This window comes from Scyliorhinus torazame, chromosome 4 (assembly GCF_047496885.1).
Source record: "Scyliorhinus torazame isolate Kashiwa2021f chromosome 4, sScyTor2.1, whole genome shotgun sequence".
NCBI lineage: Eukaryota > Metazoa > Chordata > Chondrichthyes > Carcharhiniformes > Scyliorhinidae > Scyliorhinus > Scyliorhinus torazame.
This window is the reverse complement of record NC_092710.1, coordinates 224344635-224416723: the sequence shown is the minus strand read 5'-3', so window position 1 is coordinate 224416723 and position 72089 is coordinate 224344635. Positions and strand designations below refer to the sequence as shown.

The 72089-nt window shown below is 48.7% G+C and overlaps 1 long non-coding RNA gene across 1 annotated transcript; it reads right to left on the bottom strand.

The window, feature by feature from the left end:
• Nucleotides 1-12295: 12295 nt before the first annotated feature.
• Nucleotides 12296-69680, bottom strand: LOC140411708 (uncharacterized). The gene is made up of 4 exons (XR_011940956.1): nucleotides 69590-69680; nucleotides 69422-69485; nucleotides 13657-13814; nucleotides 12296-13549 (listed from the first exon to the last, which is right to left on the bottom strand). It is a non-coding gene; the product is annotated as an uncharacterized lncRNA (long non-coding RNA).
• Between the last annotated feature and the right edge of the window lie 2409 nt (nucleotides 69681-72089).

The following is a 72089-nucleotide window of genomic DNA, read 5'->3' as shown; positions in this document are numbered from 1 at the left end:
AGCCTCGGGTTCTAGTTTTTCCTACAAGTGGAAATGTCTACTCTATCCAGGCCTCGCAGTATCCTGTAAGTTTCAATAAGATCCACTCTTCATCCATCTAAACTTCAACGAGCACAAAGGCACAAAGTCCTCAACCGTTCCTCATATGACAAGCTCTTCAATCTTGTGAACCTCCTCTGGACCCTTTCCAAGACCAGCACATCCTGCCTTAGATACGGGGCCCAAAACTGCTCACAATACTCCAAATGGGGTCTGGCCAGAGCATTATACAGCCTCAGAAGTACATCCCTGCTCTTGTATTCTCGCCATTGGACATGAATGCTAACATTGCATTTGCCTTCCTAACTGCCGACTGAACCTGCACATTAACCTTAAGAGAATCTTGAACAAGAACTCCCAAGTCCCTTTATGCTTCTGATTTCCTAAGCATTTCCCCATTTAGAAAATAGTTCATGCCTCCATTCCTACTTCCAAAGTGCATAACCTCACATCTTTCCACATTGTATTCCATCTGCCAATTCTTTGCCCACTCTCCTAGCCTGCCCTAGTCCTTCTGCAGCCCGCCTGCTTCCTCAATGCTACCTGTTCTTCGACATATCTTTGTATCATCTGCAAACTTAGCAACAGTGCCTTCAGTTTCTCCTTCCAAATCGTCAATGCACCAACCAATGTCAACTAAACTGAAGATAAAAAGTACACGTCACAGAGCAGCCAAAAAGCATTAAGGCCAGCTCACCGTGCACAAGAAATTTCAAGCAATAGCTGAGAAAGAATGCTCAAAATCAAATTCCAAGCTCTTGCATGTCAATCTAAAATTGTAGCCAATGGTGTAACCTGAAGTTTTGTGGTTAACAATTATCATTCATGGTTCTTCAATCCTAATTTGAACATCATGGAGCAAACAATTATTTGCAAATGTGTGGTATTTAACAGATCAAGTACAGAACTCAGTGTTAAACTGCTTCTTTCGTTTTCATCAAAGTTACATTTACAAGGTGCAATTTGTTCGAACAAATATTCTCCAATAACAAATTAATTTATTCATTAAATATTTATTGCAAAAAAGCACATATGTTTTAAAATATATATTTCACGTATATTTAAGAATCACTCATCCTCTTGAGACAGCTTCATTCAGTGGTATAGAACAAGGAACAAAGAACAAAGAAAAGTACAGCACAGGAACAGGCCTTTCGGCCCTCCAAGCCCGTGCCGACCATGCTGCCCAACTAAACTACAATCTTCTACACTTCCTGGGTCCGTATCCCTCCATTCCCATCCTATTCATGTATTTGTCAAGATGCCCCTTAAATGTCACTATCATCCCTGCTTCCACCACCTCCTCCGGTAGCGAGTTCCAGGCACCCACTACCCTCTGTGTAAAAAACTTGCCTCGTACATCTACTCTAAACCTTGCCCCTCGCACCTTAAACCTATGCCCCCTAGTAATTGACCCCTCTACCCTGGGGAAAAGCCTCTGACTATCCACTCTATCTATCCCTCATAATTTTGTAGACCTCTATCAGGTCGCCACTCAACCTCCGTCGTTCTAGTGAGAACAAACTGAGTTTATTCAACTGCTCCTCATAGCTAATGCTTTCCATACCAGGCAACATTCTGGTAAATCTCTTCTGCACCCTCTCTAAAGCCTCCACATCCTTCTGGTAGTGTGGCGACCAGGATTGAACACTATACTCCAAGTGTGGCCTAACTAAGGTTCTATGCAGCTGCAACATGACTTGCCAATTCTTATACTCAATGCCCCAGCCAATGAAGGCAATATACAATAACTGGTTGACAGGACACATCGGGAGAGGCACAAATACTCATTTGTATGAACTAATTTGATCTACTTGCTGACTCCCCTCCTAGCAATCCCCTGTGTAACTTGGACCCCCACTTTCTGAGGACTTGTAAAAATTCATCCAACTAAAGATTTTTCATTTGTGCTGTGAATGTATTTAAGCGCAGTACAAAAAATTCCATCACCACTGACCCTCCTGAACAATACATCAAAGTATACATGGCAGACATCAGCTCAAGTTCTCACCCCCTGTAGAGATCTACCATGCGGATCTAGTGGCACTTGCGAACACTAAAACTCAGTAGAAATTTGAGTTAACACTTCGCGGGTGCAAATAAGAATCGTTTTATTGACTTTAGTTGATTACAATTGAGAATCACTTAAATCTTATTCTCTAATAAGCCCAGCTAGCAAAAGGACTTAAAGAGAAGCAATTTGTAGACAATATGGGCGAAATTCTCCTACCCGCCCCGCCACATTTCTGCCCCGACCGGCCGGCGGGAGTCACCGTAACACCGGCCGGTCAATGGGGTTTCCCATTGTGAGGCAGCCCCACGCCGTCGGGAAACCCCCGGGCGCCGGCAAAACGGAGACTCCCGCCGGCGGAGAATGACGCCCAAGAACTTTCAAATAATACAGAAATGATTTTCTTGCTTACGGCAAACAGCTTGCATTTACTTCAAGAGTTAGAGTGGAAAAGTGAAAATATGAAAAATAGAGAGGCAGTGAGTAAGTTAGATCAAGGTATAGATAATTCATGAATGAAAAATGGTCGTACAATCTATCATGGTTATACTAAATCATATCAGTCTTTAGCCATCTATCTACACCCCATGGAATCCTAATTGGTTTGGGTTAGAATTAAATAAGTTTGATTTGACGGTTAGCTGTCTGTCTTTAATGTGCAACATTAACTTCAAATGTTTCATAAATCAATTCTTATATGTGTTATGGAATGTGATTTGGTGCCGTTATCGCAAGTGGCTTGAACTGGATTCTTGCTGACTTGACTGTTAGGACAATGGCTCCTTTAGGTTACTGTACCGTTGCTATGCTGTTGTCATGGAGCCTGCCCTGTCCTTGGCACATTAGCTTGAAAATGTATTTGTTAGCTGAATAAGAATGCCGCTTTAATCTATAATGAATTTGCTGTTTCTGCGTTCTGTTGAAGCTATGTTTTAAAATGACCTGAGGTTATGAGAGTGCTGAAATCCTGAATTTAAAATGGGTAAAAACTGGGGTTTAATATTTACCCTATTACCTATCAGCTGTATTAGAACATAGTTGGTTTCTACACCCCCCAACTTGGACCTTGAGCCTGTCGTCTTCTAGTTCAGAGGCAAGGCTGCCACTGGCAAAGCTGCCATCTCAACAAAAATTGAATGACATGTAACTTGGAACAGAAATTCATACAATTGAATGCCAGTCATGTTCTCAACCGCATGACCTAACCAGCTCTCTGTATACTCCATTGTTTACATGTCATGAATTCATAATGGAGCATATTTGAATAAATACTTACATTCAAATATTATACATAACTAGCCCCAGGGCAGGCAGCTGTGTATGTGGATAGATGAGATTCAGTCAAAATTCATCTAAAAATTAATTTTTAGCAAGTGTTACATCAAATAAAATGTTATGACAACTAATGTTTAGCATTTTGTTATGGGAATTTTTGGTTGACAGAAAGTGAGGTAACTGGATGTAACATACTTCTTTGCACTGCTTCTGTTCTGTAAATATTTAATTGACTGCATCTTGTTGGGGTGGGACAAGGAGAACAAGCAGTGGGAATCAAAGCATGTTTCATCTGTTGGGGTTGTTGATCAAACAGAAAGCATGCTAAGATAAATCTTAATTAACCATGAAGCTTATATCATTCTTGTTATTTTGTTGCTAATTTCAAATCAGCAAGTATTGCAAGTTTTATATCAATCACATCCAATTCACACATTGCAATTCAAATAAATGTTCTTGCAATAGAGCTGAATAATTTTATTGTCTACATAACCTAAGCAGCTATTTTGTTGTGATACATCTTCATGTCAACAATGGAAACAAAAACTTTGCTCCACGGGTACTATCTAGACTTACTTTCAAATTCTAGATTAATGATTCTTTGGCATGTTCTGCTGTGCTCACCATGGTCGATGGCTACAAATTGACTTCTTGTTGAAGTCAACCCTGATTGTAATGAGAGCCATGTCTTTTGTTTGGGTCTCAATGTCAGCATTTTAACATCCAGTCATATCTACAACCATAAAAATTGATGTAAATTTAAGACATCTGAAATGCTATGGTATTGTGTGAGATATTATAGCTTGTAGCATTAAATATTGTTAACCAGCAAGATTAACTGGCATTCTGCACTGGTTAAAATTTATATGTAGACATGAGTAAAATAAAATTCAACAATTGTCATTTTAGCTGCATCTTATTAAGAGTGGAATTGTTTTTTAACACTTGAAATGCAGGATCAGCACTAAAACTAGTAAACAAACAAGCTCTTGCTTGGCAGTAAACTGATCTCCTTTACTTCCTGCTCCTAGAATACCTAAGAGCTGAATGTCATCCACCCCTGCCATTAAGGCCTAGCCCCAGGCTTATGTTTTCAGATCTATATGGAGGATACTCACAGTGTGCCTAATGATGCAGAACAACACTAACTACCTGAAAAAGCACATTCAGCAAAGAGAGGAAACACTCATGTAAAAGAAGATAGTGAAGGGATGATGGGTTGTTGATTTGTAAGGTGTGAGGTTAAGGTGTGCTGAGAGCAATTGTCAGGACTCTCCATTTTCATGTCAGTAAAGAGTTAGGATTGACAGATGTGAATTCAATAGCAAAGTGATTGATGTAGCACAGATTCCTGTGGTCAGTTTACATCACTGTGTGTGCCAACATTGTGTGTTAAAATGTCCAGATACGATGCTGGTACTGAAATATGGTCAAAATTAAGGTACATTTCACCTTGAATCTAAAACTCTGGATAAGTTAAATAATACAAAATATTTTACACTATATGTGCTCTTTTCTTGTTTCCAAAACATTGTATTTGTAAAAAGATGGACAAATGTGTAAAAAGTTAAATTTTTGAAGATTTGAGCTCTATTGCCTAAATGTTGAGAATAGAGTTGTCTCTGCTTCTGGAGTTTAATTCATGCTTGTCATTCCTGAGAACATACATTCCTCAGAAAATCCAGTATACCTGCTCACCCCTCTCCACTCTACAACACTCTCCTTAAACCATTCTATTTTACAACATTACGCCATTCATCTTAAAAGCCTTCCCATAATCTGCCACTTCGGCCCAGCCTTTGAATACTTCCTCAGTGCTTTCTCACATCATTGTGCAGCATTCGGATGGTGCCTCTCTAAATTGTTATAAGCTGTTTTATGACATTTTACATTAACGTGTTGTATCTCTACACTCCTATTTCAGCTCAGATACTCAGCGAAGAACCCAGTGCAGTCCTCCCAGTCATTAGAACAGAAGAAATAGGAGCAGGAGTCGGCTATTTGGCCCATCAAGCCTGCTCCGCCATTCAATAAGATCATGGTTGATTGGATTGTGACTTTAACTCTACTTTCCTTCCTGTCCACCATTACCCTCGACTCCCTTGTTGATCAAAAATCTGTCTCACTCAGCCTTAAATATATTCGATGACCCAGCTTCCCCTCTGCGAAAGAGAATTCCAAAGACTAATGACCCATTGAGGGAAGACATTTTTCCTCATCTCTGTCTTAAATGGGAGAGCCATTATTTAGAAACTGTGCACGCAATATCTAGATATCCCCATCCCCCATCAGAGAAAACACATCTTAGCATCTAGGCACTGTCAGAATTTTATATGATTCAATAAGATCACCTTTCATTGTTCTAAACTCCAATGAGTACAGGCTCAACCTGCTCAAGTATTTTTTTATACATAAATTTAGTGTACCCAATTAATTTTTTCCAATTAAGGGGCAATTTAGCATGGCTAATCAACCTAGCCTGCACATCTTTAGGTTGTGGGGGCGAAACCCACGCAAACACAGGGAGAATGTGCAAACTCCACACGGACAGTGACCCAGAGCCGGGATCGAACCTGGCACCTCGGCGCCGTGAAGCTGCAGGGCTAACCCACTGCATAACCTGCTCAAGTATTACCATAAAACCCTTCTTCATCCCAGGAATCAGCCTACTGAACCTTCTCGAGCTGGCTCCAATGCAAGTATATCCCTCCTTCAGAAAGGAGATCAGGACTGCATGCAGTACTCCAGATGTGGTCTCACCAATGTTCCATACAGTTGTAGCAAGATTTCCATATTTTTATACTTCATCCTCTTGCAATAAATACCAATGTTCCTAATTACTTCTCGTTTCTAACTTTTTGTCATTCATTTACAAGGACACCCAGATCCCTCTGTATTGAAACATTCTGCAGTCTTTCTCCATTTAAATCATATTCTGTTTTTTTATTCTTTCTGCCAAAGTGGATAATCACATATCACATCATATTCCATCCAAAAATCTTTTGCCCACTCAGTTAAGTTATCTATATTCCTCACCCTTATAAAACTGGCAAATATTGAATGTTTATCATTAAGAGATTGAGAGTATTCAGAGATTGAGTGTAACAAAAACACAAAATGCTGGAAATACTCAGCAGGTCAGGCAGCATCTGTGGAGAGAAACAAAGCTAACATTTCAAGTCAATGACTTTTCATCAGAACTGTGGAAGGATAGAAATGTAGCAGATTGTGAACTAGTGAAGCAGGGGGAGGGAGAAGAATAAAATGGAAGCTCTGTGGGTGATAAAACTGATTGAATTGAACATTTACCATTGGACAATAAGAGATTGGGTATACTATTTCCCCAAATCTAACACACACACAACAGCTAATAGGCATTAAACACACTTACCAATGTTTAATAGATATAATTCACAGAAAGCTTTGTTCAGCCTCCAAATGCCACACCACAGGGTATAACATCTCGGCCACTCTGATCACTCTAGATAACACCCCACTGGAAGTGGTTAACAAATTCTTCTACCTTGGCTCCATGGTGTTGCGGGACTCGATACACCCATAGGGAAAGCAGCAATCATTGTTGACAGGCTCACATCATGCATGGGATAACATTAAGCATACTCTTAGGGCCCAGATGTTGGTTTACGAGGCCTGTGTTCTCAGTACATTGTTGTATGACCGTGAACATGAACGACTTACAGCTATCAGGAAAAGGACCTTTGTTCACCTTTGTTCTTTGCAGCACATTCTGGGCACGGGAAAGGACAACATCGTGAATGTGACAGTCCTCCCAAAGGCAAATCCTCCGTATGTTGGCACACATCAAGCAGAGGCAACTTTGCTGGCTCAGGCACATTTGCAGGATGGAAGACTTTTTCATAGATTTTCTGCATGGCGTGGTAGCCGCAGTCAAAAGACCATAGAACATAGAACATAAAACATACAGTGCAGATGGAGTCCGCACCGACCCACTTAAGCCCTCACTTCTACCCTATCCCCGTAACCCAATAACTCCTCCTACCCTTTTTTTGGTCGCTGAGGGCAATTTAGCATGGCCAATCCACCTAACCTGCACATCTTTGGACTGTGGGAAGAAACCGGAGCACCCGGAGGAAACCCACACAAACACGGGGAGAACGTGCAGACTCCGCACAGACAGTGACCCAGCAGGGAATCGAATCTGGAATCCTGGCTCTGTGAAGCCACAGTGCTATCCAGTTGTGCTACCGTGCTGCCCTGCTGACCAGTTCGGATATCCAAAGCCCCACTTCAAGGATGCATGCAAACATGATAGGAAAGCCCTAAACATCATCACCTGTGGACCAGCAGTGACTACATTGGCTTGGCAAAAAGCACCTTCACAAAAATCAACAATCCACAAGGACACTTGACAACCACTTCACATGAGACTCTTATGGCAGAACCTCTCTTGCAGATTAGTCTCTTCAGTCAGCAACAGAGGTGTCCAACACCAAGCCCAATGGATTTGATTTGCTCGAGGTCCATCATCTGAAGTAGATGGAAGGATACCAATAAAAGATCTAAAGATAATCCTGATATAGGCTGAGAGTCCTTAAATGCCAAATAAATTGAGGGTTGCAATGATAAGTAAGGGCAGATATAATTAAATACACCTTGAAATGTAATGTTCTGTTTTGCTGTGCTGATTTGTCCCAGGAGGTGGAAAGTAAGCAACCTGACCTGAATTGTTAAGATATGGGATTCTCACTGCAATTTCACAGTAGTTCAGAAGATGAAATAAGTTGAGCAGAATACTTGATGAGGTCTGAAGAAAGGTTCTTGACCTGAAATGTTAACTCTAACCCATATTTTCGCTCCCAGGTCAGGTGTACAGATGCAGAAGAATTCCCAGCTCCGCAAACCTAAGCTTTCAAAATGGCTGCCCAGATGTCAGATTCTCGGTCCAGGTCATGGATAAGAAGTCGGGGCTCGTGACGCGGGAAGAAACTAGGAGGTTGCCTGGTGAGGAGGTGGGCTGGGTGGAAGGCCTGGCTCAGGGCTCCAGCACAATGTCCAAAGTTTAAAAATAAAGATTAAAACATTAACATCTCTCCAGCCCTCACTGCCTCTCCCTCCGTCACCCACTGCCCATGCCACATCCTTGTCAACCCATGCTTTATCATGCCCCCAACCCACCCTCAATAGCCCCTCATTCTCCATGACTCTTTATGGCCCTTATGACAACTTAGTGCTACCTCATGCGAACCCATGCCCCCATTTGCCCTTAGACCTACTATGCCAATTCACCCAGTATCCATCACGTGCAATAATCTCTGGATTATTACCTGAGCCACGTGCAAATTGGCAGAGGGATGAGAAAATTAGGGAAGTAAAGATGTGGCTAAAGGAGTGGTGCGGGAAAGAAGGGTTCCATTTCATGGGGCACTGGCATCACTATTGGGACAGGAGGGATCTGTACCGTTGGGACAGTCTCCACCTGAACCGATCTGGGACCAGTGTTCTAGTGGAAAGGATAAATAGGGTAGTTACAAGGACTTTAAACTAGCAATTTGGGGGGGGAAGGGTAGGTCTCAGGGGAACTCAATGCAGTTCAAAAAGCGAGAAACAGGGCAGAGCGTAACAAAATAGTCAGAAACCTAACTTTAGGAACTGCAGCTAATGGTAAAACTACAAGAAATATAATGGCAAATGGGAACCAAAGCAGCAAGTCAGCATGTGAGAAGTTAAAGGTTAATAGGATGAACAGGCAGGGCCAGTCTAACCACTACGGAAGGAAAAGGAAACATTTTTAAAAATCGAAATGTAAGGTGACTGTGGGAGTGAAAGATAGGGATGAGGCGGAGTGGTATCAGAGATTAACAAAGGAGGTCAGAATGTGTGAAAAGCGTAGTGCATAAGAAAACCCTGCAAGGGAAAGACAAATCAGCAGGATATATTTTAAAATCTTGTATCTAAATGCCCGCAGTAGTCGGAATAAGGTTAACGAGCTGATGGCACAAATAGAGACACATGGCCATGATTTGGCGGGGTTTACTGAAACATGGGGCCGAATATGCTGGCTTTTAAGACTGGTGGGAAATTCCGGTCCCAAGCCGGCGCATGGGTCTGCCGGCGATGAAGAGTGCTGTCAACGGCACTGGTAGATCCTGCTGGCAAGCCGCCTCTGCTGCTGGAAAACACATGGCAGGGTGGTGGGAAAATCCTGCCCATGCCTATAGGAGGACTGGGAGTTGAATGTCCAAAGGATAGACAGGATAGAACAGGAGGTGGAGTTGCTTTATTGGTTAAAGATGATATCAAGGCTGCATGAAGAAATAATATTGGCACTAAGGGTCAAGTTATTGAATTGATCTGGGTGGAATAAAAAACAAGGAAAAAAACTCCTTAGTATGAGTAATTTACAAGCTCCTGAGCAATACTTCCAAAGTGGGTCATATTATAAGAAACAATGACAGCATGTGAGAAGGGCACAAAGGGATTCAGGGTGATGTGATTTTAACATGCATATTGATTGGATGAATCAAATGGATGTATGAGGGATTGTTCCTTCAAGCAATATGTTATAGAGCCAACCAGAGAGCAGGCTATTTTAGATTTAGTATTATGTGACGAAGAAGAGTTGATAAATAGTTTTATCATTAAGGATCCTCTTGGAAGGAGTGATCACAGTACTCTAGAATTTCAAATTCAGATTGAGAGAAGCCAGAGTATCAGACTAGAGTTTTAGCGTTGAGCAGAGGTAATTATACAGGCCTGAGGAAAGAGTTGGCCCAAGTTGACAAATAATTGAGGGTACAACAGTTGAGGAAAAATGGCGGATGTTCAGGAAGATATTAAATAGCTTTCAATGAAGGTATATTCCTGAGTGGAAGAGGAATTGTAAAAGGGAGAAAAATATTTCACGGCTAAAAAAGAAGTCAAAGAGGACATAAAAGCAAAAACTAGGGCATACCATAGTGCAAAAGCTAGTCGTCTCATTGAAGATTGGGAGGACTTTAAGATTCAACAAAAAGCTACTAAAAATAAAATCAAAAACCCTAAGATGAACTACGAAAGGAAACTAGCAGAAAACATAAACGCTGATATCAAAAGCTTCTATAAGTATTTAAAGAGGAAGAGAATAACTAAAGTAAATATTGTCCCTTTAGAGGACGATACTGGTGAGGTAATAATGGGGAACACTGAGATGGTGGAGGTTCTGAACCAATATTTTGCCTCTGTCTACCCGGTAGAGGAAAATAACAATTTTCCAAAAAAAGCAGTTAATGCAGAGGAACCTGATGCAATAACCATCACTAGAGAGAGGTATTGAATAAACTAATGGGATTAAAGGAAAATAAGTATCCAGGACCTGATGGTCTGCACCCTAGGGTATTAAAGGGGCTGGCAGGAGAGAAAACGGATGCATTGGTTAAGATTTTTCAAAGTTCCCTGGACTCTGGAAAGGTCCCAGTGGATTTGAAACATGCGAATGTGATGCCCCTATTCAAAAAATGAGAGATGCAAAAAGTAGGAAACTATAGATTGGTTAGCTTGACCTCTGTGGTGGGGACGTTTCTGGAATCAATCAGTAAGAAGGAGATGACTGAACATAAGACAAATCTAAATCCACCATTGTCAGCATGGTTTTTGAAGGGTGAGTCATGTTTGACAAACTTGCTTGAGTTCTTTGAGGATGTATCATCAAGGTGGATAATGGGAACCTATGGATGTGGTATACCTAGATTTGCAGAAGGTGTTTGCCAAGGTGCCGCATAAAAGACATATTCAGAAGGTGAGATCACAGGGGATTGGGGGTAGATATTAGATTGGATTGAGGATTATCGGACTGACACGAAACAGAGGGTTGGGATAAATGAGTCCTTCTCTGGCTGGCGAGCTGTAACTAGTGGGGTGCAGCAGTGGTCAATGTCAAGTTTACAATCTCTATAAATGATCTGCAAGCAGGGACAGAGTGTAACATAGCAAAATTTTCGGATAATACTAAAATAGATGGGAAAGCAGACAGTGATGAGCAGATAAAGAGTTTACAGACGGATATAAATAGGCTAGGAGAATGGGCCAAAATTTGGCAGATGGAGTTTAATGTGGATAAGTGTGAGGTTATCCATTTTGGCCGAAAAAATAGAAAAGCAAATTATTATCTAAATGGAAAGCAGATTCAAAACGCATCTGGGATCTGGGAGTCTTTGTTCAAGAATCGCAGAAAGTCGGTATGCAGGTACAGCAGGTAATAAAAAAGGCAAATGGAATTTTAGCGTTTATTGCAAAAGAACTGGAGTATAAAAGTAGAGAAGTGTTGTTGCAATTGTATCGGGTGTTGGTGAGACCACATCTGGTGTATTGTGTCCAGCTTTGGTCTCCTTATTTGAGGAAGGATGTGGTAGCATTGGAGGTATTTCAGAGGAGGTTCACCGGATTGATTCCAGGGAGGAAAGGGTTGACATATGAGGAGAGATTGAACAGTTTGGTCTTATGCTCCCTGGAGTTTAGAAGAATGAGAGGGGGTCTGATTGAAGTATATAAAATACTAAGAGGGATTGATAAAGTAAATGTAGACCAAATGCTCCCCCTTGTGGGGCAATCTAGAATGAGAGGTCACAGATATAGGTTGAGAGGCGGAAGATGAGGAGGAACTACTTCTCATAGAGGGTGGTGAATTTGTGGAACTCACTGCTCCATAGTGCACTGGAGTCTGAATCATTAAATGGTTTCAAGAAAGATATAAAGGGATATAGGGAATCGGCAGGGAGGTGGATTTGAGAGCAGGAAGAGATCAGCCACGATCTAATTGGATGGTGGAGCAGGCTCGGAGGGCTGAATTGCCTACTTCGGCTCCTAATTCTTATGTTCCTATGTTCATTGAAATAAGCAATGATACAGAAATCTACATTGTATTTTTATTGCACCAATGTTTAATGTTTACATATCCATTATTTGAGTACAAACTTTATACCCATTATTTGAATAGAATGTCATCAATTTATTAAATGTGGTTAGCATATGCATTAAAATGATAAGTAAATGCATTAAACAATAATATCTCTCTGATTTAGTTGTTTCACTCCATTTCAAGATTCATTAAGCTACACAGGAAAAGTGGTCTTTTGAAAATACAGCTGTTAGCATCCCATTGAAGGCCTGCAATTATTTAAAGATCATCTTGATCCTGTTACGTCTGCCAAATTAAAGGTTTAGCTTTATAGATAAAATCTGTTGAAGGAAGAAGATTTAACAGGACACCAATTTGGCAAAAAAATGATCCAATATATAAACTGATTTGACTGTTGAAAGGAACATCAACTCTGAAATTCTGCGTAAGACAATCTCTGCTGGGGATTGACATGAGATGGAGTTCCCATTCTGCACTAATTGTAAAGGCAAGGTGAATAGAAGCTGAACCTCATGAAAGGGTCCCTGCATTGTAAAGGGCTCCTTTTCTTTGATGGAAGCTCAACTGTGAAGGACAACATCACTCACTACCTTTCATTAAATTAGCTTTTAAAGCTAAACTTATACCTTTTTTCACAATAATGAGAATGATGAAATAATGATTTCTCTAATTAGTGCACATGCTTCAGACAATCTCCTTCATGTAAAGCTGTGTTTTTCTCTAAGTATTTAAGTAATCCATAACCACAGTGGTACTTGAAATACAACATTGTAGCTTATGAAATGTGACTTCTACATCTGCCTGTTTTTGACATCAATTGGAAATCACAGGGCAGAATTTCATATTGCTACATTAGGCACAATTTAACCACCGTATTGCGCTTGGCTGGTTAAATAGCGGGAAAGGCGAAAATCGAGATTCGCGCTGGAGGTGACAGGGAGGGGAGGGAGTTCCCCTCAGGGGGTTTTGGCTTGATCGGGGGTGGACAGAAGCATTCCAGGTCAGGTTTTGCCCCTGGGCTGGGGGGCGGGGCAGTGGAGGAGCTTTTCGTCTCTGAGGCCTTCAAGCCACCTTTAAATATTGTAGATGCCCATAACAGGGGCAACTACAGCTGCTGCCTGTCTGTCCTACCAAACACTTCCAGGACAGAGCCCTGTTCTTGGTTATATGCTAACAGTCATTTTCATTCTCTTTTACTGTGAGCAGCTTCACAGCTGAAGGCTATTGCTAATAAGGAATGGGTCTTGATAGTTGTGAGAGCACTTCACAGCTGCAGGTTGTATTTGCTGCTTGCTCCTGCTGGTGGCTGCAGATGACTCCGGATGGCCCAGCCCCATCAAATGGAGATCCTGCGAGAGAATAGACATGTGGTCAGTGAGAGGAAAGGATCATTTTGTTTGACATGAACAGCTCACTTGAGACAGGTCACCTGGGTAAAGGGGCATTAGATCCTCACCTCTGCAGTGAAGGTCAACCTCACAGTTAGTGACTGCTCTCTCATCGGCCAATCCCATGATCTCCAGGCACCATTCCTCATCAGGGTTGAGGACTTGGATCACTGGTACTTCGCTCTCCCATCTTGGCCCTTTCCCACTTTTTATGGACTATCTTCTTCTGCGGGGACAAAGAGAGGGCATTGTGAGCCGCGAGCTTGATGGATCAGGGGGGTCAATGGCAGGTGGAACATCTGAGCACCACACCTGGACATGAAGGGGTTGTACTGGCTGGGTGCCGGGAGGTACTGAGGAACATACTCGCAGATCGGATGTGGGGGACGGTGCAAGCTGATTTGTGGGGAAGGTGGGGGAGGGGAGGGGGGGGGCAGGGAATTAGGAATTTGAGGGGTGGCTGGCAGAACTGATGCAAGGTGAGAGGTGGTAAGTTACCCTTGTAGCTCGGTGGAGGTCATTGCTCTTCTTCCTACATTGGAAAGTAGTCATCCTGGTCATGCTGCTGCACTTACTGCCACTGTCACTGCCTCCCAGGTGGTTTTGGTGACCCTGCTTCTGGTCCTTCAAGAGAACAGGATATCCCATCTTGCCTCCACAGTGTCCAGAAACCTGGCCTGGTCAGCATCACCAAAGCAGGGAGCAGGTCTGCGCGCTGCCATGCTTGTGTGTCGACTGGGAGTGAGTGGTGAGAGAGCATTTAGAAGCAGCCCTTCCTTGAAAGCGGCGAGCTGCTGAGGTGCATGTCTGGCGAATCAGACAGTGAGATAGCCAGTAAAGGTGCAAGGCTCGTGGGGGCTCATTTCCAGCACTATGTGCCGTTAAATATGGGCCCCGATCTTGAAAACTCGGCCATCAAGAAACACCCGGCCAATCATGTCCAAAATGACACTATCAGGCTCCTTCCTGTTTATTGTATTATTTCCCCTTTCTTTTATTTTGCTGTTATTATTTTTGATGCAAGGGGCATGCATCTTTAAGGCAAGTAGCAGTATTCAGAAGTTATAGGAAAGAACACTCTGCTAGTCTCTGCTGGTTTAAACAGGAGCTCCAGACCTGTCGGCACCAAACAGAAAGATGAGGTGGGACTCGATTTGATTGATTTGCTGGTGGCCAATGAATTGGCCCAAATGGTCATCCTCTTCCAGGTAGGATTGAATCCTACCCCGGGTGGAATCATTTTTGAGTCCCAAGGAGTTTCAATTTGATCCTGGGAAAACAGATGCAAGATCCTGCTACTCTCTCTCCTCTGTGATTTCTCCAGAAAAGCTTTACTGGCTATCTCGCTGTCTGATTCGCCAGACATGCACCTCATCAGCTCACCGCTTTCAAGGAAGGGCTGCTTCTAAATGCTCTCTCACCACTCACTCCCAGTTGACACACAAGCATGGCAGCGCGCAGACCTGCTCCCTGCTTTGGTGATGCCGACCAGGCCAGGTTTCTGGACACTGTGGAGGCAAGATGGGATATCCTGTTCTCTTGAAGGACCAGAAGCAGGGTCACCAATACCACCTGTGAGAATGAATCTAGCTACAAGAAAACCATTATAGGCAGCAAACAAAGACAAGAACCAACTATCTCTCTCCAGAAAGCCTGTGAGTGGTGTATTTCTGAAACTACACTTTTACAACAGAAAAGATCACTAGCCACAGTTCTCATTCTTGATCATCACATTTAGAAAAACAAATATAATGCACATGCAATCTGAACCCACAATAAAACCATGAACTGAAAGCAAGATTTTAAGAGGACTAAGGTACTGAGAACCACCATCTGAAACAAAGACTCTTTTTCCTTTCACTTATGTTTTTTTCACCCCTTTCTATCTCTGCGTTTGTCTGTCGTATGTGTTTGTAGAGGTTGGGGGGCAAGTCAAAGTGGGAATTAGATAATAGTTAAACAAGTGTATTTGCTGCATATTTCATTATGGCTCTTGTGAAGAAACGGTAATTGTGTTTACATTGACAAACCTGGGGCAGGATTCTCCGACCCACCGAAATCGCGCTCGGTGCAGGGGCGGAGAATTACCCAAAATAGGCCCCCCTGCCGGCACTTGATTCTCCGGCGAGTGGAGAATCTCCACTATTCGCGTGCGCGATCAACGCGGTGCCGCTCGGGGGCGGTTGGAAAAGCCCCCCCCGGTGATTCTCCGCGCTCGACGGACCGAGTGCCTGCCGGCGTGGTTCTAATGTGATTCCTCCCAGTGGGAACTCGGACTTGCGGCTGATGGGGGCATTATGGTGGGGGGGCATGGGGATCGGACACCGGGGGGGGGGGGGGGCCTCGACAATGGGCAGGTCCTGTCAGCGGTGCCCGCGCCAAGGTGCGGTGCCCGCGCCAAGGTGCGCCGCCGCGCGCATGCACGGTCTGTCCAGCAGGTCCCCACCGGCAGCCAGAGCTGCAGGACACACGCCGGAGGCCTGCTACCCCCCTGGAGAACGGGGAATCACCCTGGACTTTCGAGGAAAAAGTCCAGAGTGATTCTTGCCCATTTTCCTGCGGGCGTGGGGACTTAGTCCCCCAAAGGGAGAATCCCACACCTGGAGTGAAATTCTCCATCCCGCCGTGCCACATTTCTGCTCCGACCCGCCGGCGGGATGCTCCGTTACACCGGCCGGTCAATGGGGTTTCGAATTGTGGGGCAGCCCCACGCCGTCGGGAAACCCCCGGGCGCCGGCAAAACGGAGACTCCTGCCGGCGGAGAATGACGCCCCTGATGTCTGTAATTATTGGACAGCCAAAACACTTCGGGTATTTTTCTGACAATCATTGGTTACTTCACTTGTGTTGTGACTCCAGGTCAAGTCGTAACAACACTTCGAAATTTTTCTGTTCAATCGCACCCAATATGTCTCATTAAGAAATGCTTCGTCCTTTCATAGAATCATAGAATTTACAGTGCAGGAGGAGGCCATTCGGCCCATCGAGTCTGCACAGCCCCTTGGAAAGAGCACGCTACCCAAGCCCTTACCTCCCCCCTTTACCACACCTCCACCCTATCCCTGTAACCCCTGCTAATCTTTCTTTGGACACTAAGGGCAATTTAGCATGGCCAATCCACGTAACCTGCACATCTTTGGACTGTGGGAGGAAACCGGAGCAGCTGGAGGAAACCCACGCAGACACAGGGAGAACGTGCAGACTCCACACAGACAGTGACCCAAGCCAGGAATCGAACCTGGGGCCCTGGAGCTGTGAAGTAACTGTGCTAACCACTGTGCTACCGTGCTGCCCACTTTGGGAACAGAGTAAAGCCATTTTCTTAAGACTTCCTGTGTAATGTCAAACTGTTGTCCTGCTGAATGTAAAGGAATGTGTTCATCCTTCCCCTCCACTACTTGATTCAATCAGTAAATTTGTTACATGTTCTGGGACTGGCCTACACAGATCTGGAAGATTGCTGCTGCCAGCTGGGATGGGAGTGGAATATTACAAGTGGTCTTAGTGTCCCCCACTTTTACAACAGAAAAGATCACTAGTCGCGGTTCTCATTCTTGATCATCATGTTTAGAAAAACAAATATAATGCAAATGCAATCTGACTCACGTTTTAGCAACATACATTTTTCATATCAAAAATGAAGATCAAACTCAAGCAAAGTACTGGTGGGCAGCTGGTAACTACAGAACCATATTCCTAACATGTGTCAGTGTCTGTAGAGGAAGAAGGGGAAAAGGATAGAAAAGTGGGAAGGAGAACTGGAATTTTGTTGTATTTTGCAACAGTGAATGTTCAGAAACAGATTGGAATCTGGTTAAGCAAATCCAGCAATTCTTTTCATCTCTGACTGACACGTCAAGTGCAAACATGCAGTTCCGTGAGGGTTAAAGTAGGCTAACACATAGTTTGTCACCGAATACAACCAAGAGGGACAGGAGATAATGATCTCCACAGTTTGTTGTACTGTAACACAATCTCTCTGCTGTGCTCTACTCTCTTATAGTTCAGCATTCTTACTTTCTCATTCGACACAATGTCACACCTCAGATTCTTTCACCAATTGAAGCAATATTTCCATTTAATCAGAACTGATATCGATATACATATAATTCTATATACATATATAATATGTATGTGTAAAAAAGCATTATCAATATAGATGGAATAATTATCACTGGGTTCTGTGCCATAAGGTATCAACAGGATAGTTGCTTATAGGTCTATGGTTAACATTTGTAGTTACATATTTGTTTGAACAAAATTTGACATGGTCAAGGCAGTGAGTAAATGGATCGTACAGTCAAGGAAGGTCCCAAATTTAATCCCCAGTTTTAGCTAAGTGAGCTGACTTGAACCCAGCAGCATAGGGAATGCTACAATTTGCTGCACTGATCCTACGATGGAGGAAAATTGGCTCGGGTTCAAACCGCTGATCGCCATCTAGTGACCAGGGGCGAAATTCTCCCCCAACGGCGGGATGTCCGCCGACTGGCGCCAAAGCCGGCGCCAATCAGACGGGCATCGCGCCGGCCCAAAGGTGCGGAAGGCTCCGCATCTTTGGTGGCCTAGCCTCAACATTGAGGGGCTAGGCCGACGCCGGAGGGATATCCGCCCCGCCAGCTGGCGGAAATGGCGTCTGTTTCCCCGCCAGCTGGCGCGGAAATGCGGCGCATGCGCGGGAGCGTCAGCGGCCGCTGTCAGTTTCCCAGCGCATGCGCGGGAGCGTCAGCGGCCGCTGTCAGTTTCCCGCGTATGCGCAGTGGGGAGAGTCTTTTACGCCTCCGCCATGGTGGAGGCCGTGGTGGAGGCGGAAGGGAAAGAGTGCCCCCACGGCACAAGCCCGCCCGCGGATCGGTGGACCCCGCTCGTGGGCCAGGCCACCGTGGGGGCACCCCCTGGGGTCAGATCGCCCCGCGCCCCCCCCCCCCAGGACCCCGGAGCACGCCCACGCCGCCTGGTCCCGCCGGTAAATACCAGGTTTGATTTACGTCGGCGGGACAGGCAATTCCTGGGCGGGACTTGGGCCCTTCCGGGCCGGAGAATCTAGCGGGGGGTCCCGCCAACCGGCGCGGCCCGATTCCCGCCCCCGCCCAATCTCCGGGAGCGGAGACTTCGGCGGGGGCGGGGGCGGGATTCACGGCGGCCAACGGCCATTCTCCGACCCGGCGGGGGTTTGGAGAATGACGCCGCCTATTCCAGAAGTGTGAACGTTGGAACGTCAAGCATGGACAGGATGGGACACAGCTGGAAAGTCCCCTGTGGTCAAATAGATTTCCAGCACTGATCAAGGTTGAAACATGAAGAATGATTGTTTGAATATATGCTGAGCGCACCTGGCATCCACTGAACATCCCACTAAAGAGACAATGCCTTCAGGAAATATTTTCTCCTGCTCCCTTCATAGGTAAGTAAAATGGAAACCAGAAGTACTGGAACTATCCAACTCATTCATCAGCATTTGAAAAGACAAAATATAGGTTAACCAGATTGCAAACCAAAAAATAAGCAAGCTGCTTTAAGGGGCGGGAAGCAGTCATTTAAGAGTCGACTATTCCTACTTGTCACAGTTAATTGACCCACACATCTACAGTAGAATCCATCACTAAGTGATGAGGTGCATGCATTAGGAATCCATTCTGATGATCGATTTGATGTAGCTGGAGTCGCTAATTTGTCTGCCAGTGCAGGATATCACTACGAGCACAACAAAGGTACCCAACATAGAAAACGTGCTGGAATTTCAGGCAGAGGAAGCCAAATTCTTAACCCAGGAAGGGGTTGAGAATGCTCCACTCTCCTCTTTTTAAAGTGCCACAATACATTAACATGACTTTACAAAATGGGTCCTTTTCTATAGAACAGCGAAAATCGCAGAGCAATTGCGTAAAATTGTAAAGAGATGGAATTATAAAGAGATAGACCAGGGTTGGAAGTTTTGTTCCTTCACGTGTACATTCATATGTAGTTCCATGTAATTTCTACTCCAGGAAACACTGTCAAATTATCTTGGCTTTCAAATAGTGCATTATTCATAACTGATGCACTGTGGTATAAAGATAACATTGCATTACAGAGTACCTTTACTGCACTAAAACATTCCAAGGTGCAACACGGCAGGGGTTAACAGACATAATTTGACACCAGGCAGCATAAGAAGATGTTAGAACAGGTGACCAAAATAAATAGATTTTAAGGGGTGATTTGAAGAGTGAAAAGAGTTATTCAGGCAAAGGAGGGAGGAAATACTAAAGCTTGGTGCTTTTGGAGGCCCATCTCCCACTGATAGGGTGAAGGAAATCAGGAATTCCAGCCCAATGTGCTACTGCAATTTCTGTTGATATCAGGAGGCAGAATTTAGTGTAAAAATTTTACAAAATAAGTGAATAGAAAAAGCAGATATCCCATGTTACTGAAGTGGTTTTCTGCTTTGTTTCCCTTGTTGGTCCTGAATTACAGTTGGTTGCAGGTGGGAGATGAAGAAATCCCATCAAACCCTCTGATCCAGCTGGAATGGGATTTGAAAGAATGCTTGAGATGGCTTGGCCCAAATTTACCTGGCACTATTAAGGAAGGTCTTTGGTCTTGCATAAAGCTTTCTCACAGCACAAGACCAAGAGTGGCTACTCAGTGGGATGGGGGGGGGGGGGGGGGGACAATTAAAGCCACTGCTTGTCACTCTAGGGCAGGCATTGTCAAACTCAGGAATGCGATCCGTAGGTGGGTCTTGGGCGGGGGTCGGGAGGGTCGCGGAGCCGCCCGTCGCAGCCCTCCCGATCGTGCAAATATGCACGCAACAGCCGCAGAAGCCGACTGTTAAGAACGCCGGCTGCAAGCGGCCTTCAAAATAGCCGTGAACATGCAAACAAAATGCGGCCGCACTGCACATGCGTGCCAGATCATCGGCGTGCATGCGCAAAACTATGCACATACGCGCCGATGATCGGGCACGCATGCGCAGTGCGGCCGCTTTTTTTTAAACGGTCGCAGCTTTTTGTTTTACAAGTTCGGGGGGGGGGTGGGGGGGGTTTATTCATTTTATTCATTTATTTATTTAATTTTTTTTTTCATTTATTTTATTCATTTTATTTTTATTTTTTTTACAAGTTCGGGGGGGTTTTATTTGACAAACTTTTACAGGACAAAAATTCAGATCTTTGGACAGATGGAGACTCCATACTTTCCGACACCGGAAGGCTTCACCTTCATCCAACAGGTTCCATTGGAGGAGCGTGTACTTGGGTCATAGGGACCCAAAACCATTTCCTCCATTTTTATCAGCAGCAAACAAGAGAAAATGGTGGGTTGCGCAGGTCGACCGGCGTGGGTCGCGAAGGTCGGCCGGCGTGGGTCGCGAAGGTCGGCCGGGTTGGGTCCCGAAGGTTGGCCGGTTGGTAAAAATGGGTCCCCGGAAAAAAAGTTTGAAGAACACTGCTCTAGGGTGCTGATGCACTAAAATAGTGCACCATCACATCACTGGCTAAGATCAATGCCAAACCAAGCAGAATTTCCGTAAAGACCCAAAACAGGCCACTTATCCATGAGAGATGCAGTGAAGCATAATTAACTGAAAATCATTCACAAACTTTAAAAATAGTGCCATAGATTATTTCAGTTATTATGATGCTATTTGCATAGAGGGACCATGCCAACACATTCATGCAAACATTGGCTTTACAATGTGTCCATTAATTGTGAAGACCGTGTTAATTGATTGGAACTGACACTCTGTTGTGTTACTATGGGACAATTTTAGTAGGTAACCCTGTTTTAAGTGAAGCACACACTTAAGTATTCCGAGATTCCTGACTGTCAAGGTTTTCCAGCTGCAGAATGTTAAGTTAATCCTTAGTTGGACGTGTTTCTGCAGTGCCGATTTTCTTTTTTTTCAGCATGGTATCAGTTTCAGATCTTCCAACACCTGAAATCACTCGGCTGTGGAAAAAGATTTACTTTGCTCTTCCTGCTGGTACATTTTAGGATCTGAATTCAGCTGTCATTGCAAGAAAAAGACATTAGTCACTTGTTTGGTTGCTTGCTTAAAATAACTCCAACCCTAAAGTATCCCTGTCATTCATCCTGTGCAGGTTTATTCAATACCCTGTTAAACTAACCCCTATGCCCTTTAAATATTTTGCAGAGAAGTGTGGGGAGGGGGTCATTTTGTTTCTACTTCTGCGGTTTGTTATTCATTTTTGTTGGAAATGTATTCTGTTTCTTCCAACATTTAGAAAGCTATGATTATAGACTTGCAATCCATTAAAATAAGCAGGATGGGGTGGCCTTACAAAATATGATGAGGTTACCTCTGTGCACAACCAGTGCAAACCGCCTTGAGCCTTTAGTTTGTGTCGCCTTGTTCTTGCTTTGAATGCAACATCAGGGCCACATAAAGGTCTTACCTTTAAGTCTGCATAATGCACAAACGCAGCAGTGAAATGATAATTTGGATCCTTTATTTTTCTCATTTTGCTGGTACAGTACAATCTGCAGTGTAGTCTCATGACACCTGGTTATACTAATTAACCTGATCCTATTTTATAGCTTCCTGTGGTTGGGAACAATAGGAAATGTTTCCTTGGAAATAAAAGCATGATTTAATGAAGTGTGATTCTTATTCAACCAAGATTAATAAAGGAAAAGGTTTATACATCAGAAAGTCACGGGACGTCAATTATAAAACCAAATGTGAAATAGAGAAATCTGTAAAATTCAGCACAATTGATAAGAGTTAGTTAGTCCTTTCAATCAGTCAAGTCAGGCTGAATTTCTTGGGGGCTGGCAGTGGCCCCGACGACAGGCCGTAAAGCCAGAACCACCCACTTTGGCCCTTTCTGGGCCTCAATTCTGTGGCAATCACACAATTAACTGCCTAACTTTAGGGCTCCCCTCCCTTTATGGGTGAAGATCTCGCCTCCAAAAGCTGCTGGCCAATTGGAGGTCCGACAGTTCTTCAGTGCAAACAGCGCCACTGGGGTGCTGGAAGTGCACTCGACCCTAAGATTTTATATAGATTCACCATTACATCTTGACCTATATGTTCAATACCCCTTGCCACAAAGCTCAGTATTCTACAGTACATACTGTCATATGACTTTATTCATACAAAGTATTACTTTTAATGCCTTATGAACCAGAACCACTCAATCCCTTTGTTCTTAGACATCACCCATCCCCTATTAAAGTATAATTATTACTTTTTTTAACTAAAATGTACCACCTCACATTTCTTGACATTGAATGCTATCCATTCCATTTTGCCATTTTTGCTGACTCTTATCAATATTTTTCTAAAGTTTTTCATAGTGATGTACTATGCCTCCTCGATAAGTGTCATCTGAACATTTGGACATGAACTTTTGTCGCCTGATATTCAAATAACTTAATATTAAGGTTAGGCCCAACATTGAGAAACTGGTTCATTATCCCTGAGGGAAATATGGGGCGAAATTCTCCTGAAACGGCGCGATGTCCGCCGACTGGCGCCCAAAACTGCGCCAATCAGACGGGCATCGCGCCGCCCCAAAGGTGCGGAATGCTCCGCATCTTTGGGGGCCGAGCACCAACATTGAGGGGCTAGGCCGACGCCAGAGGAATTTCCGCCCCGCAAGCTGGCGGAAACGGCCTTTGTTGCCCCGCAAGCTGGCGCGGAAATGACATCCCCGGGCGGCACATGCGCGGGAGCGTCAGCGGCCGCTGACAGTTTCCCGCGCATGCGCAGTGGAGGGAGTCTCTTCCGCCTCCGCCATGGTGGAGGCCGTGGCGGAGGCGGAACGGAAAGAGTGCCCCCACGGCACAGGCCCGCCCGCGGATTGGTGGGCCCCGATCGCGGGCCAGGCCACCGTGGGGGCATCCCCCGGGGCCAGATCGCCCCGTGCCCCCCCCCAGGACCCCGGAGTCCGCCCATGCCGCCTTGTCCCGCCGTTCAAAAGGTGGTTTAATCCACGCCGGCGGGACAGGCAATTTATCGGCGGGACTTTGGCCCATTCGGGCCGGAGAATCGAGCGGGGGGGCCCGCCAACCGGCGAGGCCCGATTCCCGCCCCCGCCGAATATCCGGTGCCGGAGACTTCAGCAACCGGCGGGGGCGGGATTCACGGCAGCCCCCGGCGATTCTCCAACCCGGCGGGGGGTCGGAGAATGACGCCCAAGGTGTGAAGCAATTATTAGCTTTGTGGATAGTCCACTTTTGCTCATTCCAACCATCTTAGAAATGTATGAAGACACATGTATTACGATTACTAGATTCTATTCAAGGAAAGATTCTCGATTGCTTAATGCCCCATCAAAGCACTAGGTAGAGTTCATCCATTGCTATTCTGACTGTTATTCATACCATAGATATTTCATCAATTGTACTTCAACAAAAAGAGAGTGTGTCGAATATGTTTGATCAACTTAATCTTTTATGAATGATCTTGTTGTAAACACCAGTCATAGTCTTACCTTTCATAGGGAGAGAACACAGTCTTCAGAAATGTAATCGCAAACTGGCTTGTACTGAATATTATAGAAGACATGAGGTGGCACAGTGATTAGCACTGCTGCCTTACAGCACCATGGACCCAGTTTCAATTCTGGCCTTGGGTGACTGTGTGGAGTTTGCACGTTCTCCCCATGTCTGCATGGGTTTCCTCCAGGTGCTCTCACAGTCCAAAATGTGCAAGTTAGGTGGATTGGCCATGCTAAACTGACCCATTGTGTCCAAAGATGTGCAGGTTAGGTGGGGTTACAGGGACAGTGTGTTGCTCTTTTTAACCTTAGTCTATTGGCTCTGATTACGTCACCTTTGCTCACGAGTCGCCAGGTATCTTTATGATACCGCCACGTGGTTCAAGTTCAGGTTATGATTAATAACCCAGCACACCGCTTAGTAAGGATTAAAACAACGGTCATTTATGATATACAACAAGCAATATTAATACCCTAATACTACTTTCTATATAATAAACCTATCACTACTGGCCAATACTTAACTTAGGAAGAGCCCACCAGGTCAGGGAAACAAATGGCTTGTCCAATCAGATCTGGCCCGCGGGATTCAAAAGGCTGCTACAGGTCGGTGGCTAGGTGTCTCTACCGGATAGCGATCGCTGGATTCAAACTTACTGTTGCCGGTTGCTGTTCTTGCGAAAGTCTCGAGCAGGCGAAGAGGAGAGAGAGAGAGATCTGAACTTGGACCCTCACTTTTATAGGGCCCAGGGGCTTCCCGCCTCCCGGGGCGGCCCTTGACCCTGAGTCCCAAGTGATTGGATCTGTCCCCAATCTCTGGGGTCGATGTGTCCAATGGTGAGGCGATTCCTCGATCGGGGGGTGGTCGCTCACCTGTCTTTGTATCAGCCACTGCAGGCGCCGACAGGTCTGACCCGGTATTCAATTGCTAATATGTTGCAATTGTTCCCGGGGATAGCCGATTTAACTGCAGATGTCTGGATAGATGGGCTGCAAACAGTCCTGAATGTAACTGCAAATACCTGGGTTGATGGGCTGTTGATAGCCCTGAGTATCGATCTGGGCTAACTTCCCAGAGCCGAATATGCAATACTGTCTGCAGCTGCCTGCTTGTGTCTTCTTAGCTGCTTTTCCCAGCAGTCTTTCGGGTTAGCCATTTCAAACTGGATTTTGGCCAGATTAATCGGAACGCAGCCATTTTACGTGGCTACAAGTGGGCCTAGGTAGTGTGGTAGTCACCACTAGCAGTAGTATATGTATTACGGTAAGACACATATAATAGAGGTGCATGGGTAAATCCCTGCCTGCTGGCTCCGCCCAGTAGGCGGTGTATAAATGTGTGCATTCGCCAATGCTGCAGCCATTCTGGTGGTAGCTACAGGAGGCAGAACATCTTTGCTCAATAAAGCCTCGATTATTCCACTACTCTCGTCTTTGTGGTAATTGATAGTGCATCAATTTATTGAGCAAGATTTTTAAAACGATGGATCTCCGCATCAAGCCTGATCGCCTGCAGCTGAGCCCTCAAGCAGCCAACGCTACGTCCACTTTTCATCACTGGCTAGCCTGCTTCGAAAGCTACCTCCGAACATCCGCTGAGGAACCCTCGGACACACAGACGCTCCAAATCCTTTATTCAAGGGTGAGCCCTGACATTTATCCTTTCATCCGGGATGCGCCCACTTACTCCGAAGCGATGGAGCTCCTGAAGGGACTTTATGTTCGGCCAGTCAACCAACTATACGCCAGGCACCTCCTGTCCACGAGACAGCAACTCCCCGGTGAGCCTCTGGACAATTTCTGGCATGCCTTGCACATCCTGGGGAGGAACGGTGACTGCCAGGCAGTTTCGGCAGTCCAGCACACAGAACGTTTAATCCAAGATGCCTTCGTTATGGGCATGAGGTCTGCGTACGTCCGCCAGCGCCGTCTGGATGGGAGTACGCTGGATCTTGAGGGAACTAGGCAGCTCGCGAACTCGTTAGAAGAGGTCTCCCGTAACATCCAGTCGTACGCCCCCGACCGCGCAGCACCCTCGTGGGCATCGTGGGCCCCACCAGCTGCCGACTCCAGCTCACCGCAAGCCTGCACCGCGCGGCAGCCAGCCAACCCTGGGGGGCCCAAGTGCTACTTTTGCGGGCAGAACAAACACCCCCGGCAGCGCTGCCCGGCACGGGGCGCGGAGCGCGACCTGCGACGGATGTGGAAAGAAGGGACAGGAGGTGCCTGGCGTATAGTTGTCAGCCTGTTTGCCAGGCCTGGTCGGTCGCCACTGTTTCCAGGCCCGGCGTTCCTGCACCCCCCACGTGCGATTTTCCTCCTCGCAAGCCACGTGCGGCCCATTTGCGCCACCATCTTCTTCTCCGCAGGCCATCTTTGATGCCACCCGCCATTTTGGACGGCGCCTCAGGCCCCCCTGCTCATCTGGCCGTTCATCGCCTGCCGCTACCTCCACCACCGCTGACCAGCCCGGGACCTCCCAGCATCTGCCGCAGCTCGCCTCGATCACCTTGGATCAGTCCCGTCCCCGCAACATCGCGACCGTGACGACGACGGTGAAGATCGATGGGCACGAGACGACCTGCCTTTTTGACTCCGAGAGCACAGAGAGCTTTGTCCACCCTACTACGGTAAGCCGCTGCTCCCTCCCGGTACACCCCGTCACCCAGAAAATCTCCCTGGCCTCTGGATCCCATTCCGTGGAAATCCAGGGGTACTGCATCGCGACCCTCACCGTCCAGGGCGTAGAGTTTAGCAACTTCTGGCTCGAAGTCCTCCCCCACCTTGACGCTGCCATGTTACTCGGCCTGGACTTCCAGTGCCACCTCCAAAGCTTAACCGTAAAATTCAGCGGACCCCTACCTCCCCTCACCATATGCGGCCTCAGGACCCTTAAGGTCGATCCCCCTTCCTTGTTTGCGAACCTCACCCCTGATTGCAAACCCGGCGCCACCAGGAGCAGACAGTACAGTGTCCAGGACAGGACCTTCATCAGGTCGGAGGTCCAACGGCTTCTGCGGGAAGGCATCATCGAGGCCAGCAACAGCCCTTGGAGAGCCTGTGGTAGTAGTAAAGACTGGAGAGAAACACAGGACGTTCATTGACTAGAGTCAGACCATCAATCGGTACACGCAGCTCGACGCGTACTCCCTTCCACGCATATCTGACATGGTCAATCAGATTGCGCAGTATCGGGTCTTTCCCACAGTGGACCTGAAGTCCACCTATCACCAGCTCCCCATCCGCCCGGAGGACCGCCAATACACTGCATTCGAAGCAGATGGCCGCCTCTATCACTTCCTTAGGGTTCCCTTCGGCGTCACTAATGGGGTCTCGGTCTTCCAACGTGAGATGGACCGAATGGTTGACCGGTACGGACTGCGGGCCTCCTTCCCGGACCTAGATAACATCACCATCTTCGGCCAAGATCAGCAGGACCACAACGCTAACCTCCAAAAATTCCTCCAGACCGCCAAACTCCTTAACCTCACGTACACTAAGGAGAAATGCGTGTTCCGCACCAACCGCTTAACCATCCTTGGCTATGCCATGGAAAATGGAGTTCTAGGGCCCGACCCCGACCGCATGCGCCCCCTCATGGAACTCCCCCTCCCCCACTGCCCCAAGGCCCTGAAACGATGCCTGGGGTTTTTCTCCTACTATGCCCAGTGGGTCCCTAATTATGCGGACAAGGCCCGCCAACTCATTCAGTCCACAGTTTTTCCCCTGACGGCTGAGGCCCGACAGGCCTTCATCCGCATCAACGCAGACATCGCCAAGGCCACGATGCACACGGTCGACGAGTCCCTCCCCTTTCAGGCCGAGAGCGATGCATCGGACGTAGCTCTGGCTGCCACCCACAACCAGGCGGGCAGGCCCGTGGCCTTCTTTTCCCGTACCCTCCATGCCTCCGAAATTCGGCACTCCTCTGTCGAAAAGGAGGCCCAAGCCATTGTGGAAGCTGTGAGACATTGGAGGCATTACCTGGCGGCAGGAGAATCACTCTCCTCACTGACCAACGGTCGGCTGCCTTCATGTTTAATAACACACAGCGGGGCAAGATCAAAAACGACAAGATCTTGAGATGGAGGATCGAGCTCTCCACCTATAATTAGGAGATTTTGTATCGCCCGGGGAACGAGCCCCCTGATGCCCTATCCCACGGTACATGTGCCAGCGCACAAGTGGGCCGACTCCGGGCTCTCCACTATGACCTCTACCACCCGGGTTCACCCGGTTCTTCCATTTCATCAAGGCCCGCAACCTGCCCTACGCCATTGAGGAGGTCAGGACCGTCACCAGAGACTGCCAGGTCTGCGCGGAGTGCAAGCGGCACTTCTACCGGCCAGATCAAAGGCCTCCTGCCCCTTTGAGCGCCTCAGCATGGACTTCAAAGGGCCCCTCTCCTCCATCGACTGCAACACGTACTTTCTGAACGTGGTCGATGAGTACTCCCGGTTCCCTTTCGCCATCCCATGCCCCGAAGTGACTTCTGCCACGGTCATTAAAGCCCTCCACAGCATCTTCACACTGTTCGGTTTCCCCACCTACGTCCACAGCGATCGGGGATCCTCTTTTATGAGTGACGAGCTGCGTCAGTTCCTGCTCAGCAAGGGCATCGCCTCAAGCAGGACGACCAGCTACAACCTCCAGGGAAACGGACAGGTGGAGAGGAAGAATGGGACGGTCTGGAAGGCCGTCCTGCTGGCCCTGCGGTCTAAATATCTCCCGTCTCCCGCTGGCAGGAGTTTGTCCCCGACGCGCTCCACTCCATCCGATCGCTCCTTTGCACCGCGACTAACGAGACCCCTCATGAACGTCTCTTTGCCTTCCCCAGGAAGTCCACCTCCGGGGTCTCGCTCCCAACATGGCTGACAGTTCCTGGACCCGTCCTCCTTCGCAAGCATGTGCGGTCCCATAAGTCAGACTCTTTGGTCGAAAGGGTCCACCTCCTACACGCGAACCCGCAGTCCGCCTACGTAGCACACCCCGACGGACGCCAGTCTCCATCCGGGACCTGGCACCACCCACGGCCCCCGACCTGACACCGCCCCCCCCAGCCCCCCGGTTGCTTCATTCACCCCTGTGCCACTCACCCTCCCCCCAGCGAACGTCATCACAGCCCCCGACACAGGAGGATCCGTCCTCTGTAGCCACCTGAGTTGGCCACTTCCTGACTTAAAATGGAGAACCACAAAGACTGAAGGGACATTCAGCCAACAAAGGCAAAGACTAGCAAATACAGAAAGCATGTGTATTGAAACCTGTAAGGAACCAGACAGCACTGAAACCAGCAGCCATCTGCATAGTAATGTAGCAGCCATCTGCATAGTAATGCACAGCCATCTGCATAGTAATGAGCGATTCCAAGGCACAATCGCAACAGTTAAGGTGAATAAAGCCAAGCCAGACTCCTCGGCGCCAGCAGGAGCCAAGACAAAGGAAGGCCAACGAACATTTAGGGACCGGCCAACGATCAGGGAACAACTCCAGTATTGGAGAGATCGATCCAAGTGATCGGAACGCAGTCCAATCACTTGGAACCAGGTACGGGGTCCGCCCCGAAGGGCGGAAAGCCCCTGGGGACTATAAAGTAAAGCCCCCAAGTTCAAGTCGTCCTTCTTTGGCAGGGTCACTCAGCAACTCAAACCAACCCTCGACAGTGACCGGCCTCGCTGCCGCCAACCAAGTAAGTCTCAAGTCAACGCTCGCTATGAGATAGGCGCTCCTAGCTATCAGTCCATACCAGCTTTTGAATCCTACAGACTCAGGACCTGAACGAAAGGCTATTTGTTCCCCTGACCTGGTGGGCCAGTGCAAAGCTAAGTATAGGCCTTTTAGTGCTAGGAATAGCCTAGAAAGTAGAGTTTATGCATGAGTAGTGATTTACTGTGTATAATAAATGTGCTTTGATTTGAATCTTACTAATTGGTGTGTTGGGTTATTGATCATTACTTGAACTTGAACCTCATGGCAGTATCATAAAGATACCTGGCAACTCTCTAGCAAAGGTTAAACAAACAGAGCAAATTACAATTTAAGAGCCAACCAAAAGTTAGCAACACCTCGCATTGGTTCCACTCAGGGGTGACGAAGACGAGGACAACACACTCCCGGAGTCACAGGTAACCAAGTGGGCGCCCACATCACCACCAGGACTGAGGCGATCGCAGAGGAGGGTCAAGGCCCCCGACAGACTGAACTTGTAATTCTTTTTTCCACCACCCCCGCCGTACTCTTTTTTTTAACAGGGGGTGAATGTGGTAGTCACCACTAGCAGTATTATATGTATTACGGTAAGACACGTATAATAGAGGTACACGGGTAAATCCCTGCCTGCTGGCTCCGCCCAGTAGGTGGCGTATAAATGTGTGCGCTCGCCGGTGCTGCAGCCATTCTGGTGGTAGCTACAGAAGACACAACATCTTTGCTCAATAAAGACTCGATTATTCCACTATTCTCGTCTTTGTGGTAATTGATAGTGCATCACGTAGGGTGCTCTTTCAGAGGTTCGGTGCAGATTTGATGGGCTGAATGGCCTCGTTCTGCATTGTAGGGATTCACTAATTCTACCACCACCTGGCAGAAACAGCAAGGGTAGCAAGGGCACAGAATGTATTCTGGGTATGAAACCTCATCACGAGGATGGTTTGGTAGTGTTGGATAATGCTCTCACATATTATGGGTTAATGTGGGACTGAGTACATTACCACTCACACAGTGAAGTACCTAGATGTCAGTCTAGTTTGGGATAGAACCGGCTGCACCAACAAGCAAACCTGGTCATGTCTTTAAGGACATATCTGCCAAACTAGGCCTGCAACAAGTGATGAAAGAACCATCAAAAGAAAAACCTTCTTGACCTCATCCCCACCAATCTAACTCTTGCTCATGCATCTGTCCATGACAGTAATAGTTGGAGTGACAATGTCCTGAAAGACGTGCTTGTTAGGTGAACTGGATATTCTGAATTCTCCCTCTGTGTACCTGAACAGGTGCCTGAATGGGCCGACTAGGGGCTTTTCATAGTAACTTCATTGCAGTGTTAATGTAAGCCTGCTTGTGACAATAAAGATTATTATTATTATAATGGATCAGATTTAAGCTCTGCAGTCCGGCCATATCCAGTCATGGGATGTTCAACAATTAAGTGTTGAGCAAGGAGAAGGCTCCAGAAACATCCCTATCCTCAATGATGAGGGAGCCCAGCATGTCAGTGCAAAAGACAAAGCAACCAGCTTCAGACAGAAGTGTCAAGTGGATGATCCATCCTGGCCTCCTCCTAAGTACCCCAACATTACTGATGCCAGAATTCAGCCAATTTGATTCACTGCTTGTAATATCAAAAAATGACTGAAGGCACTAGACACTGGAAAGGCCATGGCCCTGACAGCATTCCAGCTGTAATACTGAAGATTGTGGCCCAGAATGAGTTGCATCCCTAGTCGAGCTGTTCTGGTACAGCTACAACACTGACATCTACCCAGCAATGTGGAAAATTTCCCAGGATATCCTGTCCATTAAAAGGAGGACAATTCCAACGCAGCCAACCATTGCCCCATCAGTCAACTCTCAATCATCAGCAAAGTGATGGAAGGTATCGGTGACAGTGTTATCAAGCAACACTTACATAACAATAACCTGCTTACTGCTGCTGTTTGGGTTCTGCCAAGCTCACTCAGCAACAAACAACATTATAGCCTCGGCCAAACACAGGTAAATGAGTTGAAACCAAAGAGAAAATGCTGTAAAATCTCAGCAGGTCTGGCAGCATCTGTAAGGAGAGAAAAGAGCTAACGTTTCGAGTCCAGGTGACCCTTTGTCACAAGGTTTCAGATTCCAGCATCCGCAGTAATTTGCTTTTATTGATAAATGAGTTGAATTCAAGATGTGAGTGATTGCTCTTGGCATCAAGAGCAGCTTTTGACCAAATGTGGCATCAAGGAGCCCCAACAAAATTGAGGCCGATTGAAATCAAGGAAAAAGCTCTCCACTGATTAAAGTCATATTCAGCTCAAAACTATGGTTATGGTTGTTGGAAATCAATCATCTCAGCCCAAGAGTTACTTAGGATGGAGTCCTATGTGCAATCAAGACCAGAATAACATTCAGACTTCGGCTGGTATGTGACAAATGACATTTGTATTACAGAAGTGTCAGGAAATGACCATCTCCAACAAGAAAGAATCTAATCATCGCCCCTTGACATTCAATGACATTGTCATTGCTTAATCCCCCACCATCAACATTCTGAGGGCTACCATTGATCAGAAACTGAACTAGACCAGCCATATAAATATTGTGGCTTTAGAGCAGGTCAGAGGCTTGGAACTATGCAGGGAGAAACTCACTTCCTGTCACTCACTCAGTCCGCAGCCGCCCTGGTGGGGGGGCGAGGGGATCATTCACCGAGGGGGCCTCCAGGATGGCCAGGCTATCGATCGGGGGCCACCGATCCGTGGGCGCGCGGGATCTGGTGGGGGCCTATCTTCTTGGTGCTGGTCCGCGGTGTGGGTCGGCCATATCGCACGGGGCGGCTGACACAGGATGCCACCGTGCGTTTCCCAACCGTTAGTGCAGGGCCCGTATCGGCAGCCGGAGCTGCGAGGAGCACTCCAGGGCCCTGCTAGCCCCCTTCAGGTGGGAGAATCACTCTGGACTTACTCCAGGTAAGTCCAGAGTGCTTCACGTGCATTTCTTCGCGGGCGTGGGGACATAGCCCCATTATTGGAGAATCCCGCCCATGATCTCTACCACCTTGAAGGAAAAAGGCAACAAATGCATGGATACACCACCATCAGTAAATTCCTCTCAAAGTCACACAACGTCCTGTCTTGGAACTATGGGCGTGATTAAACGCCCAGAAAATAGAGTCCCGTTTTGGGCACTGAGAACAACTCCGCTATCAAACGGGACTCTGATTCTTTTGGGCCTCGGTGCGGAATGCCCCACTGAGGCCGCACGTACCTCACCATTTTTAAAAGGCCGCCCCTATCTCTCAATCTCCCTCGAACCTCCCACTGCAGCCTCTGAACTCCCCCAAATTCCAACTTATCTCTTGGGAATCCTCGAGCACCATCACTCACCCCACCTCTTACGGGCAGGGCACCCTGAGGCCCGATCCCTGGCACTGGCAACCTAGCACCCAGGGACCTTGGCACTGTCAACCTGGCACCCCCGCAGTGCCAGAGTGGAGAAGTGGCAAGTTCTCCAGGCGTGGGCATTCGTTCCAGGACCTCAGGAGAATTGAGCACCGGCATGTTTACATGAGTCTAATCGTGACATCCCTCGAGATCTTGTTAGATCTCGCGAGGTGTTCCCAACGTCGTAAATCTCGCAAGTGGCCTCTCGTAGGATTTAACGGATGTGTCGTGACACCGAGTCGGGTGCAATGAGGCGATTCAATCGCGCACCATGGACGGGATTCTCTCACCCTGAGGCCGGGCCGGAGAATCACCGGGACCGGCGTGAATGGCGCCACGCCGGCCCGCCGATTCTCCGGAGGGCGGAGAACCGTCACCATTCGCACCGGAGCAGCGCCGGTCGGGGGCCGCTCTACGCCCACCCCCCCCACCGGCGATTCTCGCCGAGCGGCCACGCTAAAAAAGCCGAGTCCCGACGGCGGCGTCCACAACTGCTCTTAGCCGGCGGGACCTTCGCCGTGGATGCATCTGGGGCGGCCTGCTGGGGGGGAGGGGGGTCCGTCCCGGTGGGGGGGGGGCCTCCGCTGTGGCCTGGCCCGCGGTCGGGGCCGACCGATCGGCGGGCTGGCCTCTCGGGCTGGGGGCCTCTTTTGTTCTGCGCCAGCCCCTCTAGCCCTATGCCATGATGCATCGGGGCCGGAGCAGGGAAGCGAGACACTGCGCATGCATGGCAATCATGCCGGTGCCACTGCGCATGTGTGCGTTGGAGCCGGTGCCACTGTGCATGCTTGGCAATCATGCCGGTGCCACTGCGCATGTGCAGATCCGCGGCGTCCGTTTGACACTGGGCATCGGCAGCTGGAGTGGCATGGGTCGCTCCACTGCCGTGCTGGCCCCCTGTAGGGGGTCAGCATTTTTGCTCCTGAGGGTATGTTGATGTCGTCGAGAAATGCAACGCCGTTCACAACGGTGTCAACACTTAGCTTCATTAGAATCCGGTTTGCCTTTCCAAACACGAGCCTCCAGAATCACTTGGTTTTCAGATCGATGTGAGCACAGTGGAGGATAGAGGAACATCATCCCTCATGCTTGCCTAAGGCTCCCTCATGCTCCCCCTCATGAGACTGTTTACCCTCAGAAGCATTCCTGCCTCACTATCCATAATGGAATGGCCAGCATGCTGCCCTGCCAGCTCTAGAGTTTCCTCTTCGATTGGTGGTAGCATCACGAGAAATGGTATTGCCAGTCTGAGCATTTCCTGTGCCTTGTGGATCCTCATCTACTGTGGGAACAAGGAAGGGGAGTGTCAGTTCCCCCATAAGAACATGCGCAAAGACTAACCCCATAGCACCCTAGATGCTGACCTTCGGAACACTAACACGTATGTGGCCACCTTGAAAGGGTTGTCACAGCCAGCTTCAAGCCCCTTCAATGAGCAGCATTTATTCCTATCATAGGAGATGGGGCAGCCTCACACCATTGCTACCCAAACAGCCACACCTCACACTTATTCAGTTACTGACCCCTGCAGGAACAGAACTGTGGGGTGCTCACCCTGGCAGAATAGAGGATGCCATTGATGTGTTTGTGGCATCGTAAGCAGGTTCTCAGGACAACTCCACGGCTGCTGACCTCTTCCGTGCTTTCTTAGATAGGCGGGGAGTTACGGGAAAAGAGGACCACATGCACTGCCTGAGTCGTCTGGAGGAGAACCTACAGTATGACATCGTTACATGGAGGTGCCACCCAGAATCTTTCTTCTGCCATGTGGACAAGTACCTGTCCCCATTGTCTTACTGCGCCTGCCTAGCTGACCTGTTGGCCTTCTCCCATTGGCAGGGCTCTGCTGCTGGCGAGCGACTCAGGGGGATGCAAAGCAGGTATATTGGATGCGTGAAGCAGATTTTGCACTGGGGGTAGGTGAAGCTGGTATGGGGGGAATTTCGAAGAAGGTATTGATGGGATGGGTGAAGGAGGTATTGGGGGATGAGTGTCGTGGGTATTGGGGGATGGGTGTCGTGGGTATTGGGGGATGGGTGTAGTGGGTATTGGGGATGGGTGTAGGGAGTATTGGGGATGGGAGCAATGGGCATTGGGGATGGGTGCAGGGGGTATTGGGGATGGGTGCAACAGTTATTGGGGATGGGTGCAGCAGGTATTGGGATGGGTGCAGGGAGTATTGGGGATGGGTGCAGGGGGTATTGGGGATGGGTGCAGCAGATATTGGGGATGGGTGCAGGGAGTATTGGGGATGAGTGCAGGGGGTATTGGGGATGGGTGCAGCAGATATTGGGGATGGGTGCAGGGGGTATTGGAATAGGTGCAGAGGGTATTGGGGGATGGGTGTAGTGGGTATTGGGGGATGGGTGTAGTGGGTATTGGGGGATGGGTGTAGTGGGTATTGGGGGATGGGTGTAGTGGGTATTGGGGGATGGGTGTAGTGGGTATTGGGGGACGGGTGTAGTGGGTATTGGGGAATGGGTGTAGTGGGTATTGGGGGGTGGGTGTAGGGAGTATTGGGGATGGGTGCAGGGGGTATTGGGGATGGGTGTAGGGAGTATTGGGGATGGGAGCAATGGGCATTGGGGATGGGTGCAGGGGGTATTGTGGATGGGTGCAACAGTTATTGGGGATGGGTGCAGCAGGTATTGGGATGGGTGCAGGGAGTATTGGGGATGGGTGCAGGGGGTATTGGGGATGGGTGCAGCAGATATTGGGGATGGGTGCAGGGAGTATTGGGGATGAGTGCAGGGGGTATTGGGAATGGGTGCAGCAGTTATTGGGGATGGGTGCAGGGGGTATTGGGATAGGTGCAGAGGGTATTGGGGATGGGTGCAATGGGTATTGGGGATGGGTGCAGGGGGTATTGGTGCCATGGGTATTGGGGATGGGTGAAGTGGGTGTGGAGGGTATTGGTGGAGCAGATGTGGGGGAGTGGGTGGTGCAGGTTAGTGGATGGGTGAAGTAGGTGTGGGGGGAATAGGCGGAGCAGGTATGTGGGGGAATGGGTGAAGCAGGTATGTGGGGAGATGGGTCAAGCAAGCGTGTGGGAGGAGTGAAGCAGGTATGTGGAGGGGGGTAGGTGAAGCAGGTGTGTGGGGGTGGGTGAAGGAGGTATGTTGGGGTAGGTGAAGCAGGTGTGTGGGGGTGGGTGAAGGAGGTGTGGGGGGTGAAGGAGATATACTGGGGGTAGGTGAAGCAGGTGTGGGGGGGTGAAGGAGGTATGTTGAGGGTAGGTGAAGCAGGTGTGGGGGGTGAAGGAGGTATGTAATAATAATAATAATTGCTTATTGTCACAAGTAGGCTTCAATGAAGTTACTGTGAAAAGCTCCTAGTCGCCACATTTCGGCATCTGTGTGGGGAGGCCGGTACAGGAATTGAACCGGCGCTGCTGCCTTGTTCTGCATTACAAGCCAGCTGTTTAGCCCACTGTGCCAAACCAGTCCCTGTTCTTTTTTTGGGGGGGAGGTAGGTGAAGCAGGTGTGGGGGGTGAAGGAGGTATGCTGTGGGTAGGTGAAGTAGGTGTGCGGGGTGAAGGAGGTATGCTGGGGGTAGGTGAAGCAGGTGTGGGGGTGAAGGAGGTATGCTGGGGGTAGGTGAAGTAGGTGTGGGGGGTGAAGGAGATATGTTGGGGGTAGGTGAAGCAGGTGTGGGGGAGTGAAGGAGGTATGCTGGGGGTAGGTGAAGCAGGTGTGGGGGGTGAAGGAGATATGCTGGGGGTAGGTGAAGCAGGTGTGGGGGGTGAAGGAGATATGTTGGGGGTAGGTGAAGCAGGTGTGGGGGGTGAAGGAGATATGTTGGGGGTAGGTGAAGCAGGTGTGGGGGGGTGAAGGAGATATGCTGGGGTTAGGTGAAGCAGGTGTGGGGGGTGAAGGAGGTATGCTGGGGTTAGGTGAAGCAGGTGTGGGGGTGAAGGAGATGTGTGGGGGTGGGTGAAGCAGGTGTCGGGGGGTGAAGGAGGTATGCTGGAGGTAGGTGAAGCAGGTGTGGGGGGTGAAGGAGGTATGCTGGGGGGTGGGTGAAACAGGTGTGGGGGGGTGAAGAAGGTATGCTGGGGGTAGGTGAAGCAGGTGTGGGGGGTGAAGGTGGTATGTGGGGGGTGGGTGAAGCAGGTGTGGGGGCGAAGGTGGTATGCTGGGGGTAGGTGAAGCAGGTGTGGGGGGGTGAAGGAGGTATGTTGGGGGGTGGGTGAAGCAGGTGTGGGAGGTGAAGGCATGTGGGGGGGTAGTTGAAGCAGGTATGGGGAGGAATGGGTGAAGCAGGTCTGAAGAAGGCCCTTTGCAATGTCGCAGTGCTGGCAGCCCATTAAATATACAGTACATCCATTGACCACAGCCAATGAGACATTCCCTACCTCTGACTGCTAAATATTCAGTCCCCTTGCCCGCCACCATTATTTATCGGTTGGCACAAGATTTTGGTGAGAACAGGAATCCGAACGGGAGCCTCAGTACCATTAACTTTTGGCCTCACATTCTCCTACTCATTGTTTTACACAAATCCCAGCCATTTTGTTTGACGAGTCTTGTTAGAGCTTTTTGAGGATGTAAATAGCCGGGTTGATAAAGGGGAACCGGTGAATGTCACACATTTGGATTTTCAAAAAGCATTTAATAAGTTATTATTCCACAAGAGGTTATTCCAAAAATTTGGGGGATTGGGGTAATATATTAGCATGGATCGAGATAACAGAGAATAGGAATAAATGGGTCACTTTTGGTTATAATTAGCGGGGTAAAGCAAGACTAGTAGTGAACCTCAGCTATTCATCATCTCTATTAATGGCTTAGATTAGGAGATCATGTGTAGTCTATCTAAGTTTGCTAAGTGAAGAAGTAGGCTGTGATGGGTATACAGAGAGGCTGCAAAATGATTTAGACATGTTGAATAACTGGGAAGAAGGTGTGGATGGAGTATAATGTGAAGAATTCACAGTGGTGGTGCCTAGGATTTTCCTTCCCAATAAATGGGCATAACATCACATGGAGTGAATTCAACAGTACCTATGGTTTTTCTAATATACCTTCAGAGGCCAAGGCGCCCTGCCAGGACTATAAGTGAATAATATTAACCGTATTATTTCAGTATTACAATTTTTGATTATGTTTAATACTAGTTGTATTACAACAATGACTTACATTTATGTAGCACCCTAAACATAATAATGCATTTTATGTTGTTTGACAGGAGCAAAAGAAAATACACTGTACAAAAGAAGCAGCCATTAAGGAGAGATGATCAAACATTTGGGGTCAAAGAGGTAGGTTTTTAAACAGTGCGTTAAATAAAGAAAGAGAAGTAGAGATGCAAAGAGGCATGGGATTCCAAAGTGTAGGGCTTAGTGACTAAATTTAACATTGTACTATATTATCAGAATATTAGAGAAACACAGATTAGAAACATTTGGATCAGTCATACGCTTCCCTATTTTTATACCAATTTCAAATGCTCATTCATTAATAAGACCGGGAACATTACATTGAAACGTTGTAACATTGGCCCCTATCTGTTATCCTGTTATAACTTATTATAACTAAAAGGTTAGATGTGCTTCTGTGTCAGTAAAATGCAGAGAATTTATCCCTTTTGAATTTGAAAACTCTCTTGCATCCTTACCAGTCACAGGGTGACAGAGTAGCATGAAACGTTAAACGCTTACTTCTTGAAGTGTTCTGTCCTTTGAATTCCTTTCTTATCAATGATGACTAATTTGGTGAAAAAAAATGCAAATTAGCTGCAGATTCTCACAGTACATTAATAATGCCCCTCAGCGGTCAATCAGATCAGAGCCAATTCCAGAACGTTTGGTATGGTAAGCTTCCAGGTACCTATTATTGACAAAACAAAGTCAGATTCATTCTCGTCCTTTATGAACAATATTTTCACATGAAGTTATCACTGGTGCAGAATCTTAACTTGTTCAATAAAATTAGTTTAAAAAAGGCATTTTCAAAATTATGCCGCATTTTGACTGAGTACTATATTTGCTCAACTCAGGCATCGTCAGAACAGGAAAATCAAATATCATATCAACTTCCTGGGGGCTTATCATTCACTAGAAACTGAACTAGACTACCCATATAAGTACTGTGGCCACAAGAGCTAATGAGAGGCTAGGAGTCCTACGGCAAGTAACTCACCTTCTGACTCCCCAAAGCCTAAAACATCATCTACAAGGCACAAGTCAGAAGTGTGATGGAAGACTCTCCACTTGCCTGGATGAGTGCATCTACAACAACACTCAAGTAGCTCAATACCATCCAGGACAAAGCAGCCCACTCGATTGCTCCCCCTTCCATAACATTCAAACCTTTCACCACCGACGAACAGTGGCAGCCATTTGTATCATCTACAAGATGCACTGCAGTAACTCGCCAAGGTTCCTTAGACAGCACGTTCTAAACCCACGACCACTGCCATCTAGAAGGACAAGAGCAGCAGATACCTGGGAACCTCACCACCTGGAGGTTCCCCTCCAAGTCACTCACCACCCTGACTTGGAAATATATCGTTGTTCCTTCACTGTCGCTGGGGCAACAATCCTGGAACTCCCTCCCTAACAGCAACGAGGGTTAGGGTTACGGTTAGGGTTAGGACTGCAGCGGTTCAAGAAGGTAACTCACCAACACCTTTTGAAGGGCAACTAGGGACTCTCACATCTCATAAATTATTTTTTTTAAATTTCAGGTGGGCCTATAATTGAGGACACAATACACCTGCCTGCTTACGCAAGAAACTGTTTAAATATCTGCATCAGGTCATGACACTGTATAGGGTCCAGAATGAAATTTCAAAGTTCAATTGGGCAGTATGTGGCCCAACCAACAGGAACCACTAATAATTGCTCCACAAACAGGAGAAGGAGCACTCCATAAACGTACAGCAGCCAGCAGGTGGTCCAACTCAACCACTTCCATCACCACCCAGCTGCATTCATTTGAGATAGACCCGACCTCTGGTTCAAACTGCCATCCACCTGAACAAAGGGATTAACTAATTTTCTGCCCTCCTACTATCAGCAAAAGAACATCTTGTGCCGACAGCTACATTTAAACAAGACCCTGCCCTGTATTTATCCCCTTTCCTTTACACATATAATTCTATATTAAGTATCATTGTTGATTCACTATTAACTGAGCTTTCATAGCCATACTCTTTCTGACAGAAAGGGATAATCAGAATTTGGTTTAAGACAAAATGGTGCTCTCTATTTTTCTGCTCATGATGATATAGTAAGTAAAATTAGCAAGGATTACTCATTTGAATCCAGAAGAAAAAATATATTTTCCTGTTGTACATCCTCCAATTCTAAATAAGTAAAAACGAATCTTGCTCTCAGTGGGGAGATTTGAATTTGTTCATCAGTGAACCCTGTTAATAACTGAAATACCACTATTAGCTCCCAACCTAACTGACCAAAATAACGGACCAGTGTCTTTAACAGTGTCTTTTCTGAGCAGATTTTGAAGTCTGCACAGGTTTGTAGTATGCTATGTTAAACAGTCAACTTGACTTCAGCACTGTTTAGAAAGAGGTTCAAATACCACTTAAACCTTTTCAATTTGTCTGTTAGTTACCATATCCTGGAAAGTGTTATTGGGTAATGTTTTGCACCAAACAGCAAGTTTGCAGCCAGGGTTAGTAATCTTACAAATTGCTGCAGTCATTCACTTTTTTTCCATTGAGCAAGGAGCCTGAAATTACTGCAGGGCTTTCAACAGGTAATCTCCCCCAGGTGGTCCATTCTGATCATTGCTGTGTAAACCTGCTCATTAATGTTACGTAAGCGGGTATCTTGTAACATTGACAGACTTGTGCGTCATGCACATATCCACTAATTTCAAGTGAAAACCATGTCAACAAAGTTTAACCTAACAGCAACCAGGCAATTCTTGGCTTAAGTAATTTTTTTCCCATAATCCCTCTTACTTAATTTAATGGAGGACATTGAATAGAATCATAGAAGTATGGCATACTTTACCGAAGGTTTTGGGTGACAACAGAGATGATTGTCCACACCTGCAAATATGCAACTCTTCAGTGGAGTAATTCAAAAATTAGCACAAATAGAGTGGATTTGGCTCAAAATAGTGTGGCTAAACGCACAAAATAAGAGCAGAAGTGGGCCATCAGACCGTCAAGCCTGCTTCGGAATTCAATAAGATCATCGTTGATCCGTTTGCATTTTGAATTCTGCATTCCCATCTATCCCTGATAATGCTTGATTCCCTTGCGTAACAAGAATCTATCCACCTTGGCCTTAAAAATATCCAGTGCTTCCGCCACCTTCTGAGGCAGAGAGTTCCAAAGTCATACAATGGTCTGAGAGAAATAATTTCTCCCCATCTCTGTCTTATAAGTGGGACCCATAATTTTAAAACAGTGGCCCTTAATTCTGGACTCAGCCATAAGAGCAAACATCTTTTCCACATCCACCTTTTCAAGACCATTCAGGATCTTATATATTTCAATCAAGTCAACCCTCACTCGTCTAAACCCCAGTGGAAGAAAGCCCAATCTATCCTCATAAGACAACTCACGCATTCCAGGTGTCAACCTCGTAAATCTGTTTTGAACTTTTAAAAAATAAGTTTAGAGTACCCAATTCTCTTTTTTACCCAATTAAGGGGCAATTAAGCATGGCCAATCCACCTACCCTGCACTTCTTTTTGAGTTGTGGGGGTGAGACCCATGCAGACACGGGGAGGGGCTGGTTTAGCACAGTGGGCTAAACAGCTGGCTTGTAATGCAGAACAAGGCCAGCAGCGCAGGTTCAATTCCCGTACCAGCCTCCCCGAACAGGCGCCGGAATGTGGCGACTAGGGGCTTTTCGCAGTAACTTCATTTTAAGCCTTCTTGTGACAATAAGCGATTTTCATTTAGGGGGCTGGTTAAGCACTGGAGGGGGCTGGTTTAGCACAGGGCTAAATAGCTGGCTTTTAAAGCAGACCAAGGCAGGCCAGCAGCGCGGTCCAATTCCCATACCAGCCTCCCTGGACAGGCACCGAAATGTGGCGACTAGGGGCTTTTCACAGTAACTTCATTTGAAGCCTATTTGTGACAATAAGCGATTTTCATTTAATTTTTTATTTCATTTCAGAATGTGCAAACTCCACACAGACAGTGACCCGGGGTCGGGATCCAACCCGTGAGGCAGCAGTGCTAAAAACCTACATTGAACTGCCTCCAATTTCATTTCCATCCTTCTTTAAATAAGGAGGTTAAAACTGCACATCGCGTTCCAAATGCGGTCTCACCAAATCCCTGTAGAACTGATTCATAACATCTTTATTTTTATATTCAATTCCTCTCGTAATAAAGGATAGAATTCTATTAGCCAATTGATTACTTGATGCACCTGCATACTAAGTTTGTGTGACTCATACTCAGGAACACCTAGATCCCTTTGCTCTCGGAATTTCGTATTTGTTCTCCATTTAAGTAATACTCTGCTTTTCATTTTCACATTTTCCCACATTATATTCCACCTGCCAGATTTGTGCCCATTCACGTAACTTGCCAATAACCATCTGCAAACTCCTGGCATCCTCTTCACAACATACTTTCCGGCAAACAAATTTAGCTTCCCTCATCTAAGTCATTGATGTAAATTATAAAAAGTTGAGACCCCGGCACGGATCCCTGCAGGAATCCATGCATTACATCCAGCCAACAGAAAAAGACCCATTTGTGCATGCCCTCTGTTTTCTGCCAGGCAGCCAGTCTTCTATCCAGGGGAATATATTAACAACAACACGTGAGCTTTTGATTTGGCACCTTATCAAATCCAAGTACATTACATCTACAGGCTCCCCTGTATTCACAGTACAGGGTACTCCTTCAAATAACTCTAATAGATTGGTTAAACATGATTTCCCTTTCACAAAAACCATGCTGACTCTTCCCGATTACTTTGGGTTTTTCTAAGTTCCCAGCTATAACCTCTTCAAAGATCGACTTTAACAGCTTCCTCATGACAGATGTCAAGCTAACTGGCCTACAGTTTCCTGATTCCTGCCTCCCTCCCTTCTTAAATAGACAGGATATATTTTCTACTTTCCAGTCTGATGGAACCTTTTCAGAATCTGGGGAATTCTGGAAAATTAACACCAACACATTTACTACCTCATTAGCCACCTCTTTTAAGACTCTAGGATGAAGTCCATCTGGACCTGGACACTTGTCAGGCCGCAGCTCCATCAGCTTGCTCAGTACCACTTCCCTAGGGATCATAATTTCACCACGTTCCTGTAATAGCTATTTACCAGCTATTACTGCAATGCTTTTTGTAACCTCTATAGGAATCAAGCAAAATATTTGAATTCCGATTTTGGCCCAACGTGAGATTCAGTGGATTCATGTGAATCCCTTGTCTAGCAGGCGACCCCGGACAGTCCCATCTGCAGCTCAGCCTCCAGCTAAATGACTCTGAGCTGAAGCTCCTCAAGCTACAGATACTTACCGCAGACGTGTTTTCCCTGGATCCCACATGCTGCAGCCTTGACACATCACCTCTCCTGCCATCCTGCCTGATCAACATCCCCAATTTGAAAGAGGACTTCCCTTGGGCTCCCAGAGGGAATGTCAAGTTATGCAGTTGAATACTCATGAATCGCATTTGCCAGAATGTGTAGAACTGTGCTGCCCGTTATCTTTAGTGGGTAGAACTAGAAAGCTGCATAGTTCTGACTCACTGAGAAGAGCACTCTGCTCCTCAGATCAACACTGAGAGAAAAAAACAAATGTTAGAATGCTGAATCCCTGACTTACCATCACGAGACGTTAAATAGCAAGGTATTGTACGTGCTGTTTTGTAGTGGGTGAACTTTTATGTGGAAGTAGTGAGAAGGGGAACAATCTGCCCATTTATCTTTCCCTATCCTTCTACACGCTGAAATTTCAGAGTAGCTTCTGTTTAGGACCTGAGTTTGTCTAAGTAATTTGAATTGTACTTTACTCCGTACTTCTTTTATCACAGAAACAAAAAAGCAGAATCAAGATGCTGTAAGTTCAAAGAGAATGAACAATAAAGGTCACATGTGTGTCATTAAGTAATCATATGTCATACATTTTGTTAACTCAACCAGTGGTGCAGGAAAGCCAGTGTGTGTCAGTGCCAGACCCCAGTTTGGATAAATGGGGAGAATTCACAGCGGGATTGGCACAGAGCTGTAAAACCACTCGCCAAATCCAAAAGTGATGGTCGATATGAAAGGTGATCAAGCAGCATTGTGAGGGCCCCATCTAATATAGGAAAAAGCTGAAAGAGGAAGAGAGTGGCATAGATTGTGATACCATGCTTTGATGTGGGAAATCCTTGTAAAATGTGACAGTGGAAAGATTTTCAGCTCTATGTTTTATATGATCTGTGTGTGCTTTGTGAAGTTTTAGCATGAGCAAGCATCCAGTCTGAAGCAAGTTGACAAGCAAATTAATTCCAGCCAAATCTCGGGCCATCTAACTGGGCCATGGGACTGGTGAGTGGTCTGAACTGCAAAGCTCCTTGAATAATGCCACCTTCTCTTGAACTCGCAGTATGCCTTGTAATTACTATACACCACACTGGACATGACTGTTAGCTCCTAGCAGGCATGGTGTATTACTGACCTCTCGGAAGAGAGCACTAGAGTTCTAACCAGTGCAGCACACCTTGCAGCCACCTGCAGCAGTATATCCACATTGCCAGCCACAAAGCAGGAGGTCAGGCAACATCCCTGCAACGTGCCTACAGAGATTATTTTGTCCCCTTTCAAAAAATCTTTCATGGGATGTGGGCGTCGCTGGTTCGGCCAGCATTTATTGTTGATTTATTGATTTTTGCTTTACTAACCCTGAACAACTTTAATTCAAAACTAAAATGGACTGTTGCTTTTAGTGGAAATCTATGCCAAAGATGATACATGGAAAGCATGTACCATTGTCTAAACTTAAAGTTCCAGGAAATAATGGAGTGAGTGAGTCATGCCATCAGATGCATCGCCATAATTTGCTGGGGCATTAGTCAGTAGCCTTGTCTAAACCAATAGAAGTTAGTTCTGGCCACACAACCCTCCATTGCAGTCAATAGCAATCGCCAATTTCCTGGATTTTCAACTATTTTCATGCACAGCCGGTTGGACGTGGAAATAATGGCATGGGTGAGCAGGTATTTGACATGATTTACGGCCAAACTTGCCTGTGAGTCGAATAAATGGACCTTTAAAATTGTGAAGTCAAATCCAACAGATTGGTAATTGTTTGAAAAGTTTAATTTTCTTATTCTCTCGAGTAACCTTTTCTTGCTCGTTTTATCATTGAGAGTATTATTAGTAACTGAAGGTAATTATTTTCAGGACCTTCACCTATTTCTACATGCAAGAAAGACAAAAATACATTGCAATACTCTGTCCTCTGTGGATTCCCGCTGGTTGCTGATTATTGTTGATGGCCTGGATGAGAAGCAGGTGGAGTGGGCAGAATCACCTGAGGTGCCGTGGCAGGACACTGAACCACTTTCACTACTGCCCCTCATAGAGTGCGCACAGGAAACAGATGTCCTATTGGAAGAATGGATAATTTACAAACTGTGCTTCAGTACGGAAGCAACTGGTCACCTCTGTGAGATGCAACAGTATCTATCGAGGCACTCATACAACAAATGTCAAGCGGGTTTGGGGTATGAGTTGAGGCCAAGAGGGGTTGGCCTGATGAAGGCAAGATGGGCATATAAGAAGGAGCACTGTGCAGGGAGTGGGGGGAAGGATGGGGATAGCCAGGCTCAGAGGTTCATGGTCTAAAGATGCTATTCAGATGCTCGGACGACTCAGGTGCTCTCTGTAATTTGCACCAGAGAGGGTTCATCACATGATCGCAGTTTGCTGTGCCCTTCACAATCTGTCTATGGAGGGTGGTGCAGCCTTGCTAGAGGGTGAACTGGAGGAGGAGGAACCCTCTGCAGAAGATGAAGATGAGGAGGTGCAAAAAGCCCAGAATGATGCTGAGGGACACCATGGTTAGCATTGCTGCCTCAGAGCGCCAGACACCTGGGTTCAATTCCCGTCTTGGGAAACTGTCTGCATGGAGTTTGCACGTTCTCTCCATGTCTGCGCTGGCTTCATCCAGGTGCTCTAGTTTCCTCCCACAGTCCAAAGATGTGCAGGTTTGGTGGATTGGCAACGGTAAATTGCCCGTCATGTCAAAATGTTAGACGGGGTTACGGGGATAGGGCGGAGGAGTGGGCATAAGTTGAGGTGTCTTTCAGAGGGCCAGTGCAGACTCGATAGGTGAAATCGTCTCCTTCTGCACTGCAGAGATTCTATGATTCTATAAGCGCCATGATGCCATGGAGGAGAGGAGGCACGGGAGGTGTGCCCCTGATACCTTCATAGCCAAAAAGTTCCAAGAGGGGTAAAAATAAGACACAACATCAGGAGACATTTACTGCAGTCCTCCAAGCCATTCCCTGACTTCTGAGGGAATAGCCAAACTATTACTGAGAGGACGAGGCTGTAAGTGCTCATGACTGACTAAGGTCAGATCTTAACTGTGATCATTGGTGCCCTGATAATGTGCTCACTCCATCAACTTAAAGTCCAGCAAGGAAGTACAGCGATGTGAGTCGAGGCGAGACACTCTCTATGTAAGGTTACAAATATTACCATAAAGGAAATGCAGACCAGCATAGGGCCAATTTGGGACACCATCAGTTAGGAAACTCAGAAGCCCAGAGAGTCACATATCTGAAGAGCCCTCTTCAGCCATTGCTATCACTTGAGGACGAAGGGTTGAGAACTCACCCATCATACACTCTGAGTAAAGAATTACACACATCTCCTTGACAGCACACAAGGAAACGGTGACAAGTTGCACTGAGGTTGGCATCACATGAACGTTAATCTTAAAAGTACACATTCTGAGTGTGAGGAAGGCTGAATCTCGGAATAAGAGGATTGAGAAGCTCCAAATCAAAATACTTTCATCGGACCATAACATTTTCATATCCATAGAATATTTTTCAGAAAGAGCAATTTATTCACAGTGATAGAGCACCCATGACATCAAAACATTTTTAACTTTCCTAACCCTACCACTACACCTGGGTGCAGCCCTGACATCCACAGCAGGAGCAGAGGCAGCCTGCTGACTGCTACATTCTGATGCCTGTGATGACCTTAGTAGACGTCCTCCTGTGGCCCAAGTCCTGGAGGGGCCCGGCCACATAAGGGTCTCCTGCTCAAGGGCAGAAGTATCCCTGGCAGCTTGTGCTGATGAAGTTGATGTGGCACAGGCAGCTGCACATCCTTGGAGTATCCTGAGAGGGGGTCCCCCGAGGTATCCTCCCTGTGGGTGCCAGAGGGACTCGGCCTGACTCCTGCAGAATATGGGGCACCTTGATGGAGATCAAGGTGCCCTAGCCCCATGCGGTCTATATCCTGAGGGCGCCCACCAGAATGTGTGGCCATGGTTTGCATGGCCGAGTGCAAATTCAGCAGGACCTGCGGGACCAAGGTCTCCATAGTGATCGCCATGATTCCCGTAGAGAAAATGCTGGAAAATCATAGCAGGTCTGGCAGCATCTGTAGGGAGAGAAAAGAGCTAATGTTTCGAGTCCAGATGACTGTTTGTCAAAGCTGGAGGAGGAGGAAGTGGTCATGATTCCCCTGATGGCCCTTAGGTTCCCACATGTTGGAGCCATGACAGTAGAAAGGACATGGGACAACGCCTCCATTGTACACTCTCGTCTGTTGAGAAACTCTCAAAGCTCTGCTCGATGTTCCACTGCCTCTCTCTGCATCTCCACCAGTGAGCTGGCAGTCGCTTCCAGAGGCCCATCATCTGACTGGGATTGAGTGGATGGCTGGTCTTCAGTGCCGATACCTGAGCTGTCCTTGCCTCTTGACTGCTGCGGGGACGTGTCTGAGGTGTTCCGGAAAACGTGATCTGAAGTCTAACCTTAAACTACTTTCCACCAAAGTGTGCGTCTCTGCTCTGGTGGAGGGGGGGAATGAGACCTGTAATGGTTCTTCCGGATCCTCCTCATCCTCAGATATTCTCTGGTGCCACAGAGTGCATCTCAGCTGGCTAGTTGGCTGCAGTATGCTGGTACCTAAAAAATGCAAAGGACAATTTTAGTGGATGAGATCCACACAGGTTGTTGGGAGAGTACAAGCTCTGTGTCGCCACAGGAGCGATCTCTGTTTTCAGTGGCAAGCTCTGCCGCAACCTTCTCAAACTTGCTGAAAGGAAGGATCTCTGCCATCCCTTGCCTGCTCTGGACTTGATCTCGCTTGTTGTGCATGACTTTGGCCTGTATGGAGACCAAAGAAAGAGATGTGATCAGAGGGGATGGACCAGAGGGTTTGGTGAGGCCACCCCAGAAAGGACAAAGAATGGAGTTCAACCAACAAGACAGATAGATGGGATTGTAGTGTTGTAAAAGTCTTGTTGACAGAGTGTTGATGAGTGTCCCCTGTGATTGAATGTGCAAGATCCATGAAGAGAGTAGTCGTTTGGGTACATGATGCCAAACTGAGAGTTTGATAGTGGATGGAGCTGGGAAAGGAGTTAGCTGGGGAGCGGATGAGGACATTCATCCGCTTCCAACACTTGTGGAACTTTGCAGGTGGGTAGCAACCGTGCTAACCTCCTGGGCAATGTCCTCCCCGACCAGAGAGGTGCCGTTTGGATGCTTTCCCGAGCCATCCCTGAGGTAGATTACGTGCCAGTGGGCCCAGGCTCCTCAAATAATGGCCTAATGGACCCTGGTGCTGAAAGCAGGTGTTGCCTTCTTCTTTTGCCTCTGGTTTGCTGATACCCTGAGCCATTGGTGAAGACAGATGGGCTGGAGAGAATGATATGAATGGCTGGTTTTTAAAAAAGACACCGGGACCTTTGAATCCACCAACAAACAGCGGGGAGACAAATCAGCTGCTGGCCTGCCAGGTGACTTAGAGAGGAATGCGCCTGTGCATAATTAACACAGTTCCAGGTGTTGAATCTGGTGCAAGTTCCCACCATACTTGCCAGAGGGAAAGGCGCTGTCTGAGCCACCAGCCACTGCACTTAGTCTCAGAAATGGAGAATTCTGCCCGATGGTTCTGGTTACTTCCAATGAAACACCAAAGTCCTTTGTGACATCAGCTGAGGAGCTGTGAGGACCAACATTCAATGAGTGACAGGCCCTCTTCAGCAGTTCATCTGGCTTTATTATTTGTCACATTTCTGCTGAGTAGTACTGGCTCCCTCAGGATGCACAGAAATACTGATAGGCCCCATGTGATGCTGAAGGTCCCTCTTGAGGAATCTGTCACTTTCTTAACATATGAAGGTTGTAGCCATCTGGGATGACCACTTCCCGATTACAAAATGGACACTTTGCAAAGATTGCAGGGAAAATGGACAATACTGAGAAAACAAGCAGGTTCAGGGTTTGTCTGCATATTGGAGCCGCAGCTCCCAGACAAGACCAAAACTGCAGGCCCATTAGCATACTAATGGCCCATCTCCGGGGACAAAAGAGTAACATTTAAGTAACCGATGCTAAGGCAGACACCCCGGCGTCAGAGGACACCAGAACAAAGCAGGCCAACGGCTACCTAGGACACGCCCAGCCATCAGGGCACCCACCCCTTTATTGGAGGAAATCAATAGGAATGATCGAGAAACGGCCCAATTAATTGGGGCCAAGTTCAAGACCTGCCCAAAAACACGTGAAGCCCCTTTTGGGTATAAGAAGGATCCCCCAAGAGAGAATCGCTCTCTTGGCTCTGGCTCTCACCGAGGAGAGACCTGCCCAACAGCTGCACCAGAACAAGTAAATCCAAGGTCAACACACGCTACCAGACAGACGATCTTAGTTGTTCCCCTTCATCACTTCAACCCCAGCAGCCTTAGAACCAAACAACGGCCATTGTTCCTCTGACTGAGTGGGTGCCTGAAGCTAAGTATAGGCTTTAGCAGTAGTGATAGTTTAGTCTGTATTATTTGTGCATGAGTGTATTTAACTGTGTGTGTAAATAAATAAGCATTTGACTTTGAACTAACTAACTGGTGTATCGAGTCTTTGATCAGTATTCGGTTTGAACCTTGTGGCGGTATCGAAAGATATCTGGCGACTCTAGAGCAAAACGTAATTAGAATTAAGGAAGGCGACCATATTGACCGCCATATTCAGAGCCAAATAAAGAGAAACACAAATTAGCAACAAGGTGCCACTTTCAAAATGTGCTAATCCAGCAGAGGGCAGAAGAGCGGAGCTGCTGATTGGTGTTGCAAGGGAAATTTTCATACCTCCGTCGTGGTCACCCTAATTTGAAGGTGTACCTAAGCTAAAGACCCTAGCTGTTCGAGTGAAGACAAGCATCCAGCAGAGGGCAGTAGAGCGGAGATACTGATTGGTGTTGCAAGGGAAATTTGCATACCTCTGTCGTAGTCACCCTAATTTGAAGGTGTACCTAAGATAAAGACCCTAGCTGTTCGAGTGAAGACAAGCATCCAGCAAAGGGCAGTAGAGTGGAGCTGCTGATTGGTGTTGCAAGGGAAATTTGCATACCTCCGTCGTGGTCACCCTAATTTGAAGGTAGTTTGTGGAGGGGCTGTTGGCAAGTGACACTTAAACCCGAAACACTTCTTCAGTGTTTCCCTCCCTACCCCCTCCTCTAACCAAAAAAAAACAACTGCTGTAAAGATCAACAGGAAGGCTCGAGGTCAGGAAGAAGTTGAACCATGACGCCACAGCCTGCAGGTAAGGGATTGGCTGGTGACTGGTAAGTAGTTTTTCTTTTATATTCCCTCAGGTGTTATCGTGCAGGGCGCAGAGGTTGCTGAGTGAGTGCTTGCTGAGAAGGGGAGTGAATAACAGGTAAGCTCTTTCTTTTTCTTTTTTTTATCTAGGGGGATGGCAGTGGAGGTAGTGCAATGTTCCTCCTGCAGAATGTTTGAGGTGAGGGACGCCGACAGTGTCCCTGCTGATTTCATCTGTGGGAAGTGCACCCATCTCCAGCTCCTCAGAAAACGCGTTAGGGAACTGGAGCTGGAGCTTAAGCTGGATGAACTTCGGATCATTCGGGAGGCAGAGGTGGTCATAGATAGAAGCTTCAGGGATGTAGTTACTCCGAAGAATAAAGATAGATGGGTGACGGTGAGAGGGGCTGGGAGGAAGCAGTCAGTACAGGAATTCCCTGTGGTTGTTCCCCTTAGTAACAAGTATACCGCTTTGGATAATGTTCGGGGGGATGACTTACCAGGGGTAAGCCATGGGGTGCAGGTCTCTGGCACAGAGTCTGTCCCTGTTGCTCAGAAGGGAAGGGGGGAGAGGAGTAGAGCATTAGTCATTGGAGACTCCATAGTTAGGGGGATAGATAGGAGATTCTGTGGGAACGAGAGAGACTCGCGGTTGGTGTGTTGCCTCCCAGGTGCCAGGGTGCGTGATGTCTCGGATCGTGTTTTCGGGATCCATAAGGGGGAGGGGGAGGAGCCCCAAGTCGTGGTCCACATAGGTACCAATGACATAGGTAGGAAAAGGGATAGGGATGTAAGGCAGGAATTCAGGGAGCTACGGTGGAACCTTAGATCTAGGACAAACAGAGTTATTATCTCTGGGTTGTTACCCATGCCACGTGATAGTGAGATGAGGAATAGGGAAAGAGAGGAGTTGAACGCGTGGCTACAGGGATGGTGCAGGAGGGAGGGTTTCAGATATCTGGATAACTGGGGCTCATTCTGGGGTCGGTGGGACCTCTACAAATGGGATGGTCTACACCTGGACCAGAGGGGTTCCAATATCCTGGGGGGGAAATTTGCTAATGCTCTTCGGGAGGGTTTAAACTAGTTCAGCAGGGGCTTGGGAACCTGAATTGTAGCTCCAGTATACAGGAGGTTGAGAGTAGTGAGGTCATGAGTAAGGTTTTAAAGTTGCAGGAGTGTACCGGCAGGCAGGAAGGTGGTTTGAAGTGTGTCTTCTTCAATGCCAGGAGCATCCGGAATAAGGTGGGTGAACTTGCGGCATGGGTTGGTACCTGGGACTTCCATGTTGTGGCCATTTCGGAGACATGGGGCGAAATTCTCCCCCAACGGCGGGATGTCCGCCGACTGGCGCCAAAGCCGGCGCCAATCAGACGGGCATCGCGCCGGCCCAAAGGTGCGGAAGGCTCCGCATCTTTGGCGGCCTAGCCCCAACATTGAGGGGCTAGGCCGACGCCGGAGGGATTTCCGCCCCGCCAGCTGGCGGAAATGGCTTTTGTTTCCCCGCCAGCTGGCGCGGAAATGCGGCGCATGCGCGGGAGCGTCAGCGGCCGCTGTCAGTTTCCCAGCGCATGCGCGGGAGCGTCAGCGGCCGCTGTCAGTTTCCCGCGCATGCGCAGTGGGGAGAGTCTCTTCCGCCTCCGCCATGGTGGAGGCCGTGGCGGAGGCGGAAGGGAAAGAGTGCCCCCACGGCACAGGCCCGCCCGCGGATCGGTGGGCCCCGATCGCGGGCCAGGCCACCGTGGGGGCACCCCCCGGGGTCAGATCGCCCCGCGCCCCCCCCCAGGACCCCGGAGCCCGCCCACGCTGCCTGGTCCCGCCGGTAAATACCAGGTTTGATTTACGTCGACGGGACAGGCAATTCCTGGGCGGGACTTCGGCCCAGCCGGGCCGGAAAATCCAGCGGAGGGTCCCGCCAACCGGCGCGGCCGGATTCCTGCCCCCGCCCAATCTCCGGGAGCGGAGACTTCGGCGGGGGCGGGGGCGGGATTCACGGCGGCCAACGGCCATTCTCCGACCCGGCGGGGGGTCGGAGAATGACGCCCATGGATAGAGCAGGGACAGGAATGGTTGTTGCAGGTGCCGGGGTTTAGATATTTCAGTCAGCTCAGGGAAGGTGGTAAAAGAGGGGGAGGGGTGGCATTGTAGTCAAGGACAGTATTACGGTGGCAGAAAGGACGTTTGATGAGGACTCGTCAATTGAGGTAGTATAGGCTGAGGTTAGAAACAGGAAAGGAGAGGTCACCCTGTTAAGGGTTTTCTATAGGCCTCCAAAAGGTTCCAGAGATGTAGAGGAAAGGATTGCAAATATGATTCTGGATAGGAGCGAAAGCAACAGGGTAGTTGTTATGGGGGACTTTAACTTTCCAAATATTGACTGGAAACGCAATAGTTCGAGTACTTTAGATGGGTCCGTTTTTGTCCAATGTGTGCAGCAGGGTTTCCTGACACAGTATGTAGATAGGCCAATGAGAGGCGAGGCTGTATTGGATTTGGTACTGGGTAATGAACCAGGACAGGTGTTAGATTTGGAGGTAGGTGAGCACTTTGGTGATAGTGACCACAATTCGATTAAGTTTACTTTAGTGATGGAAAGGGATAGGTATATACCGCAGGGCAAGAGTTATATCTGGGGGAAAGGCAATTATGATGCGATAAGGCAAGACTTAGGATGCATCGGATGGAGAGGAAAACTGCAGGGGATGGGCACAATGGAAATGTGGAGCTTGTTCAAGGAACAGCTACTGCGTGTCCTTGATAAGTATGTGCCTGTCAGGCAGGGAGGAAGTGGTCAAGCAAGGGAACCGTGGTTTATTTAGGCAGTCAAAACACTTGTCAAGAGGAAGAAGGAGGCTGATGTAAAGATGAGACATGAAGGTTCAGTAAGGGCGCTCGAGAGTTACAAGTTAGCTAGGAAGGACCTAAAGAGAGAGCTAAGAAGAGCCAGGAGGGGACATGAGAAGTCTTTGGCAGGTAGGATCAAGGATAACCCTAAAGCTTTCTATAGATATGTCAGGAATAAAAGAATGACTAGGGTAAGAGTAGGGCCAGTCATTGACAGTAGTGGGAAGTTATGCTTGGAGTCCGAGGAGATAGGAGAGGTGCTAAATGAATATTTTTCGTCAGTATTCACACAGGAAAAAGACAATGTTGTCGAGGAGAATTCTGAGATTCAGGCTACTAGACTAGAAGGGCTTGAGGTTCATAAGGAGGAGGTGTTAACAATTCTGGAAAGGGTGAAAATAAATAAGTCCCCTGGGCCGGATGGGATTTATCCTAGGATTCTTTGGGAAGCTAGGGAGGAGATTGCTGAGCCTTTGGCTTTGATTTTTAAGTCATCTTTGTCAACAGGAATAGTGCCAGAAGACTGGAGGATAGCAAATGTTGTCCCCTTGTTCAAGAAGAGGAGTAGAGACAACCCCGGTAACTATAGACTAGTGAGCCTTACTTCTGTTGTGGGCAAAATCTTGGAAAGGTTTATAAGAGATAGGGTGTATAATCATCTGGAAAGGAATAATTTGATTAGACATAGTCAACACGGTTTCGTGATTATTGAGTTCTTTGAGAAGGTGACCAAACAGATGGATGAGGGTAAAGCAGTTGATGTGGTGTATATGGATTTCAGTAAAGCGTTTGATAAGGTTCCCCCCAGTAGGCTACTGCAGAAAATACGGAAGCATGGGATTCAGAGAGATTTAGCAGTTTGGATCAGAAATTGGCTCGCTGGAAGAAGACAAAGGGTGGTGGTTGATGGGAAGTGTTCAGACTGGAGTCCAGTTACTAGTGGTGTACCACAAGGATCTGTTTTGGGGCCACTGCTGTTTGTCATTTTTATAAATGACCTGGAGGAGGGCGTAGAAGGATGGGTGAGTAAATTTGCAGATGACACTAAAGTCGGTGGAGTTGTGGACAGTGCGGAAGGATATTACATGTTGCAGAAGGACATAGATAAGCTGCAGCGCTGGGCTGAGAGGTGGCAAATGGAGTTTAATGCAGAAAAGTGTGAGGTGATTCTTTTTGTAAGGAATAACAGGAAGACAGAGTATTGGGCTAATGGTAAGATTCTTGGCAGTGTGGATGAGCAGAGAGATCTCGGTGTTCATGTACATAGATCCCTGAAAGTTGCCACTCAGGTTGAGAGGGTTGTTAAGAAGGCGTACGGTGTGTTAGCTTTTATTGGTAGAGGGATTGAGTTTCGGAGCCATGAGGTCATGTTGCAGCTGTACAAAACTCTGGTGCGGCCGCATTTAGAGTATTGCGTGCAATTCTGGTCACCGCATTATAGGAAGGATGTGGAAGCATTGGAAAGGGTGCAGAGGAGATTTACCAGAATGTTGCCTGGTATGGAGGGAAGATCTTATGAGGAAAGGCTGAGGGACTTGAGGCTGTTTTCGTTAGAGAGAAGGTTAAGAGGTGACTTAATTGAGGCATACAAGATGATCAGAGGATTGGATAGGGTGGACAGTGAGAGCCTTTTTCCTCGGATGATGATGTCTAGCACGAGGGGACATAGCTTTAAATTGAGGGGAGATAGATATAAGACAGACGTCAGAGGTAGGTTCTTTACTCAGAGAGTAGTAAGGGTGTGGAATGCCCTGCCTGCAACAGTAGTGGACTCGCCAACACTAAGGGTATTCAAATGGTCATTGGATAGACATATGGACGATAAGGGAATAGTGTAGATGGGCTTTAGAGTGGTTTCACAGGTCGGTGCAACATCGAGGGCTGAAGGGCCTGTACTGCGCTGTTATGTTCTATGTTCTAATTGTCAGCAATGCCCAACTGAGGATCCAGCATTAAGGCAGTACCCACAGCGGCCATGCCATTTGTTACTCCATCATTCATGATTTATCTAGCAGGGAGATAGGTCAGGAAACAAGGCTTGTCCCCTGTAGCCATGGCCTATGACAGTACAACCAGACCCTTATCCCCAGCATCATAGATGCAAATTTGATTCAATCCAAATGGTATCAAGAAAAGGCTGAAGTCACTGGATAACAAAGGCTATGGGCTTTGACAACATTCTGGCAATAGCACTGAAGATGTCTGCTCCAAAATTAGCTACACCCGAGCTAAGCTGTTCCAGTACAGCTGTAATACTGGCATCTACTCAGCAATGTGGAAAATTGCTCCATAATAAGCAGGACAAGTCCAGCTTGAAGTAATGTCCTAGACCTAACCATCTTCCGTTGCTTCATCAATGACCATCCTTCCAACATAAGGTTAGATGTGGGGATGTTGGCTGATAATTGCACAATATTCAACAAGCGCGACTCCTCAGACACTGAACCAGTCCATGTGCAAATGTAGCAAGACCTGGACAATATTGGGCTGGGCTGATAAGTGGCAAGTAACATTTGCACCACACCACCTCCAATAAAAGAGAATCAAACCATTGGTCCTTGATATTCAATGGCATTACCATCACTGAATCCCCCACAATCAACATCCTGGGGATTACCATTGACCAGAAACTAAACTGAACCAGCTACATAAATACTGTGGCGACAAGAATAGGTCAGAGGCTAGGATCCTGCAGTGAGTAACTCACCTCCAGACTCCCCGAAGCCTGTCCACCAGATACAGGGCACAAGTCAGGAGTGTGGTGGAACATTCCCCACTTTCTTGGATGAGTACAGCTCCAACAACACTCCAGAAGCTCCACATCATCCAAGACAAAGCAGCCCCTTAATTGGCACCTCATTCACCACTTTAAACATTCACTCCCTCCATCACCAACATACAGTGGAAGCAGTATGTACCATCTACAAGATACACTGCACAACTTTTCAAGGCTCCTTCAACGGCACCTTCCAAACCTGTGACTACTACAATCTAGCAGGACCAGGACAGTAGATGCATGGGAACACAATCACCTGAAGGTTTCCCTTGAACGTACACACCATCCTGACTTGGAAATAGATTGCGATTCCTTTACCATTATTAGGTCAAAATCCTTGAAATCCCTCCCTAACAATACTGTGGGTGTACCTGTATCACAGTGGTTCAATAAGGCAGTTCACCATCAACCTCTCAAAGGCAGCTAGGGAAGGCCAATAAATACTGGCCTAGTCAGCAATGTTCACAATAATAAAAAAAGGCACTGCATTTGGCATTGGCTTGGTTGCAGGAGTTATCGGAAAGATGACATATTTAGACACCAGTCCGCCTTTGGGCTCTACTCCAGATTTCTTTGACAAGGCTTATTCCCTTAGCCTTCAACAAGGCAGTGGAGCTTTGCTTCCATGGGTGGGAGTTTGGTTATGAGTACCAGGGCGTGTCCACATGCTAGAGGGCCTGCACACTGCACATCTAGGAGTCAAATATCCTCTGAGTTCCTCTGAAGCATTAGCCTTCCATGTGTCAAGAGGAGGCACAGCTGAGGGCTTACCAATGGAGAGGCTGTGTGCCGACAGAGACCTATCCATTTAGCTCTCTTTTTCACATTACTGCTAGCCAGCAGCGTGGACTGAAAATGAGAGGCAAAGTAGCACACAAAAGCAGAAAGCATGCTAACTCTCTTCAGCCACTCACAATATATATTATACCAACTTGTTGTGGCATCAAGAGAAAGTACAGCTTGACACAATTTTTGCATTGCAATCTCTATCTGCATTTTCAAAAGACTATTCTAGATACGAATAAGCCCGTTTGTTTTAAATGACAAGAAGCTCAGTGTTATGTAAACAATCAGAAACATGGTGGCATCCAACAGTAGAAATGTGACAAATAAAGAAGATATTTGGAGTGAGGCAAATAAAAGGGGATGTCAAAATAAATGGTCACGGTTTTCATCATCTTATCTCCGATGTTTCTGCATTTGGTAAAATGTTTCTAAATTTCAAGGAGGTATTACTCTTTACAGCTAAGAACTCTTCAGTGAGTAATGCAAATATTATTACTTTATTTGTTTTAATAATAAAGCTCACCAACAATGTGTTTTTCTAAAATATTTGGCAAATATGAGAAGTGCCAGTTCCTGTAATTTCTGTTTGGGTTGACTTCTGTGCATTCATTTTAGCTAGAGTTACTATTGAGTAATATAATAAAGGTCTTTGCTTCATGCACAGTGATGGTATTTTTTTGGTGTTGTAGGTTCAATCAAAGATGAATGGAAGAATAGGTTAATGGCCCAGACTTCATTGAACACACCTTTCTTTTCACAGCACAAAAGAAAGAGAGGATTATGGAGTGGGTGAATTACACAATTATTTATGCAACTCCAGATTTTCAAAGGAGTTTTGCATCAGTTCTGCCACTACCCTTGTGCAAAAATGTTAAGAGGTGATCATCATAGCTCCTCTACTATTAAAAGTAATATCATTCGCCAGTTAAGTCATTGCTGCTACTTAAACTTGAAAATATTAACATTGCAGAACTGACAATAGTGTGGTTGCTGCTCAAAAGGTTCAGTTTAAACTCCCAGTTAAAATGTATTCCTGTTGCAAAGAGAAAACAAGAAGGATTTTTGAGTGTGCACATCCTGGGCGCGATTCTCCGCTCCCGCGACTAAGTGCCCACGTGAACGCCGTCGAGTTTCACGACGGCGCGAAACGGCCCCGATCGCGATCGATTCAAGGCCCGAAAATGGGCTAGGAGCGGGGCCGCGAGGAACTCGGGGGACGTGGCGCAAAAGCAGCGTCGCAAGCGCGCGACACCCGAATGACGCGGCGCTGCGCCATAAATGGCGCGATCCGCGCACAGAAGGACCCAGGAGGAGGAGAAGGAGGAGAGATGGCTGAGCCCCAGCGAGCCACACCGCGGTTCCGGGACACGGACCTGGACACCCTCCTCGATGAGGTAGAAAACCGAAGTGCCACCCTCTGCCCAAGACGTGGGCATCGCCAGCCATCCAGCACGGTGAGGCATGGTTGGCGTGAAGTTGGCACCGCTGTGAGTGCTGTGGGGCACACCCCCTGGTCCGGGGAGCAGTGTTGGAAGAGGCTGCTCAACCTCACTTGGTCTGCCAGGGTAAGTGCCATGAGGGTACCCCTGGGTCACAACCAACCCCCCTCCCCCCGGGCACGAGGGGGGGAATTGGGGTGGGGGGGGTGGGGGGTGGGTGGGGGGGGGGGTCAGGGTGCACAACGTTGTACTCGACCCACATGAGCACCGGGACACCCCCTGGAGAGATGCCATGGCGTGGCTCCAATTGTCTCCTCACCCAGCATTAATACAGCCTATATCTGCACGCCCTGATGATACCCGCCTAATTGTGATGCTTTATCCAACCCCCCCCGCCAGGACAAGACAGCTCACAACCAACGTGAGCGTATGAGAACCGGAGGGGGTTCTCCTGTGCTGCACCCCATAAACGTTCATGAGCACAGGGCCCTGGACCTCGCTGGGGGGTCCGCCACCCGGGAGGTCGCGACTTGCCAGATCGGAGGTGCTGAAGCAAGTGAGACAACCCTGCATATCCTCATCCCCAACCCGTCATCGCCCCCCTCACACTCTGGCCACTGCACCCTCGATCCCCTCCACCCCCCCACACTCTGGCCACTGCACCCTCGATCCCCTCCCCCCCTCACACTCTGGCCTCTGCACCCTCGATCCTCTCCCCCCCCACACTCTGGCCTCTGCACCCTCGATCCTCTCCCCCCCCACACTCTGGCTATTGCACCCTCGATCCCCTCCACCCCCCCACACTCTGGCCACTGCACCCTCGATCCCCTCCCCCCTCACACTCTGGCCTCTGCACCCTCGATCCTCTCCCCCCCCCCCCCACACTCTGGCTACTGCACCCTCGATCCCCTTCCCCCTCACACTCTGGCCACTGCACCCTCGATCCTCTCCCCCCCCCCACACTCTGGCTACTGCACCCTCGATCCCCTCCACCCCCCCACACTCTGGCCACTGCACCCTCGATCCCCTCCCCCCTCACGCTCTGGCCTCTGCACCCTCGATCCTCTCCCCCCCCCACACTCTGGCTACTGCACCCTCGATCCCCTCCACCCCCCCACACTCTGGCCACTGCACCCTCGATCCCCTCCCCCCTCACACTCTGGCCTCTGCACCCTCGATCCTCTCCCCCCCCCACACTCTGGCTACTGCACCCTCGATCCCCTTCCCCCTCACACTCTGGCCACTGCACCCTCGATCCCCTCCCCCCTCACACGCTGGCCTCTGCACCCTCGATCCTCTCCCCCCCCCCCCACACTCTGGCTACTGCACCTCGATCCCCTTCCCCCTCACACTCTGGCCACTGCACCCTCGATCCCCTCCCCCCTCACACTCTGGCCACTGCACCCTCGATCCCCTCCCCACTCACACTCATGCCACTGCACCCCGATCCCAACCCCCCTTCACACTCTGCCCCCACCACCATCATACACCCGGCCCAGCGTGTCTAATGAACCCCGTATCATTGTGTTCCCCAGGGCCAGCCGCCGAACAGGGTCGTCTCTGCCAAGACACAGCCGACCATCTCCAACTTCAAGCGCACCCAGGGACGCACGCCAGAGGGTGGCAGTCGGTCGGACAGGAGGGCCATCCTCTCAGTATGGGACGCTGGACGGGGACGCACATACGACGGACAGAGACAACACTGAGGGGCACAGGATGGACAGTGACGATGATGCACAGAGAACGGCCACACAGTCCACGGATTCACCTGGAGGGCAACATGACATGGGACGCATGCACCTTGTGTGGGCCATGAGGGGGACCAGTACACACCAGACTTCCTAACAGACGATGACCTCGAGCTAGCGGCACTGCTGTCTCCCACACCATCCACCATCGCAGAGACACTCACCTCGGTTGGGCAGATAAGTGATGAGGCTCCCGGGTCACGGTCTGGTGCGCACCACACAGCCGAGCCGGTACAGCAGGTGGAGTTTGGAGCAGCCGTGGAGCTGGACGGTCGGAGGGCAGCCCAGGCCCAGCAAACAGCTGCCGCCCAGATGGTTCCCGGGTTCCTGGATGTACTTGACCCACCGGATAAGCAATGCATGTGGACACCCAGGGACTGAATAACGGGATGAGGGCCATCTTCCAGGACCTGCACATGCAGTTGGAGGCGTCCATCCGCGTCCAGGAGCAGGGAGTGGTGCCGCTCATTGCAGCCACCCAGGCCGACACCACACGGGTGGCATCCGCGGTGGAGGCAATGGGTGAAAGGGTTTCGGCCATGGGTCAGGTTCTGCAAGGCATTGGGCTTCACATGCACGCGTCATCCATGGCCCAGGAGAGGGCTGCCCTCTCACAGGTAGCCATGCGCCAGAGCCAACAGGACATTGCCGCTGCTCCCCGGGCCCTGGCCGAGTCTCACCATGCCATGGCCCGGTCCCAGCAAGCGATGGCACAGTCCCAGCAGTCAGTCGCGGAGAGCATAGACCGCCTTGCGCACATGATGGATGGCGTAGCGCACTCACAGGTAGAGATAGCACAGTCCCTGGCAACCATGTCGCACTCCCTGGGTTCCGTCTCTGCGAACATTCGGACCGTGGTCGATACCGCTGCAGGCCTCCAGTACTGGCAGCGCCAGGTGTCGGTGGTGCGGCGAGGCATGTCTCCGATCGCACCTCTTTCCCACAGTGAGGCCCGGGGGCCACCGGGATCCCCAAGGGAGGAGGAGGTTCTGGGACCTGTCCCATTACCTCCAGCAAGGGACGTCCTGGTCCACTCGGCCTCCCCCCGTTCCGTCCTTGGCGCATCTGGTGGGCAGCGGGCAGGACAGGGTGGCACCACGCCATCCAGCACGCCCGCCCAGCAGCCTGGCCCATCGAAGCCGGGCCGCCCCAGGAAACGCATGCCGACGGGGAGCCATGTCACAGGGCGTGATTCTCAGCAGTCCGCCTCCACTCCAGCTGTACCATCTGGGGAGACACCTAGACATAGTGGTAGGGCCCGTAAGGCAAAGAAGTTAGGCACATAAGTTGGCATGGATGTAGGGCACAGTTTAGTTGTAGGGGGTATGGCATCTGTATCTGAATGTCACAAATAAACTCACTGTTGCACTTAACTTGTAAGACTCTGTGCTATGTCCGGTGCCAGGGGGCTGACCGAGTGGCGCTGTGGTTAACGAGTGGTTCAACGTCGGTGCCGGATGTGCTGGCCCTTTCCCCCCTGCCTCCCAAAATCGGACACCGTAGTCCTCGGCACTCGGACGACAGCTACCCCACATGGGCACGTGATGAAATGTCCGTTACGAAGGCTGTGACCACCGGAGTGCATGGTTCAGCCATAGCCATGAGTCAGACCTCAGCTGGCGAATCTGAGCTCATCGCAGAGCGGGCTGTCATCATTCAACATGGCACTGATCACACCCGCTTACACAACCATCAATGTTGTGCAATTCCGTAGTGCCGCAATGGGAAGGTGATGTGGAATTGGTGCCGTGAACGCGGTGCGGGGGGGCGGGGGGTTGAGGGGCGTGCAGTGTGATGTCCGTGTACAGGAGTGATGGTGCAAGTGGCAGTGATCAGCGAATCCCTCCCCCACGGTGCGTGAACCGTGCGGCCACCAACGCGTCGCTTGCCCGCTGACCTCGACGTCGTGCAGCCTCCTGGACGTAGCCAGTACCCGGGCATTGTCTGTGTCCTGCGCCCCTCCCCCCAACCTGATGCGCACCATCATCCTCCTCCTCCTCCTCCTCATCTTCCTTCTCCCCTCCGTTTGCGTTGGCTCCGGTGCCTCCCTCCGACTCCTCCACCAGTGCATCTCCCCTCTGCATGGCAATGTTGTGCAGCGCACAGCAGTCCACTACTATGCGACCGACCATGTCGGGCCGGTACTGCAGGGCCCCTCCTGAGCGGTCCAGGCATCTGAATCGCATCTTCAGCAGGCCGAAGCACCGCTCCACCACACCCCTGGTTGCTGCATGGGCCTCGTTGTATAGGCTCTCTGCGTTGGTCTGAGGCCTCCGTATTGGCATCATCAGCCATGACCTCAACGGATAGCCTCTGTCGCCCAGCAACCAGCCCCTCAGCCGGGGGGGGAGGGGGGGGCATCCATCGAACATTGCGGGGATGAACGACTGTGCCAGAATGTAGGCGTCATGCACACTGCCGGGGTACTTTGCACACACGTGCATGATCTTCATGTGGGTCGCACACCACCTGAATGTTCATGGAGTATGCGCCCTTCCTGTTCATGAACACTTCCCTGTTGTCTGCAGGCAGGCGCATGGGGACATGCACACCATCGATGACACCCTGGACCATCGGTATCCCAGCCACCTTGGCGAATCCACGTGCCCGTGCTTCCTGCTGTGCTCGGTCCTTGGGTAATTTAATGTACCTGTCCGCGATGGCGTACAAGGCGTCGGTCACGGCCCTGATGCACCTGTGGACCGATGCCTGTGAGATCCCGGATAGGTCCCCGCTCGGCGCCTAGAAGGAACCGGTAGCGTAAATGTTTAGGGCCACCATCACTTGACGGAGACTGGTATCGTGTGTCCACCACCCATTCCAAATGGTGCGACGTGCACCACGAGGTGGCATATATGTGCGACCGTCTCCCTGCTGAACCGTAGTCTCCTCCTGCATGTGATGTCCGGTAGGGTCTCGAACGACATTCTGTCACGGTACACCCTGGGCCCTGCTGGACGCCTGTGGCGCCCTGGCACCACCATCAGTGGCTCCTCCTCCTCCTCCTCCTCCCCCCCAAGCACTTCGATATCAGTGCCCGCTTCCTGTGCATTCCTCGCCGTCAGGGGGTCAATGATCCCCTCGGCATCCCCCTGGACATTTCGGGCCTGAGCGCCTGCGGCCTGCGCGGCGACGACGGGCCACTCCGCGGCCATCCCCTCTGCTGCAGCAGCAACCGCTGCATCTGCAGCCACTGTGGGCCGTCTGAGTCTACGCTGCCGGATGGCCACCTGCAGAGCTGCGGCTCCAACCACGGCAGTGAACATCGCTGACTGGTTGGCATACATGGTGACCTGCAGGCGGGTGGTGGGGGGCAGAGAAACGACATGTTACACGGAGGTTCTTCCACACCTCGCCAGCCGGATTGCATGGGATACCTGTGTGTCCCGGTGGCCTGGTCGCGCTGCAGATACACAGCCAGACTGACACCTGGTCACTGTCTGCGTCCAATGGTCAGTTCACACCGTTCTCCTCACCAATGAGCCAGTTGCCTGTGCCCATCAGCCACACGACAACCTGCGGCCGTGTCCTCGTCACCGTCCTGCCATATCAGGGCGGCTGACATGTGGCATCCACGGATGGACGACACCCTCCACACTCTCCCTCACCCCACTCCCACCTCCACTCCCTCCCTCAAACCCCTCCCACCTCCACTCCCTCCCTTCCCCCCACCTCCACTCCCTCCATCCCCCCCACCTCCACGCCCTCCCTCCCCCCTCCCACCTCCACTCCCTCCCTCACCCCCTTCCACCCCATCTCCACTCCCTCCCTTCCCCCTCCCACCTCCACTCCCTCCCTCACCCCCCTCCCACCTCCACTCCCTCCCTCACCCCCCTCCCACCTCCACTCACTCCCTCCCCCTCCCACCTCCACTCCCTCCCTCACCCTACTCCCACCTCCACACCCTCCCTCCCCCCCCCACCTCCACTCCCTCGCTCCCCCCCACCTCCACTCACTCCCTCACCCCCCTCCAGTCCCTCCCTCACCCCCCTCCCTCCTTCACTCCCTCCCTCCCCCCTTCCCACCTCCACACTCCCCCTCGCCCCCCCCTCCTACCCCCCCCCCCGTTGGCCGCAGCGTTCTCGGGGAAGCCGACCCGGTCTGCAGGAGTTCCGGGAAAGTCCGCTCAGCTCCTCACTGCTCAGCGTCTGCCAGCACGACTGGCTGATGACTTTATTGACCAGGTGTGAACGGCGACGGCGTGAACTGGGGTCACGCCGTCGGGACTTTGGCCCATCCGGGCCTGAGAATAGCAGGGGTGCCGGAGAATCGCCATTTTGGGTGTCTCGGGCGATTCTCCGGCCTGCGCCGCGCAGAACACGACGGGGCCGTTCTCGCCGCTTGGGTGAATCGCGGGAGGGCGTCAGACCGGCGTCGCGTGGAAAAATGGATTCTCCCAACCGGCACGGGAGCGGAGAATCGCGCCCCCTGAATCTGGGATTTTTTATTTTTTGTATTACCACACCATTTCCCAAATAATAACTGGGATCCAGTTTAGCTCAACGGCTGGACAGCTACTTTGTGATGCAAAGCAAGACCAGCAGTTCAATTCCCATGTCGGCTGAAGTTATTCACGAAGGCCCCACCTTCTCAATCTTGCCCCTCACCTGAGATGTGGTGACACACAGGTTAAATCACCACCAGTCAACTCTCTCCTTCAAAGGGGAAAGTGGACTATGGTGACTTTACCTTTTTAACTGCATGATCGGAAGGGAGCAGGGTGGTGGGGAGAACCTGGAAGTACAGATTTCCTGGAAGCCATGAGAATTAAAAAATATGTATATTTAATCAGGCATTTTCATAAAAACAAACCGAAGCAGTAAATAACCACCACCCATTCCCCCACCCCTGTTCCCCATCATCGCCCCCTTCTCCCATCCTGCCTTCCGTATTTTAACCCCCTTCCCTTCCCCTTTGCTGACCCCTCAGTCCTCCTTAAAGAAGTCTATGAACGGCTTCCATCTCCGAGTGAACCCATTAATCAACCCCCTCAGGACTAACTTGACCTTCTCCAGCCTCAGGAATTCCACCAGGTCGCTCACCCACATGCCCACGTTCATCTGCTCTGAGCCCCTCCATCCAAGCAAGATCCATCTCCAGGCTATCAGGGAGGCAAAGGCCAAGACATTGGCCTCTCTCGCCCCCTGGACTCCAGGGTCTTCCAACACCTAGAATGTTGCCACTCCTGGACGCGGGGCCACCTTCACCCCAGCACCTCGGACATTACATCCGCAAACCTCTGCCAGACACATGCCCAGAACATGTGGATGTGATTCACGGGCCTGCCCACGCTCCACCCACACCAGTGGTCATGTGAAATGTAATGCATTAAGAGGCTAGCTGGGTGTCCAAAGGATGGAAAGGGGAGCAGCTATGAATCGTACATTGGCGTCAGGTGTGAGGTCACTGGAAATTGGACTTCCAAGGGAGTTGGATGTGGGTGGCCAAAGATCGGGGGGATCTGATTGTGGAGAGGAACACCGGAAGAAGTGCTCCTGCTCTACTTGGTCCACAAGCAGTGCCGCAAAGGTATTTATTCCATTAAATCTGGCCATTTCCAACTGTTAGGTTTCCTGAGATAAAATTTAGGGCATGTAGCCTAATTAAATTACTTCCAAAGAGTAAGTTAATCGCCAAATCCACACCGTCACAAACTAGCTTTGTTAAAATTGAAAGCAAAGATTGGGTTTGCCATTTTAAAATTTTAACTCCCCACCCTTACTGGGAACGGTTTACAATTACCCCCTATATATGCAGCGCCTTCCCATTGATATGATGGTTTTTATAATTTAAGTGATCTGATTTACACAGAGCTCAACCTCACTATAGTCACTAACATAACAAATATATTCTAACTACATCTTGTTTGCTTGTTAATTACTATTGTTTCAATCAGTTAAGAGTACCTTGATGGAATATACCTGAAAAATACTTCAAACTGAAGTATCTACTTAGAGGAAAATCAGCATACCATGTGCCATTCTTTGTTGTCCATGAGGATTTACAATTTCGTTTAAACTGAAATCATTACCAGAACTCCTAAATTAGTGAGAATTCAAGGTTAGCTTGCTTAGTTAATTTTACCAACTTGTAATAAGCAAAAGTAAAAGCTAATCATTATTTTATTTCTAAATTAAAATTGCTCGAGTTTTCCAACTTGGGGTTGCCAGCTTCACTTGTTCACCTGAGCAAACAGCAAGGATAGCCACCCAATGGCAGCATCATTGGTACCTGACTGCAATTTTAACTCCAGGTCCTGTGCAGAAAGTAGCAATGAGTTCCCTCCAGGCCAGCCCAGTTGGGAAGCAGAACAGAGCTAGAAGTGGCTAGAAAATGTGTTGTTTAAAAAACTATCCTGAGGTCTCCAGGAAGAGTTGGAATATTGTCTGAGGCCCTAACAAGAAAGCCTATGGGCGGATTCTCCATTAGCCGGTGCATAAATCAGGAAAGGTGATTGGGCGGAGAATCGTTCCAATACCAAAATTACAGCAGGTGCCGATTTGACGCCAAATCGCAATGCTCCAACACCTCGACAGCGGCATCAATGTGTTCCGGAACGCACGTACAGCAGACACCGTTTACATATCATTAGCGGGCCCGACCCGGTATTCTCCGGGGCCTCCGCGATTCTCCTCCTCTGATGGGCCGAGCTCCCGACGGCGCTTTGTGCTTTTAAAAATCGTGAAACCGGCATGGCGACTGCTGAGGGAGAGAGGGGGTACGGAAAGTGTCCAACATCGCCGTAGTGTGCTGACAGTTGTGCCGCTGGTCGAGGGGCTTCTGCCAGGGCCTGGGGTAGTAGTGGGGGGTGGCCAGGCGGTGGGCAGTGGGGTGGGGGTGGACGGGCAGGGAACACCATTGCTGCAGCCGGAAAGGCAGCCATGCAGCAGTGCACACCGCAGTGTCAATCACATACCTGGCGAATCCTGCACCATTTTTCATTAGAATCGATTGTGTTCCATGCAGCACCGGCGCTAGCCCCTCAATAGTAGCGGAATCGGTCCAGGTGTGGCGGCTGTTTTTTTGTCGTGAATGTCCACAAATTCTGAGTTGGCGTCAACATTTAGTCTCAGAAAAGGAGAATCCCGCTCAAAGTCTTCCCTTTTGTCCCTTAATCCCTGTTTCACCCTACTCAGAGCAGCACGGTAGCATAGTGGTTAGCACAGTTGCTTCACAGCTCCAGGGTCCCAGGTTCGATACCCGGCTGGGCCACGGTCTGTGCAGAGTCTGCACTTCTCCCCGTGTGTGCGTGGGTTTTCTCCGGGTGCTCCGGTTTCCTCCCACAGTCCAAAGATGTGCGGGTTAGGTGGATTGGTCATGCTAAATTGCCCTTAGTGTCCAAAAAATGTTAAGTGAGGGTTACTGGGTTACAGGTATAGGGTAGATATGTGGGCTTCAGTAGGGTGCTCTTTGTAAGGGCCGGTGCAGACCTGGTGGGCTGAATGGCCTCCTTCTGCATTGTAAATTCTATGATTCTATACTCGCAGGAATCTCACGGGACAGGCTGCCAACACATTCATATCCACCATTGACAGGCCTTGAGATTCCCATTGCCTCTCACCAACGTGTGACCAAAACTCGTGGTTGGTTGACCGGAGGAATTTAAATGTGGCTTAATACTTCAATTCTGGCGCAGCAGGTTACGTTTCTGAGTCACACTGCTACTGCTCACCCACAAAAAATTGGCCTGGAGTTAAAATTGGGGCAAATGCAACATGACACATGTGTCAATGCCCTCACCTTTAAATCAAGAGGAGTAAGTGGGTGTTAATAGTCTCGGCTGACTGAGGGACTGTTGAATTTTTTTGCCATTGTTCAAATAAAGTGTTAAATCCAAGCCCCACCTCTGCTGTGCAGGTGAATGCAAAGAACTGGCAATATTTGATGAAAAGTACAAAGATGTTCTTAGTTAACATTCATCCCTCAAGCAGCAGTACAAAAACAGACCCGATTATTCATTTTCTGTTTGCAGTGAAGTTATTGGCTGTTGTTTTGCGAGTGCACTCCAAAAGTCTCAATGTAAGTTCTTTATTTACTCTTCCTCAGCCACCAGACTCAGCAGTGCATTTCCTGCTGTAGCAGCAGGAAACATCCCACTTCCTATCTCACACATCCTTACCTGTAAATTTAGCCTTGCAATTGTATAAGAACATGAAAACGTATGGAGCTGACATATCATGCTGCTGAAAGGATTGAGCTTTCCGACTTTGCCAGGTATTATTGGGATACTACATTTGATCCGATTTCAATTAAGCCATGAAATCGATTTCTCTTAATATCGGTTCTGGTGCCAATAAGAAATGAGGGTGCGATAAGCTTTTTACAAATTCACTTCCCGTTGATTTTCGTATAAATATCTATGTTGGACACGATGCATGGCTCTAACCTGAAGGAGATAAATTGGAGCCAAAAAGGGATGAAAGTTCAAAATACAAACTAATCTTTTTTTTATAAATTTAGAGTACCCAATTTTTTTTTTCCAATTGAGGGGCAATTTAGTTTGGTCAATCCACCTAACCTGCACATCTCCACCTAACCTGCACATCTTTGGGTTGTGGGGGTGAAACCCACGCAGATACGGGGAAATGTGCAAACTCCAGATGAACAATGACCCAGGGCCGGGATTCGGACCCGGGTCCTCAGCGCCGCAGTCCCAGTGCTATCCACTGCTGCAGCGTGCTGCCCTCAAACTAATCTTTTTAACAATCTTGTCAGTGGTGTTCCTGCTCTCACTGTGAATATAAACCAGGAATCAGCTAGAAGCAGCATTTTCTACTCTCTTCATCCTCCCTTTCACCGTTTTTAAAAGTCAATGAACACAAGATCACAAGGTAAAATGCTCAGATGAAAGACATTCCCTCACAGGGCAACAGCCCACATTCATGTGTCAAAAAACAGAGGCATGCTGGTAATAGAGCTACTTTTACCTCATCAAGTGTGCCTCCTTCAGGAATTCAGACTTTTCATGGTCCGTGGTACCTTTCTTCATTTCTACTCAAAATAAAGACAAAACAACCATTTAATACCGCTTTATCACTGTCAGCCTCTGGCCCCGAAGATATAATGCGGGTGCAGTGTCTTCCCAGACCCACTACCTGTCCATGGACACCTTAAATAAGAAGCATTTGGTTCAATGCAGAAGAGGCTACTCAGGTTTTTAAACAGCAGGCCTGTTAGGTACAAGCGTGCAAACCGTCTTTGTAAGCTGGTTGTTTTGACAAGAGCTTCATTGTTTGTTGCCAGCTGTCCCTATCTGTATCTGTAAATGGAAACAATGTTTCAGTGTAATGTTACACGAGTGTCTGAACAGGTTGAAGTTCAACTATTCAAATGCTTATGTTAGCAACGCCGTTTATTATAAAAAGAAATGTGCAATGAAGTTAACTATACACATCATCAGAACCTCATTGCCTTTGATATGCTTGTCAGTTTAAATGTTAGCCATGCTCACTGATGGAAGCCTCTGGTGCAAAACCAAGGGAATGGATAATTGGACACTCAAATTAATTGCACTGAAAGCCAGGTTTCCTGACACGGCAGTTAAAATGTTAAGTCCTCTTAACACAGGAAGCTGAAAACATGCCACCTGAGAGTGGATATTCATAAGACCAGTTTACCGCTCTTTTACACCTGTCTCCATTTAAGCTATTTCATTCATCTGGCAAAAAATGCACAGTGGCCCTGAAGGTGGTAGTGATTCCACATGCGAAAGACAAGGCACAGCTAATGGGAACCCAGAATCCTTTGAATGTATCAACTCAACAGAGGCAAAAAAAAACATGACTTTCAGAAGTAACTGGGTAGTTACAAATTGGAAACACTAGTACTTTTGATATCATAAATGTAATAATCTGCACTTTGAGGCACGATCAATTTGGCTGGAGACGAAGTTGAATTCAAACTGAGGCTTTATTAGTATCTGAAGTGTGGCCTCCTACAGCAGCTGACGAAACGGCTGCTAGCTGAAGGCCATGCATATTTATAACCCGGCTCCTGGGCGGAGCTAGCATGCGGGGCCCAGGTGAACCTGTAGTGCAAGTTCTACCGTACAACCCTTAATATAGGAACACAGTGGTTTACCACATTCACCCCCTGTTAAAATTGAGTCCGGCGGGGGTGGTGGATAACTATATACAATTCGCAATCTTTAATATTTACAGAACAGTGAAAGAAAAATGTCTCTGGTCATCCGGTGGGCAGGTCAGAGGTTCAGCCGGTCCGGCGCCTTGATCGTCCTCTGGGATCGACGAAGTGGAGCCGGCGATGTTGGTGCTGTAGTGGTCAAAGTTGATTCTGGGAGCGTGCCGAAACCCTCTTCATCAACGGGGGTTGGCAGGGGAAGGACGGACAGTCCTAGGGGGGTGATGGGGGTGACGGGGGAGGGGAGGGTGGTGTTGGGGGTGACGGGGGTGGTGTGGGGGCAGAACCTGCTGGTGCCAGGTCCCTGAGGGAGACAGTATCCTGGCGGCCATCGGGGAACGCCACGTAGGCATACTGTGGGTTTGCGTGGAGCAGGTGCACCCTTTCCACCAACGGGTCCGCCTTGTGGAGCCACACATGTTTACGGAGAAGCACGGTTCCCGGAGCTGTGAGCCAAGTTGGGAGTGATACCCCGGATGTGGACTTCTTGGGGAAGGCAAAAAGACGTTCATGCGGTGTACTGTTAGTAGCAGTGCAAAGTAATGAGCGAATGGAATGTAGTGCATCAGGGAGGACCTCTTGCCAGCGGCAGACCGGGAGATTTCTGGACTGTAGGGCCAGCTGGACGGCCCTCCATACCGTCCCATTCTCCCTTTCTACCTGTCCGTTTCCCCGGGGGTTGTAGCTCGTCGTTCTGCTGGAGGCGATACCCCTGCTGAGCAGGAACTGACGCAGCTCATCGCTCATGAATGAGGATCCCCTGTCACTGTGGATGTAGGCGGGGAAGCCGAACAGAGTGATGATAGAATTAAGGGCTTTAATGACGGTGGCAGACATCATGTCGGGGCATGGGATGGCGAAGGGAAAACGGGAGTATTCAGCGATCACACTGAGGAAATACGTGTGTCAGTCGGAGGAGGGGAGGGGGCCTTTGAAATCCAAGCTGAGGCGTTCAAAGGGGCTGGAGGCCTTCACCAGGTGCGCGCGGTCCGGCTGGTAGAAGTGCGGCTTGCACTCCGCACTGACCTGGCAGTCCTTGGTGAATGTCCTTACTTCCTCGACGGAGTAGGGCAAATTTCATGCGTGAATGAAGTGGTACAGCCGAGTGACCCTTGGGTGACAAAGGCTGTCGTGCAGGGTCCGGAGTTGGTCTACCTGTGCGCTGGTACATGTACCTCGGGATAGGGCGTCTGGGGGCTCGTTGAGTTTGCCAGGGCGATACTTAATCTCGTAGTTATAGGTGGAGAGCTCGATTCTCCACCACAAGATTTTGTCATTTTTGATCTGGCCCCGCTGTGTGTTGTTGAACATGAAGGCTACCGACCGTTGGTCAGTGAGGAGAGTGAATCTCCTGCCGGCCAGGCAATGCCTCCAATGTCACACAGCCTCAACGATAGCCTGGGCCTCCTTTTCGACAGATGAATGCCGAATTTCGGAGGCATAGTGGGTGCGGGA